This window comes from Tasmannia lanceolata, unplaced genomic scaffold, assembly GCF_043159265.1.
Source record: "Tasmannia lanceolata isolate RefF3 unplaced genomic scaffold, GAP_Taslan_0.1 ptg000005l, whole genome shotgun sequence".
NCBI classification, from domain to species: Eukaryota; Viridiplantae; Streptophyta; class Magnoliopsida; order Canellales; family Winteraceae; genus Tasmannia; species Tasmannia lanceolata.
Window position 1 is genome coordinate 2,588,356 of NW_027518682.1, and position 72,089 is coordinate 2,660,444.

The 72,089-nt window shown below is 38.7% G+C and overlaps 5 protein-coding genes across 5 annotated transcripts; 2 read left to right on the forward strand and 3 right to left on the reverse strand.

Moving 5' to 3' along the window:
- Window positions 1-1,395: 1,395 nt before the first annotated feature.
- On the reverse strand, window positions 1,396-3,328 carry LOC143876474 (norbelladine synthase-like). The gene is made up of 2 exons (XM_077378182.1): window positions 3,094-3,328; window positions 1,396-1,820 (listed from the first exon to the last, which is right to left on the reverse strand). The coding sequence occupies exons 1-2, from the start codon at window positions 3,275-3,277 to the stop codon at window positions 1,528-1,530; spliced, it is 477 nt and encodes a 158-aa protein (XP_077234297.1). The 5' UTR covers window positions 3,278-3,328; the 3' UTR covers window positions 1,396-1,527.
- Window positions 3,329-9,181: 5,853 nt separating this feature from the next.
- Window positions 9,182-11,109, reverse strand: LOC143876475 (norbelladine synthase-like). Its single transcript, XM_077378183.1, has 2 exons — window positions 10,841-11,109; window positions 9,182-9,605 (listed from the first exon to the last, which is right to left on the reverse strand). The coding sequence occupies exons 1-2, from the start codon at window positions 11,022-11,024 to the stop codon at window positions 9,313-9,315; spliced, it is 477 nt and encodes a 158-aa protein (XP_077234298.1). The 5' UTR covers window positions 11,025-11,109; the 3' UTR covers window positions 9,182-9,312.
- Window positions 11,110-26,294: 15,185 nt separating this feature from the next.
- Window positions 26,295-29,688, forward strand: LOC143876476 (peroxidase 55-like). The gene is made up of 3 exons (XM_077378184.1): window positions 26,295-26,524; window positions 26,618-26,812; window positions 29,017-29,688. The coding sequence occupies exons 1-3, from the start codon at window positions 26,312-26,314 to the stop codon at window positions 29,575-29,577; spliced, it is 969 nt and encodes a 322-aa protein (XP_077234299.1). The 5' UTR covers window positions 26,295-26,311; the 3' UTR covers window positions 29,578-29,688.
- Window positions 29,689-49,928: 20,240 nt separating this feature from the next.
- LOC143876477 (transcription factor MYB92-like) lies at window positions 49,929-51,876 on the forward strand. Its single transcript, XM_077378185.1, has 4 exons — window positions 49,929-49,975; window positions 50,067-50,334; window positions 50,734-51,501; window positions 51,655-51,876. The coding sequence occupies exons 2-4, from the start codon at window positions 50,072-50,074 to the stop codon at window positions 51,716-51,718; spliced, it is 1,095 nt and encodes a 364-aa protein (XP_077234300.1). The 5' UTR covers window positions 49,929-49,975; window positions 50,067-50,071; the 3' UTR covers window positions 51,719-51,876.
- A 15,346-nt stretch (window positions 51,877-67,222) lies between these two features.
- Window positions 67,223-68,902, reverse strand: ITPK1 (Inositol 1,3,4-trisphosphate 5/6-kinase family protein). Its single transcript, XM_077378186.1, has one exon. The coding sequence runs from the start codon at window positions 68,706-68,708 to the stop codon at window positions 67,737-67,739; it is 972 nt and encodes a 323-aa protein (XP_077234301.1). The 5' UTR covers window positions 68,709-68,902; the 3' UTR covers window positions 67,223-67,736.
- Between the last annotated feature and the right edge of the window lie 3,187 nt (window positions 68,903-72,089).

The following is a 72,089-nucleotide window of genomic DNA, read 5'->3' on the forward strand; positions in this document are numbered from 1 at the left end:
ATTCAAATTAAAGTTTCCCTCTCTTATTTAGAAGGCAAAAGTCTTTTGCTTGAATGGGGACTTGAACCCAAGACCTCGATGTGTGTGTGAACATTGTGCTCTCTAAACCAAGGCAAAATAAATAGTCCCACATGGGAGCTTGAGAGAAATTTTCTCATCCATATAAGATGGAGATTTGGAGAAAGGCTTGAGCCTTCAAGGGGCTTTAGAATTTGTTGGGTCTTGGGCTTTTAGAAGAGCACAAGCCCATGAGTAAAAAACACACGCGCGAGCGCCTCGCCGGGCCGCGGCCCGTGGTCCGAGGTCCAAGGTCCGGGTTTGGGTTTGGGTTTAAATGAAAAAGGTTATTTTTATTGCAAAAAACCGTTTTGATTTTTTCCCTTTGGTTTTGATATGGATACACCACCTTAATTGCAAATAACCGTTTAAAATCTCAACGGTCACAAAAATGACTGTTGGGAGGAAAAACGTTACTGGCCTTTTAGACAAAGAAAAATACACAGACGTTTTTGCACTCAAGGTTTTCTGTTCTGCTTCCTCCTTCGTTCAATTCTTTCTGAGCACAGTTCTATTGGTGATTCTGGGTGGACCAGTCAGCGAGTGCACGTGGACTGGAGCCAATTTCGGCTGTTTTATCTTGGAGCGTCGGTTCGCAAATCCCGGTTGTACCGGTAGGGGGCGGATACGATTCTTAAGGAGAGTGACCAGTGGCACGACTCAGCCTTATTCTTTTCAATCCGATTTCCAAAGGGTTTTCAACCAAACAGATAAGTTCTATTTTATTTTTGATTTCCAAACAGAAAGAGTTTTTCATTTTAAGTTGCAGATTTTTTGGGTTCGAATAAACCATAGATCAGATCCATTCTCTATAAATATTTCCAACAGTAAATATATGTCCGGTACAAAAAATAGAAAGATTGTTAACTAAAGAGCTCTTGTAGGTTCATACCATCTTAGTTTAAGAAGAATCGTGGGATAAATGTAGAACCTAAATCGATGACTAAGACTTGATGTGTCGTCATATAATAATTTAATTATAAGATGCTGTTGAAATTTGGAGTTACTTGACTATCTATCATATGCAGAACTCATACAATGAATATTGCTCATCAATCTTTCTTATATGCGTTTTAAACAATTTATTCCACGCTATTACTATATTGGGCTGGGCCATGTATTTTAAGACTAATAAATTTGTATGCATCATCAATCGCACATATAAAAGTACATTACGTCCCCATCATTTTAAGGGTTACAAGCCCAATCACATTGTAAGGCCCAATTCATGTTGGGCCTGTATGGGTCATGCAACTATGCCTACCTTGGATGGGCTTGGGCCATGAACTTGGATCTACAAAAAGCAATGCTAAATCAGTTTTTAGTTCCACATATTCGTTAATTTCTCAACAAACAAAACTTTATTTAATAGAAAAGGTTAAGAGCAATGTGCAAAACACATAAACTGCCCATGAGCCACAACATCTTTCACGTGCAAAACACATAAATTACATTGAAATTGACTGAATTCTATGCATTAGCTTTCTTCTCCAAGAGATGCTGCGAGATCACTTCGCCAATTTTTGCCACTCCCTGGGTATTAACAAGAAAAGCATTGGCGGAGTGTTCATCTGCAAGTTCATAGAAGATTGTGGATCGGATGATAGAAGTATCAGCATCTTTCTCTACGATCTCAAAGCGAATTCGATACAGGCTAAAACCCAGATCAAGAAGTCCTCCTTCCACCACATCCGTGTCCTTGATACGTTTTTCATTATCGATCATCACAAATTTCTCTTTGTAAGAAGTTAGGCCAGGTGTTCCTAACATGATGATCACCATAATAATCAAATCATTAAACAGGAAATCCTTGCTTAATCCAGCCATTAAACACAAAATTCTTAAGCATATAGGCTCAGCTGATATTGGTCTCTAATCGTTATTTTTGTTTGTTATTAGGAATAGGACTGCTAATCTCAAACAAATTAATATGCTAAGACATGACTATCCTCTTATTTTTTTTATAGTTTTTTTTCAGCTACCTAACAAAAGGGTCTATTTTCTTCTGTTTGGTTTGTGGATTGGAAAGTGAGAATAGGAATCGTTGGCTAGGCATTAGAAGAGCAAATTGAGCATATCAATGAACGGTCAAGATCAAAACAAGATCCAACGATCGAGAGCATGTGACAATTGATTAGTATGAGTACGCCATAAAAGGCATTAGATTTTCGCTTTTCACCATTTACGGCATGTTTGGCAACCATGAAAATAAAAATAAAAATGGAAAACACTGAAAATATTAAAAAAATAAAATGCTAAACAAGGATTTTATTTCTGTGAGTTTTAGCCCCATCTCATTCTTTACTCACTCGGACCCCTCTCGAATCCCTCCCATACCAGCCCTGCACTTAGGGGTGCAACTTGGGTGACTCAACCCGAACCTGACGGGTTCATCCCGGAAAAAAGTCGGGTTGGGTTGAGTTGAGTTCGGGTCGGGGTCGGGTTCGGGTTCAGGTTGAGTTCGGGTCGGGTTTGGGTGGAGTCTACCCGACATTTTTAATAAAATTTTTTTATTTTTTAAGCTTAAAATCTCGGGTTGGGTCGGGTCATGTTCGGGTTGGGAAAAAGGGTTCCTCGGGTCAGGTCGGGTTCGAACTCGGGTCAGGTCGGATTCGAGTTGAGCAAATGGTTGGTCGGGTCGGGTTCGGGTTGGCCTCAACCTTACCCAACCCGACGTGAGTTGCACCCCTACACACGCCCCTATTCCCATTGGCCCTGTTTGGATTGCAAGAAAATTCTGGAAAAGTTTGGAAAGGAAAAATATTTGTAAAATTTCCTACTTTTTGAACACATGAAAAAACATAACTTGACACGTTCCTATTCAATTTTTATTTAGAGGGACGTTCAATTTATGATGATATCCTAAATTAATGATAATCATATTATTTCCCTCTAAATTGTGGAAAGAAAAAAAATCCCATGAAAAAGGTTTTCATGAGAAATGTTGTTCTTGAGATGTAGGGCAGAAACATAAAATATTCCATGGATTTTTTTTCATGGTTGCCAAACATGCCTTTACATTCAAAGATGACTCACCTTTGGGAAAGGTAAGGTGGAGGACTGTGCCGACCCCTCCATCGCCTTCGACAAGTTCTATCTTTTCGATGAGGTTTGGGAGTAGTTTGCCGACAAGATTCGCCAATTCAAGCGTCCCATACACTTCCCAAACCACGCTCGCGGGCAATCCAACCTCCAACTCGTGTGAAAGTTCCCCGTGCATTTTCTTCTTCTTCTTCTTTCCTTCCCTTTGGTGAAAGTTTGGGGACAAGGTTTCTTGGCTCAATGGCTAAGTGTTTTGACATTTATACACGTAAGCATGTTTTGGACATTTCTATGCTTGGAATCTTACAGTTTCTCTCCATTGGTGATTCCCGAGGATAGGGACATCTCCAAGTATTTCAAAAATTATTTGTTTATAATAATTTAAGGAAATACTTCTGAAATTAAATATGTTAATCTGTAAATAATGATTAAAATAGGCCTTAATTGTTTCCCGGTAGCAACAAGATCAGCTTAAAATAATCTTATTTTATTTTTAAATAAGAATAGATTTTGATGGCATACAAAGAAGCCCTAAGTTTATATTGACATTAGAAAACAATCAATTATAGAAGAACTAACACACTTTTACACAATGAATCCGAACCGTTGGCTGCCCCAATCAGTTGCCAAGATTGGTCCTATTAGTGACTTTTGATCATTAGATTAGTCCATAGTTGGGCCCAGTAGCTGATTGTTCCATCTAGTATAGAGGTCATTTGTAAGGCTAGAGACTAAGGCGCTGTTCGTTTTGGATTTTGGGTCGAAAGCTGATTATTGTCCTAAAAACTGTGTTTAATTTTTACTCTAGTTCTTAATGAATTTTGAAAATTGATTGTGAGTCCAATACTGATTATTAGACTTAAATTAAATGCAAAACGAACTGGGCATATGGCATATTACCAAATTTGATACTTTTTAGGACTGCTAAACCGGCTCACCTAAGACACAAAGGCAGGAAGGAGACATCCCAACAAATTGTTGTCCTTTTCTTTTTATTTTAAGATCAAAAGGACGGCATCCTGTTTTGAAAAGTCCGAGCCTCTGCAAAATCTAATTTGAAAAATTCTCGTTAAATGACAATATACTTCTAAAAGGAACTACAAGGCTAAGGGCAGTGCTTAGAGTTTTTGTGAGTAAAAATGTGTGGCTATAAAAGCACATCCATATGTTGTAACGATGAAGTTGTCGCATAAAAGAAAGACAGACTGGGTCGATTCTAGTTCATTTTCCCCCCTCTTCATGGGCAACATAGTGGTCTTAGGCCCAATAGTGCCTCTGTGAGCCTAGCCTTCATGGGCCATTTTTGGTTGTCTTCTTCGTACAACTCCAAGCAATAGAGGTTAGAATCCCTGAGTGACAAGTGACAACGTCATGAAAGAGCAATTTGCAGGCTGGAATCATGAAGGACAGAGACTAAGCAGATAAATGATAGCGGATTTAAGTGAGCACCATGGTGGAGCATGAGGAAAAATTGATAAAATAAATAATAAAAATTATAAGAGGAATGATAGATGCAAGGGCCCTCTTTATGCAAGGGCCGGAGATATTCAACCACGGATATTTGCTATAAACCACGGATATATAACATATCAACTTATATTTTGAACAACTCTTATCCGCAAGGTGGAAGTGTGAGACCCACCTTGTTTCAAGGTGCAGAAATTTCATTTGTTGGGCCCCGAGGTAATTAAAGCGCTCATAGACTAACTTTTCTATCGGATGATCGTATTGTCCATCTACAAATCCAAAGGCTAGGATCATTGTGGATTTGGGATCAGCCTATTTACGTTGGGGCCAACAAACGAATGATTTGGATCTTCAAACAAGGTGGGCCCCGAGATTATATTTTGAACATTACCCGGCCATCATATTAAAACTCATCAATACCATCCATTCATCTATAGATCCGAGATAATACATCCACTACTCTGAGATCTGCTTAAGATAATATGGTGAATGATTGATATTATACACCGAATAACGGTATGTACTCTTTACACTTGACCATTTCTCTTACGTTTGGGAATAAGGGTATTTTTGGGAGCCATTCACTAGGCATTGCAGTATCCGGGGCCCGCACCATTGGCGCGGCCCACTGCAAAGCGTTTGAAGACCGACTCAGCCACAACGACTCTACAATGGACCCCACCTTCCGGGCCGATCTCATGAGGAAGTGCCCACTATCGAAATCAACCCGGAAGCGCTCCAACCTCTAGATCTCAAGACGAACGTCGATTTCGATCATTTCTATTACCAAAATCTGGAGCAAGGGAAAGGACTGTTAACTTCTGACCAGGAATTGTTTTCCGGCAGCGCTGAAAGCCGTGAAATAGTTTCCTGGTATGCCCAAAACCAGACGTTCTTCTTCTCTGCATTTGCTTCTTCCATGGTGAAATTGGGGAAATTGGGTGTTCTGACTGGAACCCAAGGGGAAATTAGGAAAGATTGTACAAAAATAAACTGAGATAGTGCTTCTCTCTAGGGGTGTAAACGGATCGAATTCGGAGCGGATATGGCTATATCCGAATTCGATTACATTATACACTATCCGAATTCAGATTCGGATTCGGATTCGACGGATATTTAATATCTATTACTGAATTCGTATCCGTCGGATATTGTTCGAATTCGGATATTATCCGTATCCGTTTATCCGGTAAATTCGAACATTTTATTGCAGCACTTTATCTTTTTTCTCCTACTTACTCGAATGAATTTTCCAAACCTTAAAACTAGACATCTACATTCTCTTCACAAAATTAACTCTCAAACCCTAAAATATATGAGATCATCTTCTTCCTTTTAAAACAAAGGCAGAGAGAGAGAGGGAGGCGTCGTGTTGGTAGTGGTCTTTGGGTTTTTCCTTCTTTTTTTTGTATATGATGGAATGAGTTTGGGCTATTTTGATGGAATGGGTTTGGGATATTTTTGTTTTTATATTTTTTTTCTAAAAAGAATATTCACTTTTCTTATAGAAACAAAAGATAGTGTGTCATTACTAAAAATAAATATTAATGATATTATTAATAATAAATAAAAAGGATTTACTTCTCGGATTCAGATGTTAAATGGATCGGATATACCATTTACCAAATTCGCATCCGCTAAGAGCCGGATATCTCATAAACGGATTCGGATAATATCCGCTTGAAACGGATTCGGATAATATTCGCTTTAAACGGATTCGAATGCGGACGTTAATCGAATTTTCGAATATCCATTTACACCCCTACTTCTCTCCATGTCTTTACTTTTTTTTTTTTGAAACAATGTAAAAAAATAATTTGGATTTGGCATACAAAGTACTAGTAAAAATAAAAATATTCAAAATAGGTTCTGCAAATTAATCCCAAACCATGGCCTTATTGGAATTCTGCAGTTCTTTGATGACATTTGGCCAATTGGCTTATCCCGTTGTGCTCTACAAGATAAATGTTCCTCGATATCTTACATTTTTTCTTATCAATGATATCTGGTAGGGGTCTTGCCTCACCCCAGCTTACCTATAAAAAAAAAATAAAAATAAAATTGTGCTGTCTATAAACCATTCATTTGTTGGGCTGACCTCGATAGGCTATACTTCAAAAATCATCTCCATGGGATGATCCTAACCCTCTTATCTGTGGAGGTTTCTATAGTGTGTTATTTATTTTAAACCTCATTAAATTAGAGGGTGATGTGGACTTGACCGCGGAAGCATTTAGAAAATTTGCAAATTTGATCTAGATTTGAAACTAAAATCCAAATAATTTCTAGAAGTACTCCAAAAAATTATTTGCATATAATATTATTTAGGTATAGGCTTCTATACCTAAATAAGAATTGTTATGTTTTTGTTTCTTGTCGTATTGTTCTCTTGTATCTTTGGTTCGGGTCCATCACGGCCCTCTTCCTTTCTTAATGAAATCATCCTGCCATCTCAAAAAAGGTTTTGGCTTCTATATATTCAAATAATGGCTAGTAATAGCAACATATATGTCTTTGTTAATATTTTCCAAAGTGGCTTAGTGTCTTATTTTCAAATAAAATTAGCTTAGTGTCTTATTTTCAAATAAAATTAACTTAGATAATCTTGAATTTGTGCAGTCTTCTCTCATCAAAATGATAGTCAAGATCGATATGTTTTGTTCAAGAACAAAAAAAAAAAAAAAGGGATTAAAAACCACTAACATTATTACAAAGGAGTGCAAGTAGATTGAATACAAAACCACCCAGAGCTTAAAGAATTAAAGTGAGCCAAGTTTTGTTATAGCTATGGTTATTAACTTGTATTCTGCCTCACTGTCTCAATGTTAGAAGGTGCAACCTTAGGTTGATTCTTAGCCCTCCTAGGAAATGAGTTTACAACTAATGAAAACACACTAGCCAGATGTAGAATACCTTATCGTTGGACAACCAACCCAATCCATATACGAGAAGACACAAAGATCCAAAGAGTTCTTCTTAAGAAAATTTAATCCACAATCGAGAGTACTTACATGTGGGAGAATGCATCTATTGACAAACTAAATTAGCTACATAAAAGAAATCTAGATAAGTGAAAGTAAGATATTGTAATACATCGGTAGAGAGAACCATGCATTCAACTTGGTGTTTCAAACCTTAGGTTATGGGTTTGAACCGGGTCCAGAGGATGTAGCTGTCCAAGTCTTGTCTAGTTAAGTTTGGACCCTTTGGATCCATAGTAAATATATGTCTGGTACAAAAATATAAAACTTGTTAACTAAAGAGCTCTTGTAGGTTCATACCATCTTAGTTTATGAAGAATCGTGGGATAAATTTAGAACCTAAATCGATGACTAAGACTTGATGAGACGTCATATAATAATTTAATTGTAAGGTGCTGTTGAAATTTGGAGTTACTTGACTATCTATCATATGTAGAACTCATACACTGAATGTTGCTCATCAATCTTTCTTACATGTCTTTTAAACAATGTATTCCACCCTATTAAACATGATAAAATAGATTAAGATGCAATAAAGGAGATTAATAATTATCAAAGGGTTCCTTTGAGTTTTATGGGGGGAAAAGAGGTATTTTAGGTGGCAAAAGGAGTAAGTCTCATAACAAGTTCTTATGGATACTTGGATAGGGACCATTTATGCCCTGTTCGTTTGAGATTATGACAACAGATGGTGAGCCCCAATCCGATTATTGGACTCATAATTACTTTAATTCTGAGTCCAATAATCGGTTTGAGACTCACAATCAAACGAAGAGAGTGTTAGTGGTTAGCTGCCCAACAATTATAAATTTATAAAAATTTTGACGTCCAAAAGCTTTCAAATTGGCCCATTAGCTCAGTTGGTTAGAGCGTCGTGATATTTTCTCTTATTTCTTCTTTATATGGCTATTGGGGCTTTGACTAATGGGCCATTATGAGCCCAGTTTGCCAATACAAGTCTACAACAAGTGGCAGTGATAGCGCATGATCTAGTCTTTTTAGTCAACGCCAAGATTTTGACTTGGGGGTCCATCCATTTTGAGTCCTACTTGTCCCCGAGCCCGAGACTAACACTATGATCAAATGATCCTAACCCCTAGTATCAAGGCCAGCAAAAATCAATGGCAAATTTGTTCCATTGCGTATTATGTCCACGTCCACACTTTCGATGATCCACACCGTTCGTTTGTTCGGACACATTTCGGATGGACTATGCTGTGAAATCTCCCATGTCGGATCCAAACCCTTTAATTGTGGTTCATGAATGGGTGGTTAGATTTCTAAAGATAATGGTCATCATTCCAGGGAGAAATCTCACACCAGCTTTTTCACACCCCTACTTGCTTTATTGCTTAGAAAGGCTTAGAAACTAAATGGGCTTTTAGGGTCCAATCTATTTGGGCTAGGCCATGTATTTTAAGACTAATAGATTTGTACGCATCATCAATCGCGCATACAAAAGTACATTAGGTACCCATCATTTTAAGGGTTACATGCCCAATCACATTGTAAGGCCCAATTCATGTTCGGCCTGTATCGGTCATTCAACTCATGACTACCTTGGACGGGCTTGGGCCATGAACTTGAATCTACCAAAAAGCAATGCTAAATCAGTTTTTAGTTTCACATATTCATTAATTTCTCAACAGACAAACTTTATTTAATAGAAAAAGGTAAGAGCAATGTGCAAAACACATAAACTGCCCATGAGCCACAACATCTTTCACGTGCAAAACACTTAAACTACATTGAAATTGACTGAATTCTATGCATTAGCTTGCTTCTCCAAGAGATGCTGCGAGATCACTTCGCCAATTTTTGCCACTGCCTGGGTATTAACAAGAAAAGCATTGGCGGAGTGTTCATCTGCAAGTTCATAGAAGATTGTTGATCGGATGATAGAAGTATCAGCATCTTTCTCTACAATCTCAAAGCGGATTCGATACAGACTAAATCCTAGATCCAAAAGTCCTCCTTCCACCACATCTGTGTCCTTAATACGTTTTTCATTATCGATCATCACGAATTTCTCTTTGTAAGAAGTTAGGCCAGGTGTTCCTAACATGGTGATCACCATAATAATCAAATCATTAAACAGGAAATCCTTACTTATACCAATCATTTTACACAAAATTCTTACTTAAGCATATGGGCTCAGCTGAAATTGGTCTCTAATCATTATTTTTGTTTGTTATTAGGAGTAGGACTGCTAATCTCAAACAGCTATGCTAAGAAGACATGACTATCCTCTTTTCTTTTCTTTTTTCTATTCTTTTTTTTATAGATTTTTTTCAGCCACCTGACAACCACCAAACAAAAAGTGTCTGTTTTCTTCTGTTTGGTTTGTGGATTGGAAAGTGAGAATAGGAATCGTTGGCTTGACATTATAAGACCAAATTGAACCTATCAATGGACGGTCAAGATCAAAACAAGATCTAACGATCAAGAGCATTTTGACTATTGATTAGTATGAGTACGCCATAAGTCATTGCATTTTCGTTTTTCACCATTTACTGCGTGTTTGGTAACCATGAAAAAAAATCATGGAAAACACACAAAAAAAATGCTAAACAGATCTTATTTCTGTGATTTTTAATTGCATCTCATTCTATACTCACTCGTCCCCCCCTCTTAAACCTCTCTCTCGTAGGGGTGGAACTTGGGCGGGCTCAACCCGAACCTGACAGGTTCAGCCCGAGAAAAAGTCGGGTTGGGTTCGGGTTCGGGTTGAGGGCTTGGGCAACCCGACCCGAGTGAACCCTACCTTTTTAGTAGTTTTTTCAATTTTTTAAGCTAAAAATCTCGGGTTGGTTCGGGTTCAGGTTGGCAAAAAGGGTTCCTCGGGTCGGGTCGGGTTGACCAAATGGTTGCTCGGGTCGGGTTCGGGTTGGCCTCAACTCGACCCAACCTAACCCGAGTTGCACCCCTACTCTCTCGTACCAAGCCTGCACGCCTCTCTTCCCATTGGCCCTGTTTAGATTGCAAGAAAATTCTGGAAAAGTTTGGAAAGGAAAAATATTTGTAAAATTTCCTACTTTTTTTAACACATGAAAAAACATAACTTCACACGACCCTATTCAATTTTTATTTAGAGGGACCTTCAATTTATGATGATATCCTAAATTAAGGATAATCATATTATTTCCCTCTAAATTGTGGAAAGAAAAAAAAATCCCAAGAAAAAGGTTTTCATGAGAAATGTTTTTCTTGAGATCTATGGCAGAAACAAAAAATATTCCATGGATTTTTTTTCACGGTTGCCAAACATGCCTTTACATTCAAAGATGACTCACCTTTGGGGAAGGTAAGGAGGAGGACTGTGCCAACCCCTCCATCGCCTTCGACAAGTTCTATCTTTTCGATGAGGTTTGGGAGTAGTTTCCCGACAAGATTCGCCAATTCAAGCGTCCCATACACTTCCCAAACAACGCTTGCGGGCAATCCTACCTCCAACTCGTGTGAAAGTTCGCCGTGCATTTTCTTCTTCTTCTTTCCTTTCCTTTCCTAGTGAAAGTTTATGGACAGGGATTCTTGGCACATTGGCCAAGTGTTTTGAGCATTTCTATGCTTGGAATCATACAGTTTGTCCCCATTGACGATTACCGAGGATAGGGACATCTCGAGGTACTTCAAAAATTATTTGTTTATAATAATTTATGGAAATAGTTTTGAAATTAAATATCATAATCTGTAAATAATGATTAAAATAGGCTTTAAGTAATGGAAATAGTAGGGCTGCAACTTGGGTCGGGTTTTGGAGAACCCAACCCTACCCGAGAAATATCTCGGGTCAGGTTTTTTTTTGGAAAACCCACGATTCCCAAACCCGGCCCTACCGATGATAAATCTCGGGTTGGGTCGGGTTTTTTCACGTTGACGCAATTTTTTAAGGAAAATTCTTGTTTGGCAAGGCAACTCAACTCATAGAAGCAGAAATTACACTCACGTTACACTTGAATCAAACAATGATGTAATTACACTCATATTACACTTGAATCAAACAATGCTGTAATCAAACAATGTTGTAATTACAATCAAACAATGCTGAATCAACTCAACTCATAAAAGTAGAAATTACACTCACATACAATAATAGTGGGTGCGTGGGTTTTCACTTTTAACTTTTAACTAATAATAGAAAAAAATGTACATACTATAACTTCTGTAACTCGGGTCGGGTCGGGTCGGGCCCCTTCAAACCCGGCTTGACCCGAGATTCATACGGGCTTTTGAATGCTCAACCCGGCTCGACCCGAAACCCATGAAACCTGAACCCAACCCAGGCTATTTTCGGGTCGGGTAGATGCGGGTCGGGTAAAACCCGGCTCAAGTTGCAGCCCTAGGAAATAGCAACAAGATTAGCTTAAATAATCTTATTTGCAAAAATAAGCACAGATTTTGATGGCATACAAAGAAGCCAGAAGATAATATTTATGTAAAGTTTATATTGACATTAGAAAAAATCAAGGGAAATGATTTCATCGCTCCAATATTTGGATAAACATGCGCTCACTTGTTTGTCGTGTAGATATCCCTTTAAATACTACACGACAAACAAGTGGAGCACAGGAATATTCACCTGTTGTCCATCAACTACGCCTTTCGGCCTGATCTTAGGCCCTGACTCACCCTCCGTGGACGAACCTTGCGGAGGAACCCTTAGGTTTTCGGGGCATTGTATATCTCAATTAACACGCTTTTACACAATGAATCCGAACCGTTGGCTCCCCCAATCAGTTGCCAAGATTGGTCCCATTAGTGACTTTTGATCATTAGATTAGTCCATAGTTGTTGCATCTAGTATAGACGTCATTTGTAAGGCTAGAGACTAAGGCCCTGATAATTTTGGATTTTGAGAAACAATTTTGAGTCCAAAGCCGATTAGTGTCCTAAAAAATGCGTTTAATTTCAAGTCTAGTTCTTTATGAATTTTGAGAATTGATTGTGAGTCCAATACTGATTATTAGACTTAAATTAAATGCAATTTTGAGTCAAATAAACAGTTTTGGACTAAAAATTAATTGCCTATAATTTTATATGCAAATGTTTTTTATGTTAAATATGTTTATTTGGAAAGACTATAATCTTTTTTGCTTGTTCCTTTTGCCTTTTGGGTTCTTTTTTTTTCTCCTTTTCTTATCAATAAAATTCTCACAATTATTTAAAAACAAGAAAATGATACAGGAACAACGTTTACGCAAAAAGAGTTTTTGTGAGTAAAAATGTGTGGATATAAAAGCCCATCCATATGTTGTAATGATGAAGTAGTTGCATAAAGGAAAGACAAAGGGGGTCGATGCTAATTCATATTTTGCGCCTCTTCATGGGTTATATATATATAATGGTCCTAGGCCCAATAGTGCCTCTGTGTGCCTAGCCTTCATGGGCCATTTGTAGTTGTCTTCTTCGTACGACTCCAAGCAATAGAGGTTAGAATCCCTGAGCGACAACGATATGAAAGAGCAGTTTCCAGGCTGGAATCATGACTGACAAAGACTGAGCAGATGAATTGTAGTTGACATAAATGAGCACCATTGTCGAGCATGAGGAACAATTGATAAAGTTGATAATAAAAAGGGGGATGATTTTTTCGCTCCCGTAGGATTATGGTGAATTGTGGTGGCGTCAAATCATGTTAAAAGGGGGGCGCATAATCATAAGGGGGGCTCATCGACTCGACTCAACTCAACTCAACTCAACTAAGCCTTTTTCCCAAAGTAGTTGGGGCTGGCTAATGAATCCTCTAGAAAATTTTCATGAAGAGATTTAACCGGCTCAAATTGACTAAGTCTATATGGATCATTTGCTTCCATTTTATCCTATATATCCAAGGTCATGCTCTCTGTTATGTTACTAGCCCTCAAGTCTTTCCTCACTGTTTCTACACAAGTTGTTTTCGGTCTGCCCTTACCTCTTTTTACTCCATCAACTTAGCACGAGTCACTACTTCTCATTGGAGCATCAAAAGGCCTACTTGGAGATGCCCAAATCATCTTAAACAGTGCTCCCTCATCTTCTCCTCAATTGGTGACACCCCCACCTTTTTTATGGATGTCTTCATTTTTAATTTGATCTAACGTTGTGGGGCGAAAAAATCATCACCCTAATAAAAATTATAAATAATGGAACTAGATGTCGGACTAGCAACATTGCTCCCTGTTGAAGTTTAGATATATGTTCAGTAACACCAATTCTAATAGCTTTAGATTTTAGAGAGATTGGTTGTGTTTCACATGGTATCAGAGCTATTGCCTCACGATCATGTCTTGTGCTCAAAACCCAACAACTCCTTAATATTAAATGTCAACATCTAAGGTCAACCCAAAAGTGGCGCGTAATCCAAAAAAAGAAGAAGCCAAGCTTCTAGAGTAATTAAAAAGAAAGGGAAGAAAAAAACGACACCAAGCTTTTGGAGTAATTAGTTATTTCACACTTGCCTGTAAGGAAATGATCATAACGCTGAAGTAAACTCAAAACTGGTAGAATTGGCTACTCTGAGATTTGTGGCCAAATAGAACTGAAAACAAGAGAGAGTGTTAGCCTAAGAAATGACTAAGGATAACACCCTCGGGAAAGAGAAAAATGTGCTCTTGACCATGTTCTTGAAGGAGTGTTCCTTCTTTCCGTGAGATCCAAATGGTGGCGAATAAAGAAAGCTTCCAAAGGATCATTCTCTTATCTGAAGTATGAGAATGGAAAACTCTGGAAATTTCAAATTTGGCAAGAGCTTTAGACCATAGTGATCTTAGAATGTGGGGAAGCAAGTGGTCCGCTAATTCGCACGCCTCTACACAGATGGTGCAGTTTTGGATGATAAGCATATGGCACTGGCAGAGATGATCGATATAAAGATGTTTTAATGCTGTGTTTTCACAATAACAATTCCAAATAAAATTTATTATTAATTTTATATTAGTATATTTATTTAGCATTTAATATTAACCACTGATATATTTGTTACAAACCACGGATATATAATATATCAATTTGTTACAAACGATTGAGTTCTGTGGCCCTTTTCATCTTACATCTTGCACATGTCAGGAGCATGGGTCACATATGATGTTATAGTGTGGCGGAGCCAGGATTTATACATAAGGGAGGTAGGCTTATACATTAGAGTGGCAGCAGGCTTTTAAAGAGGGCTGGCCCAATTGAGTTGGGCCTATTAAGGACTTTGGCCCAACCCAACAGGGGCAGCTGCCCCCTTATGCTACATGTAGCTCCACGCCTGATGTTATACATAATCAATGATCATGATTTCCCACACGTGTCCCTCTATGCTTTCCTGTTGATCCAAAAATTTCCTTTATCATCAATTGTAAAATTGTCTTTGTGCATAGCAGCATATATGATTCTATGGTTGCCCACAAACACCTACCTGCGTTTGGATTGCCAGAATCAGGAATTGGAATGGACATGCATTGTATTCCGATTCTTATTCTGAGTCCTTAAACAGAATGAGTAAAGATTAAATTAATTTTAAAAAAAAAAAGATACTTTATTTTTTTTCTAAAAAAAAAAGATTCTAGTGCCTGATTCTGACAATCCAAACACACCTAGAGATGATAGGCTGCATAGATGAATCATTTCACTTTTATTGATTGTTGGGGCAGCCCTCTAAACATTGGGATTCTTACCAGGTTGAATTTGTGCCCAAATCAGATCCAGCCGAGTCCTGCCCAGTTCAAATTTTGTGCTACCAAGTTAATTGAAAGGTCTTTGACTCACCGAGTTAGGTATTTAAAAAACTAGACTCACTGGGTGGACTCTCTTTTAATATGACGATTGCGCCAAAACGCGTCATGGGATTGTAAGTTGAGAATGTATGCGCGTCCTCAGCCCTATCATTGCAGGCTGTTACAATTTCCACTAAAAGAGCTTAAAAATAAAGGGAGGGGGTGAAATTGAGTAATGCAAGTGTTGGGAATACCAAAATAGTGATAAAATCCTTTCCCTAGTCAGTAGTCATCTCATTTGTTGGGGTCATATTTCCTGAAAAATCTTGGGGTTTTATTGGGTGAGCTCGCAATTTTTTTCTTCTCTTGGTCACAATACTAACAAAACGCTGTCATTCCTTTAATTCCGAGGTTACCCCTGCTAGCTTTTTTTTATTTACCAACAGTTAAAGAAATGGATGACTATACACCATCAGTTGCTGTATGACGTTTTTTCAAAAGGAACTGTGAGACCCACCTTGTTTCAAGCTGCAAAATTTTCATTTGTTGGGCCCAACCGTAATTAGGGTGTGCATCGACTAACTTCTCTATCGGATCATCATATTGTCCATCTACAAATCCAAGGGCTAGGATCATTATGGAGTTGGGATCAGCCTATTTACGAATGATTTGGATCTTCAAAAAAGGTGGGCCCCGACATATATATTTTGAACATTACCCGGCCATCATATTAAAACTCATCAATACCATCCATTCATCTAAGAGATCCGAGATAATACACCCACTACTCTGAGATCTGCCTAGAGATAAGATAATATGTTGATTGATCGATATTATACACTGAATAATGGTATGTAATCTTTACACTTGACCATTTCTCTTACATTTGGGAATAAGGGAATTTTTGGGAGCCATTCGATCTCTATTTTTAACTTGTTTGACTATCATGGAGATAGAATGACCAGAAAATCGCGCTATCAGATGATCTCAACCGTACAATCAATGCCATTGAAGTGGGTCCGGGTCAAGCTTTCTCAGAGTATCATTTCCCACATGATAAAGCTGTCCATTTTCTGTCCTTCGGAAAAGAGGAGTCTGTTTTTGGAAGACTCCGACGCTGTAAAATAACAGCTCTTAGGTAACATTTATTACATCAAAGGAGAAAAAGAAGAGGAGGAACGGAGTTTACGGTGGTAGCCATTTTCTTTTGTTGTTGAGTTCTTGAGAAAAGTCCAGATGAATCAGAATTCGCACAGAGACATGAAGAACTCAAGAGAAAGAGAATCGCTACCACCGTAAAGACAATCGCTACTCAAGAGTTGCAGAAGCAGTTTCTGTTTTCCCTTTGTTAACTTACCAACTTCTCTAAAAGCTTAAGCTGTTAGAGAAAGGCAGTATTTATCTTTTATACTTTAACACTCCCCCGCACGTGTGGCCCACTTGGCAAACACGTGGCACATGTGGTCCCACTTTAGGCCGACCATTGCATGTGGATTTTTGCTATCCGGGAGGTTTGAACTTGAGACTTTTGGCTCTGATACCATGTTAACTTACCAACTTCTCTAAAAGCTTAAGCTGTTAGAGAAAGGCAGTATTTATCTTTTATACTTTAACACCCTTCAAGCAATATTTTGCCCTTGATGACGGGCCAAATCATCTCTTCCATATTTGGGCATGACTCCGCATCCTCTGGGCTTTCCATAAATTTCTATGCGGAGTCATGCCCAAATATGGAAGAGCTGATTTCGCCCGTCAACTCTCAGGCTCTTCTTCCATGATTGCTTCGTTGAGGCTTAATTTCTCTATAGTTTATTTGTTTTTCTTTTAGGATTTTTGTTAAGGACATTAGTCTTTAAATGGTACCCAAAATGCACCTTAATTATGATTGATAGTATTAATTTTCAGGGTTGCGATGGTTCAGTGTTGATAAGTAGTAACGAAGAGAACAAAGCCGAGAGAGATGCAGACCTCAATTTGTCTCTTGACGAGGACGGGTTTGACGTGGTCGTTCAAGCAAAGAAGGAGTTTTAGCTCGCGACGCCACATTCATGGTAAAATTTTGATATCTTGATTTCATTTTTCAGAAGAACAAGAAGAATGGGATTTAACTAGGCAATTTTGAGGAAAGCCATTTCGCCCCACTTTTGCAGGAGAGAACAGCCACATAAGGTGACTTTTAGCAGATTTGTCTTTTTCATTTAATGCATCGGAGGTGGCTCTATTTTTCTCCTGCAAAAGTGAGCCACGAAATGGCTTTCTGCAAAATTTCCTAACATTGTGTTTCTCTCCTGTAGTGGGGCCCACTCTTTTACACCACATGAGTGGGTGAGCTCACCGACTTCGCCCAAGTCTATGCATAGGGTGGGACCACCATGTTTTGATAGGGTGGGTCCTACCAATTCCACCCAAACCTGTTAAGAGGATGCATGAGGGTCCACCACTCCACTTCATGTTTTGATGCCATGGGTCCAACGATCTCCACCCAACCCTTGCATTAGGGTGGGGCCCACTATTTTACACCCATGCAGCATGGGCCAAGAATGCTAACCGTATGGTGTATGATAATTGTACAAATGTTCAGTGCACTCACTAGGTGATCATCTTACAATTTAGGAATTGATATCTGCACTCCCACTCTTCATATCATAAACTTGCGAATTGCGATTGAGCTATTCAAGGCTGCTGTGACAGACTGACAGTCAACAGCCAATAGAAAGCCTGCAGTGTCATTATCGAGGCACGGACTGCCGATATCATTTTTCCTAAATCCTTCCAAATACATTCTGATTGATAAGTTTATCCCATTATTTGCAATGTCCTACAGTCGAATGGTCCATTTTGGGAGGTTCCTAAGGGCAGAGAGACAGCAGAAGCTCGTCCAATGTGACCGCAGCAGCCCAGCTGCCTCGGGTCAGTCGAATCTGATTCAACTCGTACAAATAATCCAAAGGCCTTGACCTAGTCACACTATCCGGGGCGCACGCCATTGGTTCGGCCGACTGCGAAGAGTTTGAAGACCGACTCAGCCACAACGAGTCGACAATGGACCCCACCTTCCGGGCCGAACTCATGAGGATCTGCCCTCTATCGAACCTCGACCCCGAAGTGGTCCAACCTTTAGATCTCATCACAAACTTAGATTTCGATAATTTCTATTACCAAAATCTGGAGCAAGGGAAAGGACTGTTAACTTCTGACCAGGAATTGTTTTCCGGCAGCGCTGAAAGCCGCAAATTAGTTTCCCGGTATGCCCAAAACCAGCCGTTCTTCTTCTCTGCATTTGGGTGTTTTGACTGGAAGCCAAAGGGAAATTAGGAAGGATTGTACTAAAATAAACTGAGATAGTGCTTCTCTCCATGTCTCTACTTTTTTTTTTTTTTTTTTTTGAAACAATGTAAAAAAATAATTTGGATTTGGCATACAAAGTAATAGTAAAAATAAAAATATTCAAAATAGGTTCTGCAAATCCCAAACCATGGCCGTATTGGACTTTTGTAGTTCTTTATATCTTACAGATGGGATGACATTTGGCCAATTGGCTTGTTTCAGTTTGCTCTACAAGATCAACGATCCTGATTGCATATATATGTCTCTTTGTGGGATCCTAAAAACTATCACTGGCATTGGTCTAGATCGTGTTGCCCCCTAGCTAGCAGGAGTGTAATTTGGGTCAGGCCGGGCTGTGCTCTGATTAACTAAAGATCCAAGTGGGCTGGGCCAACAACCTCTCGAGTGTCTCGGTTTAGTTTTCAATAGCACATCTAGACCAACTGGCCCAACTTGCTACACTCGGGTCCAGCCGTTATACATGCCTGAGCCCTGCCCATTTCCCTCCTAATCCTAATAGAAAAGATAAAGTATGCTAACGACTATACTATATGACCATTGCTCAAGCTCCAAGCTAGAAAGTTGCTGGTTATCTCCACTCAAAATTAATCAAAATCAAATAAAACCCAGATTGGAAACTGCCTATTCAAATCCTTGGAACCCTTGTCTAGATGAGAAATTTGAGCCTTAATTAGCCCATATCTGACATTGGTGGGACGGACAATTGAACCCAAACCCAAACTGCTAACCGAGGTCCTGATTGGAAATATACTGAAAACCGTGTGCCTGATTGTAAGGTAGCATAGGAAGCAAACAAATCTAAGATAGTGTTGTCAATGGGCCCAGATAGTCCCATGGATCCAATGGTTTTGAACGTTAATGGACAGGATTTGGGCACAAGTCGATCGGAACTGTGTCCATTGGGTCCATATCCTAAAGTCCAAAATTGTTTTAAAAATATTTGAAAAAGGCAAGTGACTTAAGGTTTATGGATGTTTAATAAGTCAGCTTCTAAGACCTCAACTTTTTGCATAAAAAGGTAATTTGAAAGATAAGATATCTTATAGCATAAAGACTTTTGTAGGGAGCAAAACAAAATTTTATATGAATATAGGACAACAAAACTCTGTGTATCAAGTGATTTGGCGTGTACAATATGCCTCAATTTTCATTGGAGGTCCTGAGTTTTTACATGATGGACGGTCGATAGATGCACGTTAAAAAAACAGAGAGAGAGAGAAGAGAGAAGAGAGAGAGAGAGAGAGAGAGAGAGAGAGAGTCGCCTACATTATTGTGTTGTCTAAAGCATTCATTTGTTTGGCCTAATATCGATAGGTACCACTTCAAAAATCTGTTCCATGAAAAAAAAAACATTGAAAACACAGAAAATATATTAAAAAAAATGTTAAACAAGGATTTTATTTCTGTGATTTTTAGCCCCATCTCATTCTATACTCACTAGCCCCCCTCTTACATCTCTCTCATACCAGCCCTGCACGCCCCTCTTCCCATTGGCCCTGTTTGGATTTGAAGAAAATTCTAGAAAAGTTTGGAAAGGAAAAATATATTTGTAAAATTTCCTATTTTTAACACATGAAAACTTAATTGAACCAGCCCTGTTCAATTTTTACTTAGAGGGTTTTATGTTGATATCCCTTAAAATTAATCATAATCATATATTTTCCTCCGAATTGAGGAAAGAAAAAATATTCCCAAGAAAATTTTTTCATGAGAAATATTTTTCCTGCAATCCAAAGCGGGTAACAAATTTTTTCTTGGATTTTTTTCCATAGTTGCAAAACATGGCCTTACATTCAAAGATGACTCGCACCTTTGGGGAAGGTAAGGCAGAGGACTGTGCCAACCCCTCCATCGCCTTCAACAAGTTCTATCTTTTCGATGAGGTTTGGGAGTAGTTTGCGGACGAGATTCGCCAATTCAAGCATCCCATACACTTCCCAAACAACGCTCGCGGGCAATCCTACCTCCAAACTCGTGTGAAAGTTCCCCGTGCATTTTCTTCTTTCCTTCTCTTTATTGGTGAAAGTTTGTGGACAAGGTTTCTTGGTTCAATGGCTAAGTGTTTTGACATTTATATACGTATGTTTTGGAAATTTCTATGCTTGGAATCAGACAGTTTCTCCCCATTGATGATTCCAAAGGATAGGAACATCTCGAGGTACTTAAAAATTATTTGTTTATAATAATTTATGGAAATAGTTTTGAAATTAAATATGATAATTGTAAATAATTATTACGGGCCTTAATTATTTCCTGGTAGCAACAAGATTAGCTTAAAATAATCTTATTTGCAAATAAGCACAGATTTTGATGGCATACAAAGAAGCCCTAAGATAATATTTATATAAGTTTATATTGGCATTAGAAAAAATCAATTATAAAAGAACCACCAAAGTCAGTCGTCTGACCCATTCCCAAATATCTCAACTAACAAACTTTTACGCAGTGAATCCGAACCGTTGGCACCCCCAATCAGTTTCCAAGATTGGTCCCATTAGTGACTTTTGATCATTAGATTAGTCTATAGTTGGGCACAGTAGAAACAATTTTGAGTCCGAAGCTGATTACTGTCCTAAAAAATGTGTTTAATTTTAAGTCTAGTTCTTTTTGAATTTTGAATATTGATTGTGAGTCCAAGGAATCTGAGTCTATCTCTGGTAGTTAATCTCCCTTCAATAGCCCGTCAAGCAGTAATGGCAAATTTGGGCACATGACCAAGGAACCAAATGGGGGGTCGATTTATCACTGCCCTAATTTTATATGCAGATTTTTTTTTTATGTTAAATATGATTATTTGGAAAGACTACAATCTTTTTAGCTTGTGTCCTTTTGTTTTTTGTGTTTCTTTTTACTCTGCTTCTCTCCTACCATCTGGGTTACAGGTTTGGCCATTCTCCTTTTTTTATCAATAAAATTCTCGTCATTATTTAAAAACAAGAAAATGATACGAGCTGTGCAGGAACAGCATTTACGCAAAAAAGAGTTTTGTGAGTAAAAATGGGGGGCTATAAAACCACGTCCATATGTTGTAATGATGAAGTAGTTGCATAAAAGAAAGACAGAGTGGGTCGATACTAATTCATTTTTTGCGCCTCTTCATGGGTCACATAATGGTCCTAAGCCCAATAGTGCCTCTGTGAGCCTAGTCTTCGAGGGCAATTTTTGGTTGTCTTCTTCGTACAACTCCAAGCAATAGAGGTTAGAATCCCTTGAGTGACGACGACATGAGAGAGCAATTTGCAGGTTGGAATCATGACGGACAAAGCCTAAGAAGATAAATGGTAGTGGATATAATGATCACCATTGTCCAGCATGATGAACAGTTGATAAGGTAGATAATAAAAATTAGAGAAAACTACAATTTACACCCCCTCAACTTTCTTACATCTTCAACTATAACCCTGACTTTTAAAAGTCACCAACTACACCTCATGAGGTTTCAATTTGTATAAGGTAGACACCCTCAGTTGGCAGTTCAACCACAGATTGAAGGGTTAGGATGATCCTATAGAGCTGATTTTTTGGGCACACTCTACCTATGTCCGGGCCCATCAAATGAACGCTTTGGATCATCCAAACAATGTGGGCCCACTGTGTTTTTGATAGTGTTTGGATTCGGGTATGGGGTTTGGACAGGGGTATGGGGTCTTCATTAGAGTTGATAATGTTTCAAAAGAGGGGGTTTATCTTATACAAATTGAAACCTTAGGGGGTCTAATTGGTAATTTCTAAAAGTCAAGGTTAGAGTTGAAATTGTTAGAAAGTTGAGGCGGTGTAACCGTATTTTTGAAGTATAAATAATTAAATAACACCAACTCTAATAGCTTAAGCTTTTAGGCTCAGTTTGCATGCTTAAGGATTCTTTGGGTAAGTACTCACCATGGACAGGGGGGTAGGATTTTAAATGACTAGTAAAGCAAAGCAAAGAGTAAGTAAAGTTCCAGTTTGGATGCAAAGTTGAGCGGTGGAGAGGAGAGGGAGAGGGAGTGGGAGAGGAAGAGATAGAGAGAGAAAGTTAGAGTGGAGGATGGACGATTACCCAAAAATTTCTAAAAATCTCTTCATTTTTGAGATTTTCATATGGAAAGAGAAGTGCCGCCACGTCACCAGACATGCATTAATTGCACATTAAAGTGCTTTTTTTTTTTTTTACTTACGCTCTGTTTGGTTACTTATTTTTGAGAAAAATATGAGGGAATGATCTTCTCCTAATTTGCCGAAGGTTGTTTGGTCTCCATTTTAGCAATTTGGGGTCTTTGACCACCGGTGTTGTCGGGAGCCGGTCGGGTGATGTGGCGCCCTCTAAATTCGCTCCTCAAATTTTACCAAAACGTAGAAATTTTAGGAGAAAATCTTAGGAAGATAGAGTTGAGAAGACATCTGGGAGATCTCCCACAAATCTTAAGCAACCAAACAACCATCCCTACATCCTCTCCTAATCTCCCCGTTGACTGATCTTCTTTTGATCTCCTTTTGATCTCCTGTTGACTTCTTTTCCTAATCTCCCAGCCATCCACAAGCAACCAAACAGGGCATTAGGGATTGCTTGAGGGTTCCTTTTACTCGGCATCCAAACAAAGAAATTGGCTGGTTCACATGGTATGAGAGCTATGATCAAAATGCTTAGTAAACTCAAAACGAGTAGAATTGCCAGCTCTGATAAACCACATAGGGGTCGGAGCCATCTCGCTCTCCATGCTTGCACAAATCTCCTTCCAACAACATTTAAGATTTGTGGCATTACTAGAACCGAAAACAAGGGAGAGTCGTAGCCTACGAACTAAGGATAAGAACCTCAAGAAAGAGAAACATGCACTCATGATCATGTTTTTGAAGGAGTGAGTGGTCCTTTTTTCCACAAGATCCAAATGGTGACCAATAAAGAACACTTCCAAAGGATCAATCCCTTCTTGGTCCAGCGCAAGAAGAACTAAGAATCAAGGAGGTCTGAAAGATGAGCAGGGAAATTTTGGGAAATTTCAAATTTGGCAAGAACTTTACACAATAGTGATCTTGAGAACCTGCAGTGGAGGAGCAAGGGGTCCACTAATTTGCCTGCCTCTAGACAAAGGGCGCAGTTTTGGATGATACGCATGTGACGCCGACGGAGATGATTGATATGAAGATACTTTAATGTTGTAAATTTTATCAGAATATAATGACAATTCCAAATAAAATTATTATTAATTTTTAAATATTATTAGATTAGTATATTTATTTAGCATTTAATATTAACCATTGATATATGTGCTGTAAAACACGGATATACAAAATATCAACTTACATTGAGATACCATGTTGCTCATAAATAGTTGATAATTTTTTTGTGCCTTGTTTTTTATCTGCAGATATCAATTGAAAAAAAAAATGATATCAGCTCATGAATTTGGTTGTGTATGAAATTCAACAATTGACATGAACGCATCTAAGTTTAACATTTTATATCTCTCTTTTAAATATTTTAATATGTAAGCCACCAAATTTTCAACCAATAGATATAAGGAAAGCTTAACGGTTGAGTTCTGTAGTCCTTTTTATCTTACATCCTACACATAAAATGTCCTTTCAGGATACCACCAACACCATGGGTCGCCTATGGTCTTGATTTCACCCACATGTCCCTCCATGCTTCCCTTTTGGACCCAAAAATTGCCTTTTACCATTAATTGTAAAATTGTCTCTGTGCATAGCCCAAGGTTTTAAATTTCGGTTTCGGAATGCGTTTCTGTCCTCACCGAAATTGAAATTTTTGCTGAAATTTTGTTCGAAATACGACGAAATAAAAAAAAAAGTTGGTTTTTATCCCACCTGAAATTTCGGGCGAAATTACCGAAATTTTGGCGCGGTAGTTTCGCCCGAAATTTCGGGAAATATTAAATAATGAATAAAATGAAATCTTTTCCTAAAATTTCGGACAAAAATTTCAGTCGAAATAAAGTAACATTTCGGGTTCACCCAATTTCAATTTCGGTATCGACCGAAACCCGAAATTTCAGATTTCGGTCGAAATTTAAAACCTTGGAATAGCCATATCCACATATATGATTGTATGGTTGCTCACAACCACCACGCTGCGTTTCCAGAATTAGGATTCAGAATGCATACTGTATTCTGATTCCTATTTTGAGTCCTCCTTAAACATATTGAGTAAAAGTTAAAATAAAAAAATTTAATTAAAAAATTATAATAAAACTTCCATTCCGACTAGGATTTAATAAAAATACCACCTCTGCGGGCAGGTAACAGAATAAGGCCATGATTGTCATGCACTCGTGCCTCATTCAAAAATCTAAACACACCTAGTGATCATAGGCTGCAAAGATGAATCATTTCACTTTTATTGATTGTGGTGGCAGCCATGTAAACAATGGGATCCTTACCAGGTCGATAATGTGCCCAAACCAGGTCCAACCAAGTCGACTCCCTTTAAATTCTTCCGAGTTCAAATTTTGTGCTATCAAGTTAATTGAAAGGACTTTGACTCACCGACTTAGGTCTTTAAAAAACTACACTCACTTTGCTGAACTCTCTTTTAATATGACCGAGTTTGTATTCATTTATAATTTGCTCCAAAACTCGTCATGACAAGTTCTATTCATTTACTTCACTTCCTACTAAGTTGGGAAATTATTCGTGTAGACAGCTGTGATTGTTATCTTCTTTTTCATGTCATTGCAGCGTTTTCCATTGGCTGTTAATAATTCCACTGATAGAGCTTAAAATAAAGGGGGTGGGTGAAATTCACTAATGCAAGTGTTGGGAGTACCACAATAGTGATATGAGGATCATCAGGAATAAAATCCTTGCTGATAATAGGGGTGTCCTAGTCATTTCATCTGATGGGCCCACCACAGTCTTTCGGTTGGGTGAGCTTGGCAATTTTTTCTTCTCTTGGCTACTATGTTAGCAAAACGCTGTCATTCCTTTATTTCCCAGGATACCCCTGCTGTCTTTTTTTATTTACTAACCGTTAAAGAAATGGATGGCTATACACCATCAGTTGTTGTATGGTCTTTCAACTACTGATTTTCCATATGACGTTTTTTTTCAAAAGGAACGGTGAGACCCACCTTGTTTCAAGCTGCAAAATGTTCATTTGATTAGGGTCTCTATCGGATGATCATATTGTCCATCTACAAATCCATGGGCTAGGATCATTGTGGATTTGGGATCAGCCTATTTACGTTGGGCCCAGCAAACGAATGATTTGGATCTTGAAACAAGGTGGGCCCCGACATATATGTTTTGAAAATTACACGGTCATCATATTAAAACTCATCAATACCATCCATTCATCTAAGAGATCCGAGATAATATACCCACTACTCTGAGATCTGCCTAGAGATAAGACAATATGTTGATTCATTGATATTATACACTGAATAATGGTATGTAATCTTTACACTTGACCATTTCTCTTACATTTGGGAATAAGGGTATTTTAGGGAGCCATTCACTAGGCATTACCATGATCACTATTTTTAACTTGGTTGACTTTCATGGAGAGAGCATGACCAGAAAATGGCGGTATCAGATGATCTCGACCGTAAAATCAATGGCAGGCAAGTGGGTCCAGGTCAAGCTTCTCAAAGTATCATTTCCCACATGATAAACTTTCCTTTTTCTGTACAATGTTCTGTACTTTGCAAAAGACGCGTTTGTTTTGGAAGACTCCCACATTATAAATATCACTTGTTAGGTAACATTTAAAGCAGAGGAGGAGAAGAAGTAGAGGAGATGGAATTTATGTTGGTATCGATTTTCTTTATCTTGAGTTCTTGTCTCTTTGCCAATTCTGATTCCTCTGGGCTTTCCGTAAATTTCTACGGGGAGTCATGCCCGGATATGGAAGAGCTGATTAAGCCAGTGATGGAGCGGAAGATAATGGAAGGGAAAAACATAACTGCTCCTGCAACTCTCAGGCTTTTCTTCCATGATTGCTTCGTCGAGGTTTTAATTTCTCTATATATACTTCATTTGTTTTTCTTTGATCTTTAAAGAATACCCAAAATGCACCTTATGATTGATAGTATAATTTTTCAGGGTTGTGATGGTTCAGTGTTAATAAGTAGTACCGAAGAGAACAAAGCTGAGCGAGATGCAGACATCAATTTGTCTCTTGCAGGGGACGGGTTTGACGTGGTCGTTCAGGCAAAGAAGGTTTTAGAAGAAGCTTGTCCGGGCGTTGTCTCTTGTGCAGATATCCTCGCCGTTTTAGCTCGTGACGCCAGTGTCGTGGTAAAATTCTCATAGTTTGATTTCATTTTTCAGAAGAAGAATAGGGATTTAAGCAACTAGGCAATTTTGCAGAAAGCCATTTTTTACCCTCACTTTTGCAGGAGAGAACAGCCACATACGGTGACCTTTTAGAAGATTTTGTCTTTTTTATTATTTCATGCATCGGGAGGTGGCTCTATTTTTTCTCCTGCGAAAGTGAGCCACGACTGCGAAATTGCCTAGGAGCAGTGTTTCTTTACCTTGTCATTCGTGGGGCCCACTCTTTTACACTACATGAGTGGGCTCACCGACTTCGCCCAAGACTATGCATAGGGTGGGACCACCATGTTTTGATGGGGTGGCTCCTACCAATTCCGCTTAAACCTATGAATAGGATGCATGAGGGGACCATCAATTCACCTCAAGTTTTGATGCTATGGGTCCCACGATCTCCACCCAAGCCCTTGCATTAGGGTGGGGCCCACTACTTTACAGGCCAAGAATGCTATCCGTAATGGTGAATGATAATTGTACGTGAAATGTTCAGTGCTAGGGCTGCAACTCGGGTCGGGAGGGTCGGGTTTTGGAGAATCCAACACTACCCGAGAAATATCTCGGGTCGGGCCGGGTCGGGTTTTTTTCCGGAAAACCCACGATTCCCAAACCCGGCCCTACCCATGATAAATCTCGGGTAGGGTCGGGTTTTTTCACGTTGACGCAATTTTTTAAGGAAAATTCTTGTTTGGCAAGGCAATTCAACTCATAGAAGCAGAAATTACACTCACATTACACTTGAATCAAACAATGCTGTAATCAAACAATGTTGTAATTACAATCAAACAATGCTGAATCAAACACTTGAATCAACTCAACTCATAGAAGCACAAATTACACTCACATACAATAACAGTGAGTGTGTGGGTTTTCACTTTTAACTTTTAACCAACAACGCTGTAATCAAACAATGTTGTAATTACATAAGTTATAAGTTACATAACTTATAACTTATGTAACTCGGGTCGGGTTGGGTCGGGTCAGGCCCCTTCAAACCCGGCTCGACCCGAGATTCATGCGGGCTTTTGAATGCTCAACCCGGCTCGACCCGAAACCCATGAAACCTGAACCCAACCCAATCTATTTTCGGGTCGGGTAAAACCCGGCTCGAGTTGCAGCCCTATTCAGTGCACACACTAGTTGATCATTATACAATTTGGCAATTGATATTTGCACTCCCTCTCCATTTCTTAAACTTGTGATTTAGCTACTCAAGGCTGTTGTAACCGCCAATGAAAATGGTATGCACTACCATGTTTTAATAATTGCACAAACTCAGCTTGTCTTTTTTTTTTCCATTAGCTTTTGAGTAGGGCTGCAACTCGAGCCGGGTTTTACCCGACGCAAAATAGCCTGGGTTGGGTTCAGGTTTCATGGGTTTCGGGTCGAGCAGGGTTGAGCATTCAAAAGCCCGCATGAATCTCGGGTCGAGCCGGGTTTGAAGGAGCCCGACCCGACCCGACCCGAGTTACATAAGTTATAGTATGTACATTTTTTTCTATTGTTAGTTAAAAGTTAAAAGTGAAAACCCACGCATCCACTGTTATTGTATGTGAGTGTAATTTCTGCTTCTATGAGTTGAGTTGATTCAAGTGTTTGATTCAGCATTGTTTGATTGTAATTACAACATTGTTTGATTACAGCATTGTTTGATTCAAGTGTAATGTGAGTGTAATTACATCATTGTTTGATTCAAGTGTAATGTGAGTGTAATTTCTGCTTGTATGAGTTGAGTTGCCTTGCCAAACAAGAATTTTCCTTAAAAAATTGCGTCAACCTGAAAAAACCCGACCCGACCCGAGATTTATCATGGGTAGGGCCGGGTTTGGGAATCTTGGGTTTTCCGAAAAAAAACCCTACCCGACCCGACCCGAGATATTTCTCGGGTAGGGTTGGGTTCTCCAAACCCGACCCGCCCGACCCGAGTTGCAGCCCTACTTTTGAGAGGTTTTTGGGAATCAATAACCTTAGATAGCTGTTTAAATAATAAAAGAAAAGAAGAGTTAGTGCAATTATCAAAACAAGGTAGTGCCAACATCAGTAGCCTTATTATAAAGTCTGGAGTGTCATTATTAAAGCAAGGAGTGCCGATATCATTTCTCTACTTCACGTTGCATTCTGAATTTCTGATTGATATATAAGTTGGTCACATTATTTGCAATGTCCTACAGTCGAAAGGTCCATCATGGGAGGTTCCTAAGGGCAGGAGAGACAGCAGAAGCTCGTCCAATGAAACCGCAGCAGCCCAGCTGCCCTCGGGTGAGTCGAATCTGACTCAACTCGTACACATGTTCCAATCCAAAGGCCTTAACCTACTCGACCTAGTCACACTATCCGGGGCCCACACCATTGGCTCGGCCCACTGCAAAGAGTTTGAAGCCCGACTCAGCCACAACGACTCCACAATAGACCCCGCCTTCCGGGACGAACTCATGAGGAACTGCCCACTATCGAACATCAACCCGGACGTGGTCCAACGTTTAGATCTCATCACGAACTTAGATTTCGATAATTTCTTTTACCAAAATCTGGAAAAAGGGAAAGGACTGTTAACTTCTGACCAGGAATTGTTTTCCGGCAGCGCTGAAAGCCGCGAATTAGTTTCCCGGTATGCCCAAAACCAGACGTTCTTCTTCTCTGCATTTGCTTCTTCCATGGTGAAATTTGGGAAATTGGGTGTTTTGACTGGAAGTCAAGGGGAAATTAGGAAGGATTGTACTAAAATAAACTGAGATAGCGCTTCTCTCCATGTCTTTACTTTTTTTTTTTTTTTGAAACAATGTAAAAAAATAATTTGGATTTGGCATACAAAGTAATAGTAAAAATAAAAATATTCAAAACCATGGCCTTATCGGACTTCTGTAGTTCTTTATATCTTAGAGATGGGATGAGATTTGGCCAATTGGCTTGTCCCATTATGCTCTACAAGATAAACGTTCCTGATTGCGCATATATAACCCCTTTATGGGATCCTAAAAACTATCATTGCCATTGGTGTAGATGGTCTTACTCCCTAGCTAGTATGAGTGCAATTTGGGCTAGTTTGAGTGCAATTTGGGTCAGGTCAGGTTGTGTTTTTGCTAAAAAATGAATTGGAATCAACCCGAACCGGACCGGAACCAATTTTATGGGGAAGGCTCAATCCAAATCCTCGAAAATCAACCCAAGTTGCACCCCTACCACCTAATGCTTCTCTTTGATTAACTAAAAGATGCAATCGGGTTGGGCCGACAACCTGGTGAGTGGCACCTAAGTTTTGAATCGCACGTCTAGACAAACTGGGTCAACTTGCTTTAGTCAGGTCCAGCCCAATATACATTCCTGAGGACAGCCAATTTCCATCTTAATCACAATAGAAAAGATAAGTCTGGGAACGACAATACGATATGACCATCTTGGGAAAGCCAAAGCTCAAGGCTAGAAAGTTGAAGGTTATCTACACCCAAAATTAATCTTTATCAGATCAAACCCGGATTGGAAATTAGCAATTCAAATCCATGGAACCCTTGTCTAGGTGAGAAATTTGAGCTTTAATAGCCCAAATCCGACATTGACAGGGCGGACGAATGAACCCAGGCCCCACCTGCTAACCGAGGGCCATAAGCCCGTCCCCACGAGAATTATTCTGAAATCTCCACGGAGCATGAGCATGCGTGCTTGATTGGAAGGTAGCAAAGCTAGCAAACAAATCTAAGATAGGGTTGTTAATGGGCCTACATAGTCCCATGGATCCAATGGATTTGAACGTTGATGGACAGGATTTGGGCACAACAAGTGGATCCCAACGGTGTCCATTGGGTCTATATCCTAAGGTCCAAAATTATTTTGAAACGTAATTCGGAACATAATACTCTAACCCTGGTACAACATAACTAGGACCTTCCAATGGATGGTCGATACAAAATAGAAAATGACCTAAACTCAAAAATAGTTCCAAAAAACACTCCAAAAAAAGGATCCAAATGGATCGTTACTAAGACATAAGTTTGGATCCATTTCAAAAAAAAGACATAGGTTTGCATTTGTTGATACTAACAGGGTATAAGAGGATAAAAACTACCAATTTATAAAAAAAAAAAAAAAAGAGAGGATAAAACTGACATTTCAAACATATTAGAAAAAGGCAAGTGACTTTTAGGTTTAGGGATGTTTAATAAATTAGCTTCTAAAACCTCAACTTTTTGCATAAAAAAGTATTCTGAAAGCAAAACATAATTTTATATGCATATAGGACCAATATGATAGAATGGAAGAAAATGATCCATGTAGACGAATACAACTAGTGTCAGGATTATACTTAGTCAATTTGATCCGGGTAAATCCTTATACCGCAAATTAATCTCAACTACTTTGGGACAAAGGCTGAGTTGAGTTATGTTGAGTTGAGTATAGGACAACAAAACAATGTGTATATATCAAGTGATTTGATGTGTACAATATGTCTCAATTTTCCCTGGAGGTCCTGATTTTTTACATGATGGAAGGTCGTAAATGCACACTAAAAAAAAGAAAAGAAGATACAGTGGCACAATATTGTGCTGTCTAAACCATTCATTTGTTGTGCTGACCTCGATAGGCTATACTTCAAAAATCATTTCCACAGGATGATCCTAACCCTCTCATTTGTGGAGGTTTCTATAATGTGCTATCTATTTTAAACCTCATCAAATTAGAGAGTAATGTAGAGTACTTGACGGCAGAAGCATTCGGAAAATTCGCAAATCTGATCTAGATTTGAAACTTTATGATTAGATCTGAAATTTCTCTTGAAAATGTGCACGAATTTAACAAAATGGACAGTTTTTTTTCAAGAATTAGGGACTCGTCTTTCTAAAATCTAGGCTAACATTCAAAACCAATTGAAGATGACATCTACGAACAAAATGTAAATTTGAAATGTATTCAACTTTCAAAACCAAATGAACATGACATCTACAACGACTAAACGTAAGTTTGAAAAGAAATTGGGATAATGTGGAAAGACTCGTGGATAAATATCAAAGAACGAGAAATAATGCTACTAAACCCTCGGATACATCATATCGAGGCTCAAATCCGGTTCAACGGTAGCGATCTGAGGCTTGCTCATTGCTCGCCAACTCGACAGCCGAGGATCCAATGCTAGAGAACTCCTCTCCTCTTTCCTTGGAATTCTCTCTAAGAGACCTCTTCATTCCCAAAGTTTATAATTTTTATCAAATCATCAAAAACTAACTAATCTCTACCCTAGCACTTATTTATAGAAAATTCCAACCCTCAAGTGGATGACATCATGCCGCCTCACTTAATTATGACCCACACTGTTACGAACCCAAATCGGTTTGCAAAGGATTTGATCTCCTTAGAGGGAAGATCAGCCTCTTGATCCACTTCGAGGGAAGCATCAATCCTCCTTTGTGCACAAGATACAATTTATGTAACAAATTTCTTCATTAATTTAAAAAGATTGGCTACATCTTATTTATAAATAGAAAAGACAATTACCACACCATCTAAAACTCCTCCCAAGTCAATCTAGAATCCCTAATCCTTATCTCTAAAACCCCAACACATACTAAATGCTGCAAAGCAAATCCTAAAATCTAAACTAATTTATTTCAAGATAAGTGGGACCCATTTAGTCACGCAACATTCCACCCCTCTTGAAATCAATATTGTCCTCAAGGTTGAAGATTAAGTGATGGCCAGTTGGAGGAAAATGAGTTCTTGCACACTTTCTGAGAGCCTTTTTCCTTTTCCCTCCTTTTCTTCTTATCTTTGTCTTGCAATTAGTCAACATTGTGTAGTCATCCGAGGATGAGCCACCTCCCTTTTCAAATCGCTCTCGTCAAGCCGTTTATCAAAGCTCTTTTGTTGTGTCTTTTTTAAATGATTGGAACGTTGACACATGGATATCCGTGGGTAAGGATCTTTTCGATGGTGTTGGATAGTGTGAGAGGAATGGTAAACTCTTCGGTGACGAACTTTCTTTTGGAGCTTTTTTGCCTTTTCTTCTAGCTAGATTTCTTCTCTCTTCTTTTTTTCTCCTCTTTTTTTGTTTCGCCGTTTCCTTTTCATCGTGCACGCCTTTTCGATCGTTGTCCTGATTTTGTTTAAGCCTGCCACAAACCATCGATGTCCTTCCATCATTTCCATAACAAGTGCTTTGATCTCCTGTAGATCTTCATGTATGGATTCCCAAAACTCCGAAGACGCAGCCATGGTGCAAGATCAACGGCTCTGATACCACTTGTTACAAACCCAAATCGATTCGCAACGGATTTGATCTCCTTAAAGGGAAGATCAGCCTCTAGATCCACTTCGAGGGAAGGATCAATCCTCCTTTGTGCACAAGACACAATTTCTGTAACAAATTTCTTGATTAATTTAAAAAGATTGGCTACATCTTATTTATAAATAGAAAAGACAATTACCACTCCATCTAAAACTCCTCCCAAGTCAATCTAGAATCTCTAATCCTTATCTCTAAAACTCCAACACATACTAAATCCTGCAAAGCAAAAATCCTAAAATCTAAACTAATTTATTTCAAGATAAGTGGGACTCATTTAGTCATGTAACACACACATGCTTACATTTAAGGCCCACACATTAGTGATGTGTCAGTACTACACATACACTTGTACATATATACACATATCACTTAGACGCATACACCACTATCAAACTACACATCTTAGCCTTCTTGCATGTGGTTCATGCCCAAGCCTAATTTTGAACGTTGATCTGCATCTAATACACATCGTGTCTCCTTTGTCTTGAATCTTGGCCAAATGGTGCATTGCCCTGATCCAATCTACATTAGGAATGGTTGTTAGGGACTTGCCTTAAATCAATAAGCATGGAATGGGATTTAATCGTTTTACGTGGGAGATATGATCATGTGTATCTTTACGATGCATGTATTAGATAATCTTGACAGTTGAATTTTTTTTTTATGGGAAGCTGGGGTTTAACGGGCCAGGGACCCCTACCGATTTATTAGATATAGAAAAAGATAGTACAATAAGATCACAATCCAGCCCTAACTCGGAACAAGCGAGAAGGGGAAACGAAGGCTCTACAAATATGAGCGCTTTGGGCGGTAAGTCTCATGTTAAATGTGGGGAGTTCAACAGCTCTGCTTATGTCTTGATGGGATCCTTTTGAGAGTGCTTTTAATTAGTGTGGGTCATAATTCATTTCAAATTGGACCATTCATCAATGTCATGAGTCTTAATTATGCCGTCCAGAGGAGAATCGTCATCTAAATAAAATGTGAAAAAATAAAATGTTATTTGTTGTTTTAAGTAGGTTTTTTAAAGTCAAAAAGATACCCATCATAAGTAGACATAAATGAACGAAAATATAAATTGTATGTTTGGGCCACGATCCAAGACATTGGCACCCTCAATTCGGATATAGGACACTCCATTGGATTTTGTGGCTATGTCTGGGCGACGATCCAAAATAATTTTGGACCTTAGGAAATAGATTTAATTGTCACAGCTTGGATCCAGCTACTATGCCCAAATCTTGTCCATTAATGTTCCGATCCATTAGAGATGGATCGTCTGGGTCCATTGACACCCGTAATTGAATGGAATCGTGGCCTACTAGAGTACGGTTCGGGAATCGATCAGCCCCTCTGCAGTCATAGATACACCAGAGGTGGCTGTCCCAAATAAAAAAAACAGGTGGATATATCACTTCCCTTTAAAAAAAACTAGACTTGGAAATGCTAAGAAAGTGAGTGAAAATATCATTTTGTTAAAATTAGCCTAGTACACACAGGATTTCACTATGGCATTATGTGGTACTCGTACCAAAGTAAAAGCAATTGATGTGGCTGATAAATACCTTATTTTAAGGAACGAAACTTGGCTCAGGTCGGGGTCTGAGGAACTTCCTCAGACCCCTTGCTAATAGTCTAATAGCAAGGGGTGTGAAAATATCAATTACTTCTGAAAATAAAAAGTAAGCATGGAATTGATATTTACACACCCCCACACTCTTTGCCATTATAGGGGGTCTGAGCCAAGTTTTGTTCAATTTTAAGAGTGCAAACCATCACAAAGGGCAAAATGGGCAGATTTGTGGACAAACACTGTCTGTCCATTTTAGCCTCCACAAATGGATGGGTTAGGATGATCCTATGGAGCTGATTTTTGGTATGCACCCTATCTATGATGGGGCCTTGCAAATGAATGGTTTAGATGCCCACCAAAAATGTGGGACCCATGTGATTTGGCATTCTACCGTACCTAACTTTAGGTACAGTCGAGCGTACAATCATTTTCCTCATATATATATATATATAAACAAATTGCAAAGAAATGCAATCTCTTTACTACTTTCGTTTCTCACATCACAAGTGTATATATTAGTTTACAAGGTGATAAGATAAGAATAAAAACTAACAAATATAGATAAGGGAAGACGTAGAAAATCAAGGAGCCCAACTTCTCCAAGGTGTTATCCTTGTTGCCAGGTGTTATCTTGTTGAGAAAATCAAGAAGCCCAACTTTATCTACTACTTGCTTTTACCTTTCTTACGACTGGTACAGTGGGATGGTTTTCATTTTCCTTCCTCGCTGCTTCCAAATCAAAATGTGGGCTCAATCTCCCCTTTTATCAATATGCTTTCCCCTCCAGTTATTCCTTTTAGGCAATGTTTTTTCCGAAGGTATACGTCTTCTTAATTCAGAAACCCCACCTACTTAGTCTTCAATACCTGTAATTCACCTCTCTTGTCTCTTTCTATCCCATCTCCATTATAAAATTAAGTAGCCTAGATGCAAAATTTGGTATAACAACACTTACCAATTTGTCATAAATGGCTCATATGAAATCCCACTTAAATTTACTAATTGCATTTTCAGGCCCATTAAAGGAAAATACATATATCAATGAGAAGAAGATTGCTTCTTAAACTATATGGTTCAAGCACTAACTCCTTCACCTTTAAATAGACTTTGGGGATGGAATTTAGTGTGAGCCTTATCGAGATGGTTATATATTAGGAGATTTGCGTGCCGTTGTGGAATTTACAACATTAGTTACCCATGTGAAATCTCAAGGAATAACTTTTCCATGTGTGACATTTGTTAGTCGTTCTACCAAAAGTTTGTAGATGAATTGTTTCTATCATATATGGAAAAAACAACGACTATGCCGAAATTCAGTTTCACCATCAATGATAAAAGGCAATTTTAAGCAATTTTTGGGGCTTATGGGAGACATTATATGACCATTGTTCTTCACCCTGCTCTAAACTTACATCCATTGTGTAAGATAAAGGACTACAAAAATTAATGGTTTAGCTTTTCTTGGTGGAGATCCAAGGGCCCAAGACAAGGTCCTGATCAAGTTTTTCTTAACAGCATTTGGCTGAACTTATGGTTGTCATTGGATCAAAGTATCTGATCACATATTAGAGACTGAAGTGGGCACCATAACTGTCTTTTAGGAAGCAGAACAAAAGTAACTTTCTTTTTAGTATTTTTCGTATGAAAATGTATGGGCATATATATAGCATGTAATAGGCCCCACCTGTACTTTTGTCCATCAAGATATTTAAGCAAAGAGATCGACTTTGTTAAATATCAGAGTTAGCAAAAGCAAAAATTAGCAAATTATGTATTGCCACATCATTTGGAAGAAGAGATTTGAAAATCTAACAACAGAGAAATCGCCGATGGCACTTCCAAAGTCAATTTATTTGGGTGACATGGCAGCACATAAATTGTGCATTTTGCATTTTGCATTTCTGCTAACAGTAATCGTCATGTTTAGGCTTTTTCTGTTAGGATTAAATCCTAACGGTGGATGTGGCCTAAGCAAGATCAACGGCTGAGATCATTTTAGTTAGTTAAGTGTTTAAAGAATAAGATGTATCCCTTCCCTCAAACGGCTGAGATCATTTTGTGAAAGGGTATATTTGGAACGGGTGTAAACAAAGAGACGTTTGAGAGAAGGGTCAACGTGATGAGGAGTTGCATCCCTTCCCTCAAACGTCTATAATATAAGCCTCCGGTCCCTGCTTGTACACAACTAATCTTTTCCATTCTCTGTGAATCCACGTCTAAGAGAAGAGGAAAACAGTCCCCATCACTGTCTGTTGTAGAACAAGGAGATATACCGGAGTGGAACCATTTCAAGAGACAACAAGACAATATCCATGGCTTACGGTATGTTTTTTTACTATTTCAATTTCAATCCATATGATTAACTGTGATTTTCTCAAAGTTGGACCACCAAAGATCCGTTGCCCGTGTTCCTTTTATGATGAACACTTACATGTGGTATCAGAGCCACGGTTCCGGTGAGAAAATGGCGAGAAAATCGCATTAAAGGTGATTGAAATAGGGTTTGTGAAAACTTGTATTTTGAGTGCCGCCATCAATTCTGAAGTCGGATCGATGATTAAATGGCACTGAAACGTTGCTTGTGTTCCCACGAATCCAACGCAACAAACGGTTCGTCGATCGGATTGCGTTTGGCGGCAATTTAAAGATGAAAATTTTAACTTTTGGGGAAGTTTTGGACCTCGCCGAAAAACAGTGTGCCACTAGCGACTGGCTTGTCCGACAGGAGATTTTCCGGCGTAGTTGCAAAGTTCGTCGAGAGACGAGTCTAATGGCGTATTGTGTGCCTCAATTGGACTTCAAACGAAGCCGCAATAATAAATTGAACTTTAAGTATTTTTTCGGATTTTGCTGGAATTTTCACTATTTTAATGAAGAAGATGATGAATAGTGCCGGGCTTCGCGGGCCGCGCGGGCCCATCAAGGATCCGCAACAGGTTTTTCAATTAAAAAGGGCCCAGTAGACCCTCTAAGCCCACCAGACCGCTTGACCCAACCTGACCCGAACCGGCCCAAACGGCCCAAATCTGTGTTTTACTCGGTTTGGCCTATTTTTGTGATATTTTTTGCCAAATTATAGTGATTCTGGGGGCTTTGGACCCTTCTGAACCCGATTTTGGGGTCCCTTTATGTATTTGAGGCGTAATTTTCATAATTATAGTATGATTTTCAAAACTTTTGACTTTATAAGTTGATTTTAAGTCAAATATTTTGGGGTTTTGGGCTTAGGTAAAACTAGTTCTTAAGCTTACGGACCGTTCTGGACCTATTTTTGAGTTCATTTTTAGTATTTAAGCACTGCATGATATAGTTACAGTGTAAAATCAAGAGTTTTGGTTTTGTAAATTTGATTTTAAGTCAAATACTTTGGGGTTTTCGATTTGGGTTAGACCATTCCTATGGTTTTAGACCATTCTGAACCCGTTTCCAAGGTCTGTTTTGGTGTTCGGAGTCTGGATTTTAAAATTCCAGTATAATTTTATAACTTTTGGGTTTTTTAAAGTGGGCCTTGAGTTTGATTTTGATTTCAAACTCTTAAAGAATTAACTAAATTACATGGAGACCCAGTTATGTAAAGTTTTGATGTTGTTTAATGATTAAAACACAGTCAATGAACACATTTGGTTTCTAATTCTTAACTTAAGAACCCCTATATGTTGTTTATATGCTTTATGTTTTGCATATAACTTAAAGGTTAAAACGATTAGCTGAAATCATATATGGGACTAAACTTTTAACTTGAATGCACATTAGTTCATGCCAGATATGCTTAAAACCTAAGCTTATGGTTATAATAAACTGATAGTGTGTATTTTCAAAACCTAAAATTGAATTATGTTTGATCATGGAGCTTGAAAGTTGGTTTTGTATACACAAGTTTATTACATTGTTCATTATTTTTAGTTGAAATTGAACTATATCTTATTATGATTGGTCACTAAATGAATGAACAAAGAACTGTGATTCCGACTGGGAAACGAAATCGCTTAAGGTTAAGTGGTTAATTTTGAGAACCGTGTCGCATACAATGACACATTTATGGACTATGAACCACTTTCAATTGCGACTATTTGTCCAAGAACAACACTTAGCCCAACGGATGACTGTTGTTTTGTACAAATAGGCGGTGTGAGAGGGCTAGGCCTGGGTAACCTGGTTTGGGGTTGTGCTTCTGCCCAACGGTGATGTGCGCCTCAAGTATACGGTTATCTGGCCCTAGTTAGTCTCATGGGAGAGCCAATTGTGTGCTGTGACACAGCCCAACGGACGGCCCACGGTGACACGCCTGGTGTCTCGCTAGAATCACAATATTGTGATTTCCTGAATTGAAAATCGTTTGTTTGTTGTGGCACGGCCCAACGGACGACCCACAATGACACGTCTGATGTTTTGTCGGGGTCACATTTTTGTGTTTTTTGTGATTCTGGGCAATCTAACTAATTTTCCCTTAAGATAGATTGACTAAGTGTTGTATGTGAGAACCAATTGTGTGTCGTGGCATGGCCCAATAGATGACCCACGGTGATACACCAGTGTCTCTTCATAATCATGGTATTATATTTTCTAAAGTAGAAACCAATTCTACATCGTGGCACGGCCCAACGGACGGCCCACAATAGCACATATGGTATCTAATTAAAAGCACACTTATGTATCATCATGATTTTATACATTTTAGTCATTCTTTTCAGTTTGATTGATTAAATTCGTGGATTGAGTTAATTAAACTCCATTTGTGGACTGAATAGGTGTTATAAGAAGTGAGCATGTTTGGAACTGCAAGTCTGTGTCTGTGACATTGAAGTTATTGGTATCTTTTCTAGAACTGATTATGTTGAGTACTTTAGTGGGTCAGAAACCTTAACAAGTGATGGAATATATCTGCATAATTCAAGACTACAAAAGGCTAGACTATGCATCATTGAATGACAGGCTCACTAAACCCACATCTAAAAGATGCTTATGAATAGTGTGAGTTCAATGTTAGTATCAATCTAGTAGTAATGGTAGACCTCCATTTTTTATGCAATTCGAGATGTTTTTAAGACTAAAAAATGCAAAGGAGTTCTTGAATGTAGTTAGTGAATATTTTAGAGGATCATTTGAAGCACATGCAAATACCCTTATGATGTGTTTTGATAACCTTAAAGTATATTCACCAAAAGTTATAGTTTTGAGCACATTTTGAAAGGCTTTAGATTCAGAACCTTGGTTGTGCTCACTTTACGACACACCTCTTGGTTATTCTAAATAGCAACATTAGAGTTCCCAAGATATAGACTAGCCTTAGCATTATCAATTAAAGAGAGTGAACTTGGTATCAAGTGTCATTACCTTGAATAATAAATGACACATAAAGTATGGATCCCTTAAGTTCGATATGGCCTGGAATTAATACCATATCTTTGTATATTATGATTCCTATTTAGTAAGTACTCCGGAAAAGATTTGTGAATAGATTAAGGCATTACTATTCACATTTAGAATTCTATGTGAGGTCTTCGAGCGAGTCAGGTGCTTAGTAGATGAGAGTATACCATTATATCGGGAAATAGAATAAAGGTGGTTGTTGAATCCATTGTTACTCGCCACTCTTTTCTGAAATTTTGGTTTCATATGAACTAGAAACCTTATTCTAGAAAAACTTGATTTCGTTGGCTATGAATCAAGGTCTGGAAGTATAATGGATTCTCTCTAGTTTTTCATTTCCCATATAGTGACTTTGGTTCTCTTCAGGGCAACCCTTATTGACTTGGATTGCACTTCTCTCAATGTCAGAGTTGGCCCACCTTGCATCAGAATGAGATAATCGGTATTGTTAGAAATAAATAAAATCGCGCGGATAAGAATTTATCCAATCAGTGGCTTAATTTTTTTAACCACATATCTGAGGATAATTGGGTAAAAGAAGAATTCTAGATTCACTTGATTTTACCAATTTAAACAATGATACAGGGTACATTGAAGGAAAAATATACAAAGATTAATCGGTTTAGGGTGTCACCAAGAGTAATGATCTACTAAAGGTCATTGACAATGACATCTTGGATCTTTTGACTCTGACGGTTGGTGGCAAAAGATGTTACCCTTTTGGTTAAATTTTCTAGCCATAGTTAAATGTGTCTCTCTAATCAGAAGTATGAGGCCCTATCTTTGTTTGTGATCTATAAGGTAAGAGTCGAGAATTAACTTGACATAAACGATCAAAACAATAAGGGTCATTTATGCAACTCTCTGTTGCCTAAGATTGTGGGTTAAAACTCTTAAAACACCCATGTATTTTGTGATCCAAGTAAGGCTGTGCCTAGGACCCTTTAAGATTTATGGGTTATAAAGAAGCTAAAATTGGGAAACATGCAACTTTGGGTTGTTTATATGAGGCAAAAGCTTATAACCCACGAATATAGTGATTAAGCTCTATGACCATAAGTTGCAATTTCATAGATTATCTTAAAGTATTTAAGGGTTTTAGGTTCTGTTGGTTGACCCATAGTACGTATATTGTCGGGATTAAATGTGCCAAGACTTCTAAAGGATGGTGACCTTAGTGGGAGTGTAGTGTCTTTAGTAAATCACCTTTAAGGAGAACCAGATTGTAGTACCAGTACTGGTGATCCAAGAGCAGGTGGTACCAATACTCATTGGAACATCAAAAGGCACATATAAGTTAACATCCCATATTATAGATATTTTGATGGTGACGACTAGTGAACAATCCTTGATATGGTCACATTAAGTGAGAATGTCAACTTTTGTTGATGACTATATGTCTTTCTGAGTGGGTGAGAAATGACTAAGTAATTTCATTTCTTTCAATCAAGCACTAATGAGCAATCAAGAAACTTAATGACTCGAAGCCATGAAAGAATAGTTTCTCTCAATTAAACCTTGTCGAAGACTTAAGAGTCAAGCCATTTGGCTGTATATGGGTCTTTACGACTAGGAGAGACTCCATAGGTGGAATTAAGAGATATAAAGAAAATTTGATTGCAAAGGCTTCACTCGGAAAGAAACTATAAGAATACTTTCTCTCATGTTTTAAGAAATATTCTTTTGGAATGGTCATGAAGTTTGTAACTTGTTGTGATCTAGAGTTACAATAAATGATTATAAAAGTGACTTTCTTAAAAAAGTGACCCATTTGAGGTTATCTATAACCTGAAGGTTTTGAGGCTATGGAAAGAGGCACATAGTCTGTAGACTTAGAGATTCTGCTTAAGGTTTAGAGCAGACTTCTTGACAATAGTACATAAAGTTTCATTTAGTACTCTATGTTAGATTGTAAGGAATTGTCACAGAATAATGGATATATCTTAAAGTCAGTGGGAGTAATATTATCTTCCTCGTGTTATGTGTTGATGTTATACTACTTGCTACTAGTACTTGGCTATGTTCAGTGATATTCATACAAAAGAATTCAGGTGAAGCATCCTACATGATAGGATAAATTAGGTTCACCTAGTTGGAACTCGAGGATTGCTGAGATTGCAGAAAGCCTATATTGGTATAGTCCTTTAAGTATTGAACATGGATAAATTACTCCATTTGTAGTATTCCTATAATTAAGGGTGATATATTCAGTCAGTTTCAAGGTCCCAGGATCAATTCATTATAGGAGCAGATAAAGAGGTTCCCTAATAGTTCCGCAATTGTGGGTCTATTGAATGTTTAAATCTGCACCTATCTGTGTATAACCTATATGGTGGGAAAATTTAGAAAGTACAAATGTTATTTACGTATGGATCATTGGAAATTTGCCAAAAGGTTATACATTGTCTGTAAGGGACTAAAGGTTTAATGCTCACATAAAGTAAATGAGAAAACTATAGTGTGATTGGTTAATCTAATTCTGACTGTTGTCGGAACACCTATAGTTCTACTCTAGTATATTTTGCAGAAAGTCCTAAATCGTGGAAGAATGTCAGATTGACACTCAGTTGTTTCCACCTTAGGTACGGAGTTTATTGTGTACTTCAAAGCCTCGTATTATGCCTTGAAGTCGCAAAATTTTGTCTCAGGGTTTTATCTTGTTGATAGTCGACAAGTTACTGAGAATGTATTGTGATAATTCCGCTGCGGTTTTACAATTACAAGAATGACAAATCAAGTAATGGGGTCAATGTATTGACATATTGTCGTGAGGGAGTTCAGAATCAGTGTGTATCTGAAGATTACATAAGCACCGCACTTATATTGGCGGATCCTTTGACTGAGGGCTTGTCACCAAAGCTCTTCAAAGAGCATGTAGCGCGCATAAGGTTGGTTGACACTTTTGATAGCCTGTGACAATGGGAGTCTGCATTAGGTATTGAGATACACTGTGGTGATCACATTTTATTTTATGATTCTGATATATATTATTTTCTACAGCTCCATTTTGTGCACATTACTAAATGGATTGTGAGTAAGAGGTAGAATGTCTGTAGACTGTTTTGGACCATATTTACATCTTATGCATGTATACATTTACATTCATGTTGGAAAGTATTACTAATGATATAATCGTGGGGTAGGCTATTGGGTAGAGTTGGTGACCCAATGGTTATATGGTTTATTGTTAGTAGTTTTTGCTGAACGGAATGTTTTATTTATTACTTAACTGATTTAAAGGTATGATTCTTATGTATGGCACAAAGATCTTGCTGGCCAAGTGGGAGAATGTTAGGATTTAATCCTAACGGTGGATGTGGCCTAAGCAAGATCAACGGCTGAGATCATTTTAGTTAGTTAAGTATTTAAAGAATAAGATGTATCCCTTTATTGTGAAAGGGTATATTTGGAACGGGTGTAAACAAAGAGACGTTTGAGAGAAGGGTCAACGTGATGAGGAGTTGCATCCCTTCCCTCAAACGTCTATAATATAAGCCTCCGATCCCTGCTTGTACACAACTAATCTTTTCCATTCTCAGTGAATCCACGTCTAAGAGAAGAGGAAAACAGTCTCCATCACTGTCTGTTGTGGAACAAGGAGATATACCGGAGTGGAACCATTTCAAGAGACAACAAGACAATATCCATGGCTTCCGGTATGTTTTTTTACTATTTCAATTTCAATCCATATGGTTAACTGTGATTTTCTCAAAGTTGGACCACCAAAGATCCGTTGCCCGTGTTCCTTTTATGATGAACACTTACATTTTCTTCATCAAGTACATGTGTACTAACAATATAGAGTTGTTATGTGTTAAATGCTTATGTATTTCTTAGAGATGCATTAACAGGCACAAGTGCAAGCTCCAGCAAGTGGTCCATGTATTCCTATAAATGCATTAGCAGCAAGTGGAACACCGTCCGTCTGGTTGCATCACTTTCCTAGGATAGGATCTGGATGTGCCACGGGAAAAATCGTTTAACCGCTTGATCCATCAAAAAGTTGTCCTATAACTTTCTGACGGAAAAGGGGTTTGACAGATCTTGTGCCCACTTTCCATCTTCTTTCCTAGGAATGTGATGCAACCAAACGGAGCCGCGTCGTTGCATAGAGTGAACACGGAAAATTGTAGCCTGTATACATTGCGCTTCGGCGTGGATTAATGTTGTGTGATGTAGAATGTATTTTGATTCGTAGATAAGAGCATTTATTAATCTAATAATTGTTGGAGATAATCCGTGAAGTTGATGAGAAGAAGATAAGAAGATGCTTCAAGCGCGTAAACGCTCTCCTTAAGACGATATTTGCCCCCATCAGTAGTGTGCAAAGGGAACCGCACTATTCTCTTTCTCTTGTAAAAATCAAATCTTTCCAAAGAAAAGTTTTTCCTTTTCCAAAACACACTTAAAAAACATTTTTCAAACACTTTCTTTTGACCAAATAATAAGATTTTGAAAATCAAAACCTAACAATAATCCCCTCTTATTATAATTTAACTAGAATATTTTGGCAAATATGTTGGAGTCTAAGGCCCACCTTCAAGGAAACCAAGTTGCAGAAGAAACAATGAACAATGAGGAGAGCCAAGAAAAGGTTATGGGTTTGGTATTTTCTGAATACAATTACTATGGCTTGTTAATTGCAAGAGACTTGTAAATGTAGCGAATGATGCAAGGGATGCAGAAAAAAACACATAGGAAATCCTACTCTTTGTAAACCGACACTGACTAAATGCATAAGGTGATGTCAGTCTGTACACTTTAAAGGAGACTAAAAAGGAACCTTGGATTGAAGAATCCAAGCAAGATCCTAAGAACCACTACAGAACCCCGAACAATTGGGTTCCCAAAATGCCCCAACGTCGTCCTAGACTCAAAAACGGTGTCAAGCTCCAATAATCACTGTGTAGTCAACAGGGAGGAGACAAACCTTGGATTTACCTGGAACTTACCTTGAAGAATAGTGGTAAGAATAGTGGTTCTTGAGATTTCTTGTACTTATACGTTTCTTTAGACTTAGCTTCTAAGGATAGGTCTTGTCTTCGATCTCTTGGTCTGTATCCCTATTCTTGTGACATGGTCCCTATTCTTGTGACAGGGTTAGCAAGAGATGAGGGCACATATAGCAGGAGTCTACATCCTCGATGGGGTATAGCATGGATTTTGTTTGTTGACTTCAGTTGTAATAGTCATATGAGGGCATGTAGGTCATTTCAGAAAGGAAGCTGCATGTCTTGCTGTTTGGGAGTCAAGGAGTAAGCTTGGTATTATTTCGCCAAGACAGGGGTAGTCTAGGAAATAGGAAGAGTACGTAATAGAAAATCTTCTCTCTTTGCCCAAGGCATTGCTATAATAACATCCTCCAACGATCCTCGTTGACTAGTCCAGAGAGAGAGAGAGAGAGAGTCCAATGGTCTCTTGAAATTAACTTTGGCTGCTCTTCTCTTCCATTTTTTATCTCCCCTGTTTATCAAATCGTGACTGATTTTCTTTCTTAAAAAATGTCTTTAATAGATTTATTTCTTAGAATAGACTGATCAAATATGAAAAGACCACGAGGAAAATTTAGATACCAAAAAAATGCAAGTACTGCACCATGCTTCAATTTTTTTCTAACGGTTCTCATTTATTATAATTCAAGATTTTTTTCTTTTATTCGTTCAGTGGATTCTTGTTTTCAGTAGGTATTGTTGAATGGATTTTAAATGGGTGTTTGATGATGAGCTAAGAAATCCAAGCTCCTGGACGTTGGCCGCCTCAGTTTTAATTTATAGTAATCGTTTGGCAAGGGGGGCTGAACTGTTGAATAGTGCGCGAAGCTAAACCAAGCAATTCTCAAATTCTTTGTATAAAGTAAAACAATAATTCTGGAAGTGTACATTGTATTAGGACTGTGGTGACTTTGATTATGAGGTCCAAGATGGTGAAAAATCAAGAAAAAATCCCAGGCTACTAAGACAAGTTAAACCAGGGCTTTCAGGTCGTTAATTATGGAGTTCAACCACTAAATTTAGGGAAGTGATATATCCGCCCCTTTTTATTACTAGGAACATCTCCCTGTCAGTGTATCAATGACTAAAAAGGCATTGTTGTACTTGATGTTAGAAGAATTCAATGCCCCTGATTGCCATGTACACTGACAGAGGGTGTTCCTAGTAATCAAAAGAGGCGCATATATCACTTCCCTAAATTTTTATCTCTCAGTTGCCTACCTTAGTTTGACTGACAACCCAAGTCAGGTCTCGAAGATTACGATTTGATTTGAAATCGATACTTTGTCACAATAGTAGAATTAATAATATTAACCATGATAGGATGATGAATATGATGATGAAGGTGATATAGTATTATTAATACAAGCCGTGATTGAACCCAACAGCTCAACATATTGTTTCAAAATGAGGATGCAGGCCAAAATGAGGCCAATGCAAATCCTAGTCAACTTAGCATTGCATAGTCAAGTACTCGGTGTTCACACAGTCAAGCATCCGGCTAACACAACTATTACTTAGTTGACATGGTCGAGTAGTTGGTTAACGCTGTTGAGTACTCGATTGGCAAGGTAGTAACTTAGGAGAGTCAAATGAGTTTTAATTGACTTTATAAGGTAAAACGTAAACTTGAACAACAATGCGGCCAATGTAAAAAGAAATTAACTCGGGCAAGTCGATGATGATGCTGGAGAGTCATAAAACTATGTCCACTGTTGTGCGCATAAGATTTTGATGATTGTGATGACGGTAATGATAATCTATTACAACATAATGGTTGCAACATATCCCCGTTGAAGTAAAAAAGATTAAAGCCAACTCTAACAACTTAAGCATTTGCATTAATTGGTTGTTTTACAGGGTATCAGAGCTATTGCTTCACGGTAGGTCATGGGTTCAAAACCCATAAACTCCTTGATATTAAAAATCCAAGTACGTGAGGGATGAGGGGGAATTGAAGTATAAATGATCAAATAACGCTAATTATAACAACTTAAGCTTTTGGAGTAATTGGTTGTTTCACAGTCCCTACATATCTCACAAAGAAAGATATTAACTAAAGCCAAGTACCTTCTTGAAGAAGATAAACTCTCATAAACAAGGTTTTTATGTTTCTTTTGTTCTTTTATGAAGGGTTTTATAAACAAATAGTTTGTCTGCAATGCAAGCTCATTTTTATATTTATCTTCTCATCGTTCATGGCCCAATAACACAAGCCTCATTTCCTTAACATTACTTGACTACCAATATCATCGTTAGTTAATTATTATATATAACTATAAAAGCTAAGAGATTTTAGGGTTTTGTAGACCACAACAACGACTACTAGAGTTGCGTGTCTTAGGGATGTTATTTGTAGAAAATAGAAGGAAATTTTAGGGGTTGGGGTGGTTTTTTCCTCCTTCTTGTTGGAAATTCAGTTGGTTGGCCTTATAGCAGCTCGCCACCTGGAAGGCCCTACCTAATTCGGTACTAACTATTACCGAAGTGTCACACTCTTAATTAAAAACGTGAACTGGAGTTACCAAACCCCACAATTCCAATTGCCTTGTTGAAGAGGGGAAGGCTGGAGTATGATACTAGATAACTAGTTGAGCCAAAGGTCTTTGTTGAAATTACTATTAACACCTCTTCTCATAAAGATTTACTTATAACTATGTGCCGTTAATACCTGAAGAGTCACATTCTGACAGGGACCGTGGATCTGTGGGCCATCACAGAGTGAACCATTGGGTCCAAGTTTGATGCTTTATAAAGATCTCAGTCACAAGATCGAGGGCTGTGCGACTTGTCATTTGTGCAATAAGATAAGCACAACCATGTTTTAATAATTGCACAAATGCGACTTGTCTTTTCTTATTTAATTGTCTTGTGAGAGCCTTTTGAGGAACAGTAATAACCTTTGACAGCTCTTTAAATAATAAAAGATAAGATGTGTGAGTGCAAATATTAAAACATGGCTGTGCTGATAACATTTTTTCAAAAAAAAACAATGGTCTAATTAAAGATATCTTTAGGGTGTCTCTTTATCATGCTTGACCAAAAGTCTAGAATCATCCAACAATGCATGGTGGGATGAAGGACGAATAGGCCGAACTTGTGCTGGCCACAATATTAGTAGACACGATTTTCATACATGTGGAAGTGGTTTTGGGGGTGCAACTTCGTTCGGGCTCAACCCTAAGCCAATGGTTTCAACCCGATTTCAGCTTGGGTTAGGAGTTGGTATTTCCTTTGGTTGGGTTGGGAAAAGCCAACCTGATTTAATTTCGAAATGGGTTAGGGTTGAGGCCAACCGGACTCGAACAGGACACTGTCCGATTAATTTTTAGGAAGTAATAAATCCTCCTCTTTTGATTACTTGGGACACCCAGCAGCAGGGTATCAATGACTGCAGAGGGACTGATGTACTTCACATATTAATGGGTCTAATTGCCACGTGAATTGTTGCTGGGTGTCCCAAGTAATCAAAACGGGCGGATTCATCACTTCCCTTAATTTTATCGTGACTGTATCACAATTTTCAAAGGCTCAAGGCTATAATTTTTTGTTGTTTTTGTCCCAGGCCAACCCGACCCAACTTGATTTGGAAAATCAGGTTAGATGGGTTGGGTTAAGGTTGAGAGATTTATAGGCAGGTTGGGCAGGTTGACCTTCCCGAGACTCAGATTGGGTCAGGTTAGGGTTGACATAATGCTACATCGGGTTGGTCTATGGTTAGCCTTGTTAGGAATTAACAATGCAGCAGAATAACGATGCAAAGATAAAACGAAAGATTACACACAGAACACACAGATTTACGTGGTTCACCCAACCAGTTTGGTATGGGCTACATCCACGGCAGAGCGATAAGCCAACGATTCCACTATTCTGAAGAAAATATTACAAACCCTCACACTTCTGTAGGGCATCTCCAGATATCACATCCCTTTTATATGGCGTTTTAAGACGCATTAAAATAAAGAGAAAAAATCCTAATTCATGAAAGTACGAAACTACCCTCAGTATAAAAATACACTAAAAATTCGGGTCGGGGGCTACCGCGCCCGAACCCCCGCCTTCGGGCAGGGGGGCTCCCGCCCCCTACAACCCCCCGGCCCGCTCAGCGGCGAGAAGGAACCACCGCAGTCGGGGTAGAGTGTACAATACTTTCCAGATTAGACTGAGATCATGCTTCACCAATAACAAGCCTCGACCCAACCCAGCCTAGCCCGGGTTGCGCACCTAAGTGGTCCATGCCTTACATGGTACAAAATCCATTGCTCCCCCGCCAACCCCCGGCCCGCTCAGCGGCGGGAAGGAACCACTGCAATCGGGGTAGAGTGTACAATACTTTCCAGATTAGACTGAGATCAGGCTTCACCAATAACAAGCCTCGACCCAACCCGGGTTGCGCACCTAAGTGGGTCCATGCCTTACATGGTACAAAATCCATTGCTCGTCTAAAAAGATAGTTTCTTTCTTTTTTTAATAGGTAAGCTGGTCTCAAAGTTTTTTTTTTTTTTTTTTAAAGTAAAGTTTTGACCAACTGAGCCAGAGGCTTAAGCCCTTTCACTTGCACTGGGCACAGGTTCTTTATCAAGGACAATGTTTATCTAACCGTTCAAGTACAATGAATATAGTTGAGGGGCAGACAAATGATGTGTTTTGGGGATGGAATCTGTGGCCTCAACCTTATTCACCCAAGTTGCTAGCTTTTAGCGATTATAAAAAACGTAGGCCTAAATTTGGAATAGGTCCAATATAATAATACATAATACGTAAGAGGCTTTTACTTTTGGTAATTGGAAAACCGTCTCCCACACACAAGGTCTTGTAATTTCAACGCCAACAGGGCTAACACGCTATAAAGCTCGCATTAGTCAGGTTAAACTTCCCACACTAATCCTCTCTTTCCTCCATCCTGCCCTTTCAACTCTGAGGTTTGTTTGTAATAAACCAAAGAGGAGCCTATTCATTTCTGAAGACTTTTCATGGCTTTCAATTGAGTTCTTCTTCTCTACATTTTTGCAGGAATAATGGGGAGGTCTCCATGTTGTGATGAATCTGGTCTAAAGAAGGGTCCATGGACTCCAGAAGAGGATCAAATGCTTGTGGATTACATACAAAGACATGGACATGGAAGCTGGAGAGCCCTCCCAAAACTTGCCGGGCTTAACCGTTGTGGAAAGAGTTGCAGACTCAGGTGGACTAATTATCTGAGGCCTGATATCAAGCGTGGCAGATTCACAATCGAGGAGGAGCAAAAGATTATCCAACTTCATTCATTCATGGGAAATAAGTAATTTTCTCCACATCTTTTTTTCATATCTAAAGCTTTATATCTATGCGTGATTGTGCAAAAGTAGCACTTGTAGGAAATCCATAACAAAAAATCCATATGCTTAATTAAGTTCCATATATAATTAAATACAATTGGGCAAGAGTAGCCCCATAATGAATGATCTATAAAAAAAATAAACTCCTTAGGCCTTCCTCACAAAAGCCCATAAGCCTTAATTCCATATTAATGATAATTTAGATATTGAATTGAACTCTTTGGAAGTAGTAGTATACAAAGATGAGAAGAATTAATTATGTAGTAAAGCTTGGTTGCATTATTGTAGTAGTATTATGACTAAAATCAAGGCAATCATGGAAAAAATAATTGATCTGTGTTCTTTTTTATTTGGTCTTGCAGGTGGTCAGCTATTGCTTGTCAACTTCCGGGGAGGACGGATAACGAAATCAAGAACTTTTGGAACACCCACTTGAAGAAAAAGCTCCTTCAAATGGGGATTGACCCAGTTACCCATAGACCAAGAACTGATCTTGATCTCCTTGGAAACCTTACTCATTTGCTCGCCGCTTCAAACTATGGCAATGTGATGAACCCTTTGGACAATGCTCTCAAATTACAGGTTGACGTTGCAAGGCTAGCTAAAATCCAATTGGTGCAGTCTCTAATACAAACCATAACTGGTAATTCTCTTCCAAATATGGAAGGAATTAATCTCATGGGCATGCCTACCTTCTGCGATTCCTACTCTAATGAATTACTCGAGTCAAATCGCCAATTCAACGGACTTAATGATCGCTCGCTCGGTCTTGTTCATTTCCCCAACCCAATGCCTCCGAATTTTTCGGATTTAGGAATCCCACAACCACGAGGGGATTATGGAACCCTTGTGGAATCATGTTATTGTTCCGAGGGAGCAGAATTAGTAGGAGAAATCAATGGATCAGGATCAAATTTCAGCTATGGCCCATCATGTGCTCTTACAACTTCAAATCCTATTCCTAGATTGGTTTCACTTTCTCCGGAACAAGCAAGTTTAGAACAAGTTCAAGACCAAATCAATCCAACTGAAATTTCCACTCATTCATCCACCTCAACCACCTTTGATCCTTGGGGAGAACTCAATCTAGATGATCAAGCAAGTGATCCTTACTGGACAGATATCATAGAGTAAGCAATTTTTCTTTTCTTTGTTCTTTTAATAATAATATATATAAACAAGTGAAATGTTAGAATATGCTGATTGGCATATATTTTCTCTCACTTTTGTGTTATATATGTTTCTGCATTTAGATTAAACTTATTAATGTTAAAATTTTGCAGGCAATCTTCTTCACCTTCTTGGCCGATCAAATCAAAGTGCCTATTTTCAGATTATGCCGAGTAAAGGGTCCTTTTGTAAATGGAAGATTGTTCATTCATTGGTTTGTTTTATTTTTAAGATTTGGATTATTCAGTGTCGAAAGCTATCAAAATAAGCAGATATTGTATAAAAGACCCACTTCATGTAAAATTTTGTTTGGTATTTATTGGAATGAGTTTGGCCTTTTCATATTTTTAATCTTTGCATGCACAGCGATTGAACGATGTGAGCTCTATTCCTTCTATATATAAGAGAGCCCACAGTGGAAAAAAGAAAAGGAAAAAAAAAGAGTAGTTGAAACATGGAAAACTGTATAGTATTTGAAAATTAATTAGGGGAAGCTGAAAATGACAAGGTTCTGGAATTAGAAACTTGTCGTTAATGAATGAAAGGGTTTGACCTTGGAGAAAGAGACAAGGATCACACAAGTTCTGACGTAGACAGTTAGAAAACTAGTAACCATCTATATGTCCATCTCCAATGTGTAGGATACTAGGATATAGTTCAAGGGAGGTCTTCAAGAGTTACATGGAACTAAGCTACTATTAACTATATTATTGATAAATTAAAAAGAAAGAGTGGTCACTCATATCATATAGTTATTTCTGCTTTCAAAAAGTCAGTTTAATTGTTGCTTTTTAGGTGAGATCCTTGGGATACAAGCAATTGACTGTAGCAAAGGCATTGCCGACCTAACAGACTAACCCTCTCTCTCAATTGGAAATTTCTTGGAATATCATGAATAATTCAAAAAAAAAAACTCAGACATTTTTCAAATAAAATGCAATATTTAATTAAACCCATTTTTTAAAGTTAAGTGTAAATTTGACAAAATAATTCATCAACTTTTCATATATTATTTGTGGATCACGTGAGAAATTCAAAATTATATAAAAAAACCAAATCCATATCCAAACATATACACTTAACCATACTTCCATAATGGGCTAACGGCTCCGCCTGTGGGCCGTGGAAGCTAGCAAATACTACAATGGAGATCCGGGCTTGCTGCAGGGCAATCTGCCCTACGCTTTGTCACTCCTTGCGATCAGCCAATGGAGAGGGTGACAATTTAGCTAACAAGGTGATCTTGAAGGGAGGAATGGAAGTTATTGTAAATAAATTGATTTAGAGCGTGACAGAATGCTATCAGAGCCGTAACTGCACAATACGGTGTGCCAACGATGATGCTGGACCCTAAGAGCGGTGGATTATAAGATCCCACATCGGAAAGGGAGAAAGTTCTTGGGCTATATATGTGAACTCTCCTCCTCCATGTGTAGACGAGTTTTTAGCATCTCTAAGGGGCAGGCCCCGCACAGTGGGTCGGTCACGGTTAGTACTGCTAGAAAACAAAATCAGGAGGGTAGAAGACCCATGCATTTTCGGCATCTCCAAGGGGCGGGCCCCGCACAGTGGGTCAGTCATGGTTAGTGCTGCTAGAAAACAGAATCGGGGAGGGTAGAAGACTCAGAATGGGACAATATGTACACAGTGGGGTTGGGGCATGACAGAACGGTATCAGAGGCATACCTCTTATAGTAAGGTGTGCCAGCAAGGACAATGGGCCCAAAAGTGCGTGGATTGTATGATCCCACATTAGAAAGGGATAGAAAGTTCATGGGCTATGTATGTGAACTCCGTACTCCATTACGCGTTTTCAGCATCTCCAAGGGTCTTCTACCCTCCCCGATTTTGTTTTCTAGCAACTAGGTTTGGCAATTATACTCGTGAAAGCGGGGATCCACCCTGCCCCGCCCCACCTCAGGTGGGGTGGAAATTAAAAAAATTCCCCGAAGCTAGATAGAGCGGGAATGGGGATGAGGATGGCCCCACCCCGCCCCGTCTCGCCCTGCAACCTCCATCTCTAAAATTACATAAATATCACTATGTAACTTTAATATTAGGAAAACACTTTCACAAAGTGATATGTTTTAGTTTGGAACTTTGGATTTTTATTTAATAATTGTTTGATTAGATTAAAATAGCAGAAATTGCAATTATAGTAGGGCGGGAATTGGGCGGGGAATTTTTCCCCGTAGTATGCGGGGCAGGATGGGGATTAGATTTTCCTCGCTGGGCAGGGATGGGGAATGCAACATCAGGCCCCGCCCTGTTGTCACCCCTACCAACAGCGTTGACCGTGTTCAACCCACTCTATGGGCCTGCCCCTTGGAGATGCTGAAAAACGTATCTGCACATGAGAAGGAGAGTTCACATATATAGCTCAAGAACTCTCTTCCTTTCCGATGTAGGATCTTACAGATATATTCGTCCCTTTTTCTTACTTGGGCTACCCACTTGTAATGTAGAAGCGTAGTCATAAACATGGTTTAAAATTTTGGTTTCGGTGACCGTTTCGGACCCCACCGAAATTTCGGCGAAACCCGAAATTTCGGTCCGAAATTTGGTAATTTGGTTCGAAATAAATTCCGAAATTTTGTAACACTTTTTTTTTAAAATAAATAATGGCATTTAATTGAAATTTCGGTCCGAAAATGGCGAAAAATGAAATTTCGGAAAATCTGTCGAAATTTAAAACCATGGTCATAAATACACCATAGGGGGCTGGCCCAGAAAAGAATACAGGGTGAATATATCACTTCCCTTAATCCTTATGTTGTAGCCTGTGTGGTGTTTACTATTTCCATTGGGCATGCACTGTATAGATTATGTTAGTCCCTAGTAATTTAATTATAACATTTATTTTTCAAAGAGAAGTACGTCAATATCAAAGTCTTTCTCATCGGCGTTTGTTAATTCAACTTTCTTTTCCTATTTGTGATTGCTACCTTCTGAAAGTGGAGAGGCGAATTTAGTACTTCGCTGAGGACTTAATCAGCACACAAATATTTCCGTCTAATTAACAAGGATTCTTGTCCCACAAGGGATTGCATGATATTAGTAGGTATCCTATTGACCTATAAAAAACAACTAATCTACCTACCCTTTCCCCGGTACGCTCGTTTCCAACCTAAAGCTTCAGATCATTGCATCATTTGTGAAATCAAGGGATTACTCAAATATTGTAACCGCATATTTTCAAACATGGGAGCAATAAAATAAGCAAATAAAACAAAGGAATAATGATATTAAAATGTTAATCTACTATCAACGTGGAGATTTTAGTTTAATTAATAGGGACTGAAAAAAATGGGCTTGTCCTATTATATATAACAAGTTGTTGTGCCAAAGAAAACAATGGATTTTGGTAAGACCGTTGCTAGAATGGATGTAATCATCAATCGATTTGGAGAATGGAGATTAAGCTTAATTAATTTGAGCTAATAAGTGGGGTTGTTTTAACTTTTAATAAATTGGCCGAGAGCAATAAATCGAACATTGATTTTCAGGGTAATGTTTGCTAGATTTGATCGGGATGTGAGTTTTACATGGAGCTTGTTTGGAGGGAATAATGCACCTAAAATTCCTAAAGAATATATTGATGACCTGTATTGAAATAAAGGATTAGATTTAGGAAAAGAAACATATCTTCTAAGAATAATTATGTGTGCATAAGCATATTCATGAAATGGGTTATTAAAGTAATGATGCAACAGTTTTTGTATTTAATTCAAAACAAACCTAAACCACTGCGAAAGATGATGTTAACTTGTTGAATGAACAAATAAAAGGCTGAGAAGAGATGCATCACCACATTGGTGGGAAAATGGGTCCTACATTGTTGACCCTTATCTTTCCTATGTTTCCCTTTTGGTTCCACCACTCTCCTAGCAAAGTACGTGCAAAGTTGGTTTTTTTTTACGAGGTTTCTTTACAGTTGAACAACGTGATCCATGAAGAAACCTACCAAAAAATTAACCCAACCATTAGTTTCTGATGAATCAAGCGACCCCATAGTACAAAAAATCTACTTCAAATGTAAAGTGATGAAACCAAAGAGACCCCAAATCTATTATTAGTTAAAATGCATGTTTGCAAGTTTTTTTTCTATGTTTTCCAGCCCCATCGTATGCTCTCCTCAATCACTGCCTTTCAAATCTATTTTTTCTCCTAAATCATTATGGAAGTAGTTTTCTTTTCCCAACTTTTCCAGAAAATTCCTGCAATCCAAATAGGGCCCAGGGGAATGCCAATTGTTGACTGGGAGCTTCTTATGTGAGATGCACACAACTTTAGTGTTACAATGCTTTAATGCTACTTAGATGTTCAAAAGTTAGTGGAAACACCAGGAAGTATTTCATTTGCACATTTAATTTAATATACATATAAATGATCTTACATATTATATGAGCCAATCTCTAAGGTCTCAGGTGTTCAAAATGTCGACCAACCTTAGAAGAATATCCAGTCAAGATATTTGCCCACATATCCATCTTAACATTGCCATTTTCTTATATAAGTGTTGCTATATCTGTAATTTTCAAGTTGCTATTTATTAACATATATTTCCTTCTTAGGAAGATAAAGCCCTTCATTCTTTGTAAACGTCCTTGATTATTTTAGGCATCTTGCATGTACCCTTCTCTGATTTTGGCATTGGTCCTTCCAGTGATCTGAATTGTGATGAAATTGATGATTCTCAGAAGCAGAGACACAGGGGATGCCAAATTGGTAAGGCTAGGCCGAATACAACCCAGTAATATAGATTAGAAAAGAAAAAGACGCCAAAGTGGCAATGTATGCTTGCTGTCTCTGCAATTGATTCCACTTTTAAAACAACTTCAGGGTCAAGTGCCCTTTCTCCAGAACCAACACATACTCTATTTTGTAGATGGAACCTCATCTGTACTGCCAAATTTCTACCCATTGCCTTCGATCCCAACTTTTTTCTTTTGGTACCAGATTGATCACACCCCATACTCTCATGGCTAAATGCCAGTCTCACCTCATCAACCCTGAATTTTCACTACTAGTTTTCGCAAGGTCTCAAAACAGCATTCTTGGCTCTCACTCCACTTCGCAAGCTGTGCAATTACTCTCCCAACTTTAGCAGCTTCAGAAAGGGTTCATGTTCATCATTGAGCATCTTAAACATGTCAAAGAGATTGCCAATGCCATGGCCATAGTTCATCAGCCTATTTCTGACCCCCATCTCATCCTATACACACTAGCTTAGGCATTTGATTATATGCATTCACAACTGTTATCAATGTCCGCCAATCACATGACTACCTACAGACATCAACCACCTTACTAATCACTAATTATTAGGGTAACTCTAGGATTCTTGTTGGTAATGGCTCTGATCTCCCTATTTCTCAAACAGTATCAGTTACTCTCCTACTGCTAACTCGTTCCTTCCACTTAAGAATGTGCTCTGCGTATCTAATCTCACAAAGAATCTCTCTTATGTTGCTATGTTGCCAACTCGTATATGATTTCATTGTTCATTCACAAAGAATCGTAAGTTCTTTTACCACCCTACCACCAGTCCACCACCACCAACCACAGTTTTTTTGGTCCTTCAATCGCTCGATCCATTGACATCAGCGGCCACCGACTCACCACATGCTCCACCATCAACTCTAAGTGCCAAATCAACGCGAGGGGAGCGAGTTTCAACATGGCTCTACCCACCTCACTAAACGGCCCCGAACACCATTGAAGGATAATTGTTAAGATTATCCTCTTGACGTGGCCATAGGTCTCTAGGTGTCAGCGGATATTGTGGCAGAATTTAGGGGCCTTGTGGCCTTGGTATCGCCGAAATTTCAGCATATGCACAGGTCCGCTAACGAAGAAGCTGCTAATGAGGAAGCTGACAAATTAGCGGAAGATGGGTGAATAGAGAAGAGCTGATCATAGTCCGGGAGATCCACGTAATGGAGATGGGCAAGAATAGGGATTCAAGCATTATTTTCTTGATTATTGGTCGTTGATCTTGCTTTCAGGGTTTCTTTTTTTTTTTTTTTTTTTTTTGAAAGATGATGTGAAGGATATTATTCCAGTGGGACATCTGGTCCCCTTGGTGTAATAGTCCTTAACAGTATCAATAAAATTGTTATGTTTCAAAAAAAAAAAAACCAATCTTAACAAAAAATTCCTTCTAATCTAGCTGGATCAGACAGGCTTATTCAATTTTTTTCCCCACGTGTTTTAATGAATACCTTTCTGAATCTACTCACCAAAACTATGTAGATTGTACTGCACCTCTCATTAACTTCGATGCCTTTTTTTGAAAAGGAAAGTGATAGTAAATAACGAACACAACGCTCAAACATACGATCCTTACTAGCCTGATTAACTCTTACTAGACTAGAGATGCACAATACAGAGACAACCTTAAAATAAATGCCCCTAATCCTCCCTATGTATAAGATCAAAAAATTCATAGTGATTCAACCAAATAGAAAATATACTCTTCCACCATCTGTGTTACAACATAGGTGAATCTTCAAAGCAATACCAGACACCAAAGGATGTACACCCCCATGCTCCAAATCTAAGTTGAAAAGGCAACCATTCCAGAACTCTACCCATCATAAGATGATCAAAACGTCTACAAAAAAATCAGCCCTGCAATTTTATCCTCCCCATGTTTTCTTTGAAATGAAATCTTCCCCGTGTTTTATGGGGCTTTTAAAACCTTGATGGGAAGAAATCAATTTGCTAGAAGCATTTTTAGACTAAAGGTTTCACTGCCAATGTTTCAGCATGCAATTCACATCAGAGAGTTGGGTTCCCAACGCATGAAATTTCTTGCTTTGAATTTGGTTTTCATCATGGAGTGCTCTCCATGGGAACCTTTGAACCAAGCAATACCCGAAGCCTTTGCAGGAGTTCCCGTTCAGTTGGTTCATTGTAGAAGAGTGTATTTTGCTTCCCTGTCATTTTTGACATGGCTAATGTGCCAAAGAAAAAATGTCTTCAATGCTGCATTTTCTATAATTATGACAGGATAGTATTCCTAATGTTTCTTGTATTCTCCAAAGTCCAATGGGAGAAGCATCAAAGAGGAGTAAGACATGCCAAAGCCATACACTAGTGAAGACATTACAGTTGAGCGTCTCCATAACATCTTGCCGAGAAGATGCCTACTTGGAACTCAATTTAACATGAATATGAAGAAATGCAATTTTAACATCCGGCTATCGAAGGCCAAGGAGGTCTAGGGGCAAGATACAACGCAATAGAGAAAATACAACAAGAGAAAGCTAAAAATACAGATCACGAGTAAGGAAATCAAATATCTCCAAAGACAACCGAGTCACCCCATCCTCGACCTGCCTCATTGGTCGCCGAATACTGAACATGCTGAAACCGAATAGCGTGGCCTTCCGATCAATCAAGGATCTCATCTATCAAATCCACAAATCTCCGCAGATACAACCTGCCTCCGTCCATCCCTCTAATGGTGTTAAGAGTCTCCCTCAACTATCAATCTGTCCAAGTCCAACAAGCGATCATCAACAATCAAGAAGCCCCGGAGCACCCCTCTTACCTCTGACTCATTGAAATCCTTGACCCGAATGGGTCCTGAGTGCCCATATAGTCTTGCCATCCTCATTTCTAAGCAAGCCTCCCACTCCGGACGGCCACGGGTGCCCTATACTAGACCTGTCAAAATTTAACTTGAGCCACCCAAGGTCAGGCCCAACTAGGAGTAATTGGATCCTCTCTTTCTAATGCATCACAAATCTACTTCCAACCTCTGTTAAGATCAGAGCTAGAATAGAATTTAAAAGTAGAGAGCCCTCACCCAAAAAATAACCATAGAGATTATCTTATTGAATGTCAAAAGAGGGCTTCTAGATCGATTCTTGAATAGCCTTGCATTTCTCTCCTTCCAAAGAAAGTCTTTGCTCTTCCTTGCAAATGACTGTGTAGTCATACTGCCCCACAACCTGCCCAAACACACATTCACATGCTACCATTCAAAAAAAAAAAGCACGCACAAATTCACACCTGAAGAAGGCACCTGTGGCCAACAATTAAAAAGGAATATGATTAGGATATAATTTTTTAATAGCATCAAATTTCATTAAGTAGCAAATAGAAGATAAAAGTCTCGATCATCTGGAACAAGGCAGTGCTATGCGAGTGTTGCATTAAAATCCAGCCCTACAACTATAATGGCATATGGTCTCTAATCACAAAAGATGCACTAGTCATCCCTTCATTTGCTAATCTATATGCCTCCGCATAGGCTTTTTTTGTACATGACTTAAATGCATGCGGTGGCATTCTAGTCTGTCCAAAACTTCTTCAAACACAACCCCAAGAATCAACGAGCATCCCACCTATCTCACCAAGAAATGAGATTAATAATCTAACCTGATATATTTGAAGCGGCATCTTCCCATGAGGTAAGTGTCTCTGTCATTGTCTAGAGAAGATGACAAGGTGGTGTGGGATGTCAAAGTTCGATAGAACTGCCAGAAATAACACGAGTCACTATTTTCAGCATTGTGTAGACACAAGTATCATATGTTGTGCCCTCGTTGTCGTAGAATAATCTATTGGAGGGGTTTTCAGAAACTGTAGAAATTGATCTTGAAGGCCATGCTAGGCAACCATGAAAAATTATTCCGTCGAAAATCCATGGGCCGAACTGTGCGAGAGGGGCTGCGAAGGAGAGGGAGAGAATCCGGTGGGCTGGAGTAGAAGAGATAGGCAGACAGCATTAAAATCCCTAAAAACTAGTGAAAAACAAATACCCATTTAGAATTATCTTTTTTGTTTTCCTGGTTTTTAGGAGCTTTTCATGCTTCCCTCTCCCACAATCTAATGTCTCTCTATCTCTAGGCCATCTCGCACAACTGACCCCACAAATATTTCATGGTGGCCAAACATGGCCAAAAGGAAAAGACAAGTCATCAGTAGTGAACTAGATGGAATCAAGGTTCAATTCTTAAATAATTAAGTTTAGGCTCAATCTGGACTGATATGGGGATAATGGTAACCTCTTTTGGAAGGTTAGATGTACCGAGGAATTACAGACTAGATCTGCAGTCCAGATCAGTTAATAGAATTTCAGAACAATACCTCCAAGTCTTTAACTATCATTAAAAAAAACCACCTTGATCGTGATGTTGGGGATCAAATCCAAACAGTTTGGGGATTTTGAAAACATTCGAAACAATCCATTTACATAATCTTTCCTCACCAAATGATGTCGAAAAGAAGTAACATGAACCAAAACTAATTTTCCACGAGTAACTTTTTAGCTAGTTTCAGTATCACTTATGAACTAAACAACACTCCTGGTCCCTAAAAACTATAATAATACATCAAAAATTTTAACAGCATTTGCATTCTTTTAAGATACCACTTGCATGCACAAAGACAATCTGCAGTAAATCTTATTACAACTCATACCTTTACATTCATCTACATCCATCAATCCCCCTTTCTGTCCATAATCAAGTACCCTAAAATTTTTCCAAGAATCCCTAAAACCAAAGAGATTGGTATCATCTCATCCGCATTGTCCCTTGCAAGCTTGCCCCTTATATCATACTACAAGGGGATCTTAGAACCAAGTCAAATTGCAGCTATTGCATCTTTTCATAGGTAGGAGATATTTTAATCAACTTGCATAAAAATGGAAAGTTCAAATATTCCTTAGTGCCTAGTCCATTACTTATGCTTTATTCCAATTCAGAGCCACTTCAAGGAGTAAAATGGCTCCTTCACCCATACCCTTCCTTTTGTTCCTAACACACGCTCTCACCAACCTCTCCTCTCACTTTTCTTCTCGTATATCCATATGCTTATACCATATATGGATTCCCAATTTCTCAGGTAAACCAATCTCTTTCATTTTTTATGTCTTTAATGAATCCTTTCATTTGTCATTTGAAATTCAAAGAAATCTTCTTCACCATGCTACATGACTGTTGACCTTGCAAGATACTGTTCATGGGCTCGGGTGGAGATAGTGGGGGCCTACCCATAATTTTCAAAAAAAAATATGCCAATGCCACCTCATGTTATTAGTTCCAAGGTTTTAAATTTCGGTTTTGGTACCCATTTCAGACCCCACCGAAATTTGGTATTTTGTCTCAAAATTTTGGACTGGACCGAAATTCCGAAATTTAGTAACATTTTTTTATAAATGGCATTTTCTCAAAATTTCGCACCAAATTTCAAATTTCGGGAAATTTCAGTTTCGGTCCCCATTGAAATCAAAAATTTCGGATTTCGTCCAAAATTTAAAACCATGATTAGTTCATCCGATGGATGTTAAAGGTCTTATCTCGTAAACACAATATAAGCACGACTGCACGAGTCTTGAGCATCATTACTTTTTTTTGTGAAATGGCCCTTGAGCATCTTTACTATAATGAGATTCACTATGTGAGTCAGACCTTTTGCCCCCCTAAGTCGAAGATATGCGACCCACTCTCACCTCCCCAAATTATACTCTGCTTTTTATTTCTCAATCAACCTACAATGTGTTGTTGCCCATGTATTTCACATGTTCTTCAAAAGTTGTGTTTTTAATGGTATTCTTCAAAAGTCATTTTGCAATTAAATTTTGTAATGCTAAATGTTAGCCTTTGCTCTAACATGAAGATCATACCAAAGGCATGGATACAGCATCACTCTTTTTCTTATTTCGCTACAAAAACACCATGTGTTGCTTGCCCACGTATTTCACATGTTCTTCAAAAGTCATTTTGCAATTAAATTTGTGATGCTGAATGTTAGCCTTTGCAAGAATCCCTAAAACCAAAGAGATTATTATCAACTCATCCGCGTTGTCCTTTGCAAGATTGCGGGCTGCAACTTGGGTCGGGCGGATCGGGTTTTGGAGAACCCAACCCTACCCGAGAAATATCTCGGGTCAGGTCGGGTTGGGTTTTTTTTTGGAAAACCCACGATTCCCAAACCCGGCCCTACCCATGATAAATCTCGGGTCGGGTCGGGTTTTTTCACGTTGACACAATTTTTTAAGGAAAATTCTTGTTTGGCAAGGCAACTCAACTCATAGAAGTAGAAATTACACTCACAGTACACTTGAATCAAACAATGATGTAATTACACTCACATTATACTTGAATCAAACAATGTTGTAATTACAATCAAACAATGCTGAGTCAAACACTTGAATCAACTCAACTCATAGAAGCAGAAATTACACTCACATACAATAACAGTGGTGCGTGGGCTTTCACTTTTAACTTTTAACTAACAATAGAAAAAAATGTACATACTATAACTTATGTAACTCGGGTCGGGTCGGGTCGGGTCGGGCCCCTTCAAACCCGGCTCGACCCGAGATTCATGCGGGCTTTTGAATGCTGAACCCGGCTCGACCCGAAACCCATGAAACCTGAACCCAACCCAGGCTATTTTCGGGTCGGGTCGATGCGGGTCGGGTAAAACCCGGCTCGAGTTGCAGCCCTAAGATTGCCCTTATATCATACTGGAAGGGCATCTTAGAACCAAATTAAATTGCAGTTATTGCATCTTCCATGGGTAGGCAATATTTTAAGCAACTTGCATAAAAATGGAAAGTTCCCGCTAAACCACTATATTCCTTAGCGCCTAGTCCGTTAATTATGCTTTATTGCAATTCAGAGGAACTTCAAGGAGGAAAATGGCCCCTTCACCCACTCCCTCCTTCTCCTCTCCCTTTTCTTCTCGTATATCTACCTCCATAGCCTTATACCATATATACGGATTCCCAATTTCTCAAGTAACCCAATCTCTTTCCTATTTTTTGTCTTTAATAAATCCTTCCATTTGCCATTTGACATTCAAAGAAATCTTCTTCACGATGCCACATAACTGCTGACCTTGCAAGATACTGTTCTAATATGGCAATGCCTCCTATTGTTATTAGTTCATCCAATTGATGTGAAAGGTCTTATTTCGTAAACACAAAACTTAATCAGCAAGAGAGCATACGAAACCATAAAAGCACGAGTCATGAGCATCTTTACTATAAGAGATTCACTATGTGAGTCAAACCTTTTGCCTATGATTTGTGGACACGGACACGGACACGGACACGGCAAACTTCCAAAATTTAGAAACGGAGACACAACTAAAATAGGAAGTACATATACTCATCATTTATGGACACAAATTCGTATGCCGAGTTTCGGCCAAGTTTCGACACAGATAGGTATCTAACATGAAAACCTCTAAAAAATTAGAAATAGTGTCACACTCATACACATACATACATATAAAGTTGCTAACACTTCTAGCAGTGCATTTGAAAGTTTCTAAAGCAGTGTCGACACGTGTGGACACGGGTGTCGTGTCGGACACGACACGTGTGTCGGCAATAAATTAGAAGTGTTGGACAAGTCATAGCCTTTTGCACCCTGAAGTTGAAGATATGCGACCCACTTCCTCGTCCCCAACTTATACTCTGCTTTTCATTTTGCTACCAATCCACCATGTGATGATTGCCCATGTATTTGACATGTTCTTCAAAAGTGGTATTCTTCAAAAGTCATTTTACAATTAAATTTTGTAATGCTGAATGTCAGCCTTTGATCTAAAATGTAGATCATACCAAGGGCATTGATACAGCAGCACTCTGTTTCTTATTTAGTTACCAACACACCATGTGTTGCTGCTTGCCCACGTATTTCACATGTTCTTCAAAAGTCATTTCGCAGTTAAATTTTGTGATGCTGAATGTTAGCCTTTGCTCTAATATGGAGATCATACCAAGGGCATGGATACTACTATTTCACTACATATTCTTCACACTTTTCTCAGTATCGCAAATTTTCGGGAAAAAATAAATAACAACTGTTGTAGAAAATGCAATAGTTAACATTACCTCAAAAGTTTGGAAAGTACATCAAATAACTACTCATCTTTTCAATGAACCACTGTAAGAATTAACAAGCAATGGGAACAGAAAAACAGAAACGAAAGTATGCTAATAAATATAAACAAAGAGATGACTAATTAAGGCCTGCTGTAATTAACAAATATCTATTCAATCAAAAACATGGTTGGAAAAACATAATAACGGCAGCTCTAGCGACTGTCTTAACAGAAAACTCGGACACCCTCATTATGGCAAAAAGAGAAAGAGAAACAATGTGCATAAGACTGATAGCAGCAGAAATGCAATAATTAGTTCACTACAGAAAAAAGAACAATAACTAAACTAACCTGGGATTTGATAGCAAAATTTTGAACTATGAAGTTTTTCTACTCATCACGTTACATGTGTATCCAGAAGAATCTTTTCAGACCCAACAAAGAAACAATAAAAATGTTTGGAAATATTTATTTTTCTTCCCAAAAGACCACCAACAAATAAAATTCGGCCCAAAATCCAGTTAACTTCCAATTCTTTTATTTTATTCTTTTTTTTGAAATAGCAGAGAAATATCATTAAAGAAAAAGGAAAGTGGACCGAGGAGGACCACTACAAGAGAACAAGAAAATACAAAAACAGAAAAAATAGAACAGGAGAAATACAGCTCTCACGGAAGAAGAAAGTCAAACCACTCCAAACCCATACGACTAACGCCCCCCCAGCCAACGAATTCGCTTCCCCATTAGCCAATCGCCGCACATGATTGAAAACTATAGCAGAGCCCGAGATTAGATCTTCTATTTCATCAAAAATAGAGGAAATTTTCCAAGGGGGACCCCCGCCCCTCTCAACCAACGAATCACATTAAGTGAATCCCCCCCACAATGGATCAATCCATACTCTCTTTATCAAGACTTTTAATACCGTAATATACCGCCTTCACTTCGGCCTCTAATACGTCACAAATCCCAAGAGGACCGGAATAAGCTCACACCACATTACTACAATCATCACGACACAAACCGCCAACACCACCCGTTCCCGGGTTTCCAAGACTCGAACCATCAAAGTTCAATTTGAGCATCCCAATAGGTGGAGCCTCCCACATCTGAACAAACTAAGGCCCCCCTCCCTACTAAAGCAAACTTCCCTTGCCCCTCCCATAAATCAAAGGCCGATACAAAGCGGAAAGCAGGAAGACATTTTGCCCAAGAAATAGAGAGAGCAATAATTTTCATGTAAAGCCAATACGGAGATTTGGCAATCCCTTCAAATACTCTAGAATTTATTTCCTTCCAAATCACCCACCATGTAGCAAGCAAACAAATGTTCCACAACAATTTACCTTTCCTTCTCCACGGAACATGAGCCCATTGAAGCAACAAGTCCGGCATAGAAAAAGTAAAAACCCAAAAGATACCGAACCTCGAGAGGATATAGCTCCATATCTGACGAGTGAAAGAACAATGCATGAAGAGATGACCCACAAATTCCCCATCTCTCAAGCAAAGATGACAATGATCGATAAGCATCATACCACACTTACGAAGGAAGTTAATCGTTTGAATCCGATCATGACATGCCGCCCACCCTAAGATACAAACTCTAGGCGACAATGATATTTCTAAACCTTGGCTGAGGTAGAGGATACACCACCGGGCACCAAAAAACTATAGAAAGATTTGACAGAGAAGATATCAAAAGATTCTGCAATCCACTCTTTTGTCCAAACCAATCCTCTTGATATAGCACTCATCTAGAAGTTTAAGAAACCAAGAAACCGACTCCAACTCCCTTTCAAAGAAATTCCTTCTAAATACGGGGAACCAAACTATACTACCTCCATTTCGAACAAAGCAATCACAAGCGAAAGCTTCTTTCGAAGAAGCTACTCTATACAGATCCGTGAATAAATCCATAAGAGGAGCATCCGAACACCACACATTACTCCAAAATTTGATTCTATCCCCCACATAAACTTTAAACCTAATACTCAAATTAAACACATGAGACATTTTTAAAATATCACGCCATACCGTCAGACCTTGTTTTTTGAACCGGTTATCAGATTCCCACTTCCCCGGCAAACAACCATATTTACTACTAATCACCCTCACCCACATTTGACTTTGTTCTTCTCCAAGAAGAGATTATATGCAAAGGGGAAGTGGGAATCATGCAAAGGGGAATCTGATCCAAACACCACAACCATATTTACTACTAATAACCCTCACCCTCAACCATATTTAATTTCCAATTCTATAAATACAATATCTCATTTCTATGCAAAGGATGAACAAAATAATTGAAGAATGAGAAAACAAGAACAGATTCACAACACCAAATTTCCAATATCCCAATCAGCAAGATAATGATTCCGCTACATGAAGTCAACACCATACTATTACAAGCAACAAATATGTTCTATGTATAGCATGTCAAAAACTCAATGACACTCCCCAATAATTGTACACTGCATTGTTCCCTGCATATGTTGGCAATGAACCACATGCAGACTACAAAAGAAGTCACACTAACAGTGATCAGTAAAGGTAACAATTGATATGATTTTTGGTATTCAATTTTGCCTCCACATTCAACGAACAAATAAAATTTCATAAAAAAATGGCAAACCCCCCGCGAATTAAACGTACCGATATCGTAGGTGTTGCTAAAACAGCACGTAAGCATGGAAATACACCATAGAGCTTGCTAACTTTTCAAGTGATTGAATATTCAATTTTGCCTCCACATTCAACGAACAAATAAAATTTCATCAGAAAAAATGGCTAACCCACGCATTAAAGGTACAGATATCACAGACGTCGCTAAAACAGCACATAAGCATTGAAATACACCATAGAGCTTGGTAAATTTTCAAGTGATTGAAAAATACCTATCTCACTGGCACAGCGTCAGAATTTACAAAATTAATGTGAAACATCAAACAAAGCAATCGAAACGCTGAAACTGGAAGCGCTCGACCTATTTATTCAACCCCCAGCCCATTACCATGATCCAGAAGACAATGTGTGCTGCTCACCATACTACACCTTAAGATTAACAAGAGAATGGAAAAGTACAACGTGGATGACAATAAATGAAAAAGTTAGGAACAGCCTTCTACCACTCTTTCGTCTAAGACATCAATGAGCCACAAACGATTGTAGCATGTCCTGATTCAATTAATCAGACTTGAATTGCATTCTCTTTGTCATCGAGGCTGAGGGACGAAGCAGGGAGAGCCCCATCATCCCCATCACCACAATGATTATTCCTTACAAGCTTTCTGCCTTGCTTATCACAACCAAGTGAATTACCACAATCTAAACCAGGATCCTACAATCCCAAAATCGGTGTTTTCTTGTGATTGTTGTGAACAATATCCCAAAAGAAATCTGTCAAGACAGTCTCATAAGATGGCATTTTCGCATACCCAGGAAAGTAATTTATGTCGATAATGAGATAATGGTTCCCAATTTTCTCATCCCTAATCACATCAAAATTAAACAGGTGTAACCGCATTGCTTGCCTTAGCCCTCTGGCAATCTCTGTAATAAAGCTCAGAGGTGGCATCTCTGTATCTTCCAAATGCATTGTCTCATAATAATTATCATTGCTTCGATCTTGAGTCGTCATATTAGAAACCTGCGAAAAAGACATTGATCCCTCAGAGCTATCCAATGTCTCGTCTGTTACATCAGGCAAAGATTTTCGTTTCACGCACTTCACATAATCACCCACAACATAAACCTTAAAGATGACCCCTCCATGGTTCACAAATTCTTGCAATACCATCGGAGGTTTCAGCTTAAGCAGACCTTCGCGGTTGAACACCAAAGACATCTTATGCGATTTAACACTCCCATCTGCAACCAAGGGCTTTGAAATCACAGGGAACTTCAAACCACTGGTCACATCCGAATCCGATAGTGAAACTGAATTATAAATAACGATCTGCTTAGGGATTCCAAAGGTCTCATCTTGTTGTGGGACTTTTAATTCAGACACGACCTGGAGCATGGAAATCCGATTGTGTAGGCGTTCAATTGCATCCGGAGAATCGATTATACAGACATTAGGGTTTTTTTCAGCGTATTCTTGAAGCTGTGTTTTCCATTCGTCACCGTATAATTTGTGGATAATGCAATCAAAAGGGCCTTGATCTAACAGAGTTCGATCAGAATCTATGCGAATGAGATTAATACCTCTTTCTTTCGCAAGATCCACAAGAGATTGTTGGATGAAACTTTCTTGTTTCTTTGGCGCGAGCGCGTACCCTATCTCGAACCTTCTTACCGAGTCTGACATAGTCGTAAACACAGGAGAAAAAAAAACAAGAGAAATCTTCCTCAATGTGAAAGAGAAATTATAAGCATTTTCATAGAAGAAAGGTGGGAAAAAAAGAAGAGCAGAAATCAATGGCGACAGAAGATTAGGGTTTTCTTCGCTTTTTTCTTTTCTCAGGAGACTAAAACAGAAAGAGAGAGAGAGAGAGAGAGAGAGAGAGGCTAAAATGATGGAGATCTATCATCTATCTAGGATTATATAACTTCTAGACCAAGGGTTCGAACCCTGACTCGACCGAAACCTAACTATGGTTAGAAACAGAAGAGGGTGAGGTGGGGTGGAATTTGAAATTCGGCGTTGCACGAAAACCATGTGAAGGACGGTGGGATTTGTCGGCACGAGGTAGCGGACGGTGGATGTTGTTCAAATATTGGCATGTGGAGGAGTTTGACTCATGGTGTGTGGGACCCATGGGAGGAGGGAATGTGACAAGGATAACTTTTGATGGCATTTCTTTTGTCCCCTTTGGAAAGATCTTTTGTGAGACGACACGTGACACTCTAACTGCCTGACACGTGGCTTTTGAACAGCTGTAGGATGCCAATTTGAGATAGTCACGTGCTTAGGCATATGGATCAGTATCATTATTCAAAGGTGATGATGCCTGTATGCGCGGTCACGTGCTACAATATTCAGTGAATTGTAGTGGCGAAATGTTCTTTATACCTTTTTGGGAAAATTACCAATGGGGGACAAACATTAGGCAGAATTATCAAATGGACCCAGGCTTTTCAGAAATTACCAATGGGGGACAAAATCTGTCTTTTCAGTAAAAGCTGGACGAAAATACCCTTTGGTATATAAAACACGTTTTGACTTTGGAAGGGGGTTTTCAAGTCTCTACGATTGGGGTTATTAGGTATCAAAATGGGGTTACCAATTTCAGAACGGGGTTTTCAAGTCTTTAGGAATGGGGTTATCTAGTATAAAAAATGGGGTTACCAATTTCTGAATGGGCTTATCAAGTCCTTGAAAATTGGCCGAGGGTATTGGAGTTTTGGAATGGGGTTTTCAAATCTCTAGGATTGAGGTTATCAAGTATCAAAATGGGGTTGCCAATAACCCCAATCGTAGAGACTTGAAAACCCCATTCTGAAATTGGTAACCCCATTTTGATACCTAATAACCCCAATCATAGAGACTTGAAAACCCCCTTCCAAAGTCAAAACATGTTTTATATGCCAAAGGGTATTTTCGTCCAGTTTTTACTGAAAAGACAGATTTTGTCCCCCATTGGTAATTTCTGAAAAGCCTGGGTCCAGTTGATAATTCTGCCTAATGTTTGTCCCCCATTGGTAATTGGTCCTACCTTTTTTGAGGGGAAATGAAACTGGCCCCTCTAGTGGAAATGAGTACTCGTACACTAGAGAGGGCTGTCCCAATTAAAAAAGGGGGAGGCAAAAACATTGGTTTACGTGTCTTTTCCCAAAAACGACAGCATTTCTATTCCCATTTGTTTTCCCTTTCTTGAAAGAGTCAGAAAAAAAGACAAACAAAGGGGATGCAAATAACATTTCCCATTGGGGTGGTATGTAGGGCTGCAACTCGAGCCGGGTTTTACCCGACCCCATCGACCCGACCCAAAAATAGCCTGGGTTGGGTTCAGGTTTCATGGGTTTCGGGTCGAGCCGGGTTGAGTATTCAAAAGCCCGCATGAATCTCAGGTTGAGCCGGGTTTGAAGGAGTCCGACCCGACCCGACCTGAGTTACATAAGTTATAGTACGTACATTTTTTCTATTGTTAGTTGAAAGTTAAAAGTGAAAACCCACGCACCCACTGTTATTGTATGCGAGTGTAATTTCTGCTTCTATGAGTTGAGTTGATTCAAGTGTTTGATTCAGCATTATTTGATTGTAATTACAGCATTGTTTGATTCAAGTGTAATGTGAGTGTAATTACATCATTGTTTGATTCAAGTGTAATGTGAGTGTAATTTCTGCTTTTATGAGTTGAGTTGCCTTGCCAAACAAGAATTTTCCTTAAAAAATTGCGTCAACATGAAAAAACTCGACCCGACCCGAGATTTATCATGGGTAGGGCTGAGCTTGGGAATCGTGGGTTTTCCAAAAAAACCCGACCCGCCCGACCCGAGTTGCAGCCCTAGTGGTATGAGTTCGATCTCAAGTTTAAACTATAACCACAGTCAACAAATCTACTTCTCGGGAAATTCTCAATAACAAAAAGCACATTAATTTTTACCCTTTTTCTTGGTCAGGGACCCTTGTAATCTATTCTAACGACTGCTCTGCAACCTTAAAGACCGAAATTAAAATACAACTGAGTGCATGCCCAACGTAACCATTAAGTTTTCTCGAGCGTGCTGTTGAATGAATTATTCAACAATCAAGTGGGCGTGATGATCGGGATAATCTATATAGATAGACTTTGTTAAGAAACCTAATGATAGATTAATATATAATGAATGAAAGGATATGCTTTTTAATGAGTATATTATTTTTTATCAACAAAAGCGTATAAAATATATTCTTGTTCCTGTATGGATCAAATACTTATCGAGAATCTTAAATTGTGCTTCAAGGCTAACCAAGAGAACATTCCAGCTAGCGTATATTTGACAATGCCAATAATGTAAAGATAGGTTAAAGAGGGAAGCGGGTATTTGGTTGGCTAATTAGGATAGCATTTTCAAAAAGAAATTATAATGTGTGCGCGCCCTAGAGGCATCATTTACGTCATTTTGTCGTCGTATTGACAACAATCTTCTCATATTTTATTAAGGGGGTTTGCTAGGCAATTTCATGGAAAGCCACTTTTGCATAAGAGAACAGCCACACAGGCTCACTTTTTAGTAGATTTTGTCTTATTCATTTATTTCATCTGAGGGGGGCTGTTATTGATGCAGAATGTGCAGCGTGGATCAAATTTTTTATTTTTTTATTTTCTATTTGGGTCATTTTATTTGTGGTATTTTTTTTGGGACGTCAATATTTAGCTTGATTTAGGTGTTTTTAGAAAGGTTTTTTTATTACCTATCTAAAGAGTCAAAGATTACGCTATTTGGACTTAATTTGGCTAAGTTATAGACAGTTTTAGGATATGGTAAGTGTCTAATACGGGATTACTATTTTAGGATTATCTTAGAGATATTTCTTCCTTTTATTTTTGTTACTTTTAGCGGTGTCAATGGATCCACTTTGGATCGGATCCACCTATGTCACAGTTACGATCCATTCAAATTCCTTATCGATCGGATCAAATTCATATTGTTCTTCGGATCCTACTTTCCATGTCACGAACGATCACGATCCATTTTAATTCGGACCGTCCATCGGAGTGTCCTGTTATGTCCTACTAAGCTAAGTACACAATTATTATTTTTA

Coding starts and splice junctions, on each gene's coding strand:
- LOC143876474 (XM_077378182.1), bottom strand. CDS start 3,277: ATGCACGGGGAACTTTCACACGAGTTGGAGGTTGGATTGCCCGCGAGC. Junction 1,821..3,093: donor CCACCTTACCTTTCCCAAAG/GTGAGTCATCTT, acceptor TCATCATGTTAG/GAACACCTGGCCTAACTTCT.
- LOC143876475 (XM_077378183.1), bottom strand. CDS start 11,024: ATGCACGGCGAACTTTCACACGAGTTGGAGGTAGGATTGCCCGCAAGC. Junction 9,606..10,840: donor CCTCCTTACCTTCCCCAAAG/GTGAGTCATCTT, acceptor TCACCATGTTAG/GAACACCTGGCCTAACTTCT.
- LOC143876476 (XM_077378184.1), top strand. CDS start 26,312: ATGGAATTTATGTTGGTATCGATTTTCTTTATCTTGAGTTCTTGTCTC. Junction 26,525..26,617: donor TCCATGATTGCTTCGTCGAG/GTTTTAATTTCT, acceptor ATAATTTTTCAG/GGTTGTGATGGTTCAGTGTT. Junction 26,813..29,016: donor CTCGTGACGCCAGTGTCGTG/GTAAAATTCTCA, acceptor AATGTCCTACAG/TCGAAAGGTCCATCATGGGA.
- LOC143876477 (XM_077378185.1), top strand. CDS start 50,072: ATGGGGAGGTCTCCATGTTGTGATGAATCTGGTCTAAAGAAGGGTCCA. Junction 50,335..50,733: donor CATTCATTCATGGGAAATAA/GTAATTTTCTCC, acceptor TTGGTCTTGCAG/GTGGTCAGCTATTGCTTGTC. Junction 51,502..51,654: donor TACTGGACAGATATCATAGA/GTAAGCAATTTT, acceptor AAAATTTTGCAG/GCAATCTTCTTCACCTTCTT.
- ITPK1 (XM_077378186.1), bottom strand. CDS start 68,708: ATGTCAGACTCGGTAAGAAGGTTCGAGATAGGGTACGCGCTCGCGCCA.